This window comes from Acomys minous (assembly GCF_964271855.1).
Source record: "Acomys minous genome assembly, chromosome: 1".
NCBI lineage: Eukaryota > Metazoa > Chordata > Mammalia > Rodentia > Muridae > Acomys > Acomys minous.
The window spans coordinates 143,017,645-143,089,733 of record NC_140483.1 but is presented as its reverse complement, the minus strand read 5'-3'; the positions used below and the strand labels follow the sequence as shown (position 1 = coordinate 143,089,733).

Genomic DNA, 72,089 nt, shown 5'->3' with positions numbered 1-72,089 from the left:
ATAGCAGCTTTCATTTTGAAGGTTGGAAATGTTTATCCATTTGGAAAGAACAAATTCTTTTTATAAGTAAAAAAGTTTATAAATTTTAAGTTTAAAAAGAATATTAAAATTTACTAGTGAACATGAAAACCTGGGTAGAATGGATAATTTTCATATACATACATACATATATATAATCAAGAAGTGGGAAACTTAAATACACTAATTAGCACAGAATAATGTTTTAAATGTGCCAGTATTCTACTGTTTCAATATGAAACTAGTATTACTATTTAAAAAAATCACATTTAACCTAGCACTACATTAATTTCTTTTTTAAATTGACAAATAAAATTTTATATATATATGTAATGTAAAACATGGTGTATTGAAATATTGTACTCATTTGGGGATGCATTTTAAACACTGCTCCTACCAGACTGCCATTGTTACTATATAGTAGGGAAACACCGTGGTGGCCAGACAAAGAAGAGCTACAGTTGAGCAGGTCGCATCTATGGTGCAGTGGGCAGAACAGAGTCCAGCATCAGTTCTGGGGTTGCAGGCTAGCATGGATACAACCCATCCAGCCACATGCTGAAGTGCAGGTGACCCCTCCTAGGTCCAAGGCCAAGCCAGAATGACCTGAGGATGACCTCAGCTCCCATCCCAGGAAGTGGTTTGGACTTGACTTAGGAGATGTGAGGCATACCTGGGGTCAAGGACCAGGACTGTGCTCCCTGATTAGCAGTTGGCTACCCCCGTAGACACAATGAGAGAACGCCTCCATTGTCCCCCTGCTGTAATGCTCGCAGGGGATGGCTCTGACACTCTGGCGGCTGTCCTGTCACACGCCGAGCCAAGGAGGCAGAGAGGTGGGAAGGACATAGATTCTGAGTGGGAACTTTCTGGTGCTGAGTCAGCCAGCTACGGCGCTTGCTTTACCTCCCAGTCCTGACTACACTGAGAGTGATTCTCTTGCACTGTTTCAGCTGGTTTCCCAGGTATCTGCCATCTTCCAAGCATGATGGCAAGCCACCCCTGCAGAGCAGCAGGAGCAAGTAAGAAAGTAGATCAGGAAGCATGTTTCAAACCAGCCAAACAGTGCCAGAAAACTAAGGCCACAGTGATCATAATTGCTATCATTGCTGGTATTATTATACGTCTTGATAACCTGCATTAGCAAAACTGGGTGTAGCCAACAAAACTCTATGCCATGGATTGATTCATATTTCTAGATTCAGGCTCATTATTCAGTCACTGCGGAGCATAGGGACAATTTGGACCCCTCTGCCTGTGCAACAGCAAATATATTCCCTATAGGAAACAAAGGTGGCCTAGTTTGTGTCCTGAGAAAAGCATAGCAGGAAAGAGGAACAGATACTCCGGTCTCTCCTGTAAATGAAAGCCCCGAAACCCTGAGCTGTCTACATGTTCAAATCCACTGGCCATGCCCAAGGTCCCAGACTCCAGAGGTCTCTGTTGCTTCTGGGCCTCCCACTGGACACATGTCTGGGGAGAAACTGAGGCACTGAGGGCTCCCAAATGGTGGCTCCTCTATTTCCACAGAAGAGGTGTGGAAGAGATAAGCCTGCATGTTGCTGTCCTTCCTGAATCTCTGAGCAGGCAGCCATGGGCAGACTGCAGCTTCTCCACTCACGCTCAGCCACACACTCCCTCAACACAAGACAGACGGTGTCAGAGGCTTTGAGAGACACAGGCACAGTGGCACCAGTGGGGACATGCCATGGTTGGGGCAGCTCTGTGGAGAGGGAAGGGTACAGAAAGGGAGACCTTGCTGAGAAAAGAGCTGGTATGAGGAGGCCGTAGATGGCAGCCTGAGCCAACCTACCGAGCTAAGGGCCAGAATCCACCTTTGGTACTTTTTCTCCAGCCCATAGTAAAAGTGAGGAAATGATAGGTAAAAAGTCCAAGTTTGGGAAATACATCATTAATATAATCAGAAGTTGTCCCTTATCATTTGGAACATGAAGGTGAGACCTTTTCCTAAAGTCATTGTCCTTGTTGCATCACTGAGAGTTGCAGGCACGCTGGGACTTATATCTGTCTTATATCTCCTTCTATGGGAGGATTTATTGCCCTGGCTCCTTTTAAGTTGGGTCTTCCCAGAGACTTATTGACACCAATAAAACAGAAGTAAGACAAAGAGGTCACTTCTGGGCAAAGGGCCTGAGAGACAACAGGACCATGGGCATGAATTTCATTGTCTGACTCAGAGGTCAAGATGGACCTTCCGTCAGATGCAGCCCAGTGCCAACATTGATGGGCGGATAGTGGGAGTGAAAAGTGAACCCTGATTGTATGGAGCTAGGAGATTTGGAGGGCTATTTTTGTTTTTGCAGCTGAGTCTGACTAATACCATCACTGGATTATCTTATCTTTTTAAAAATTCTTTCTCTTGTCTGTTTTTATTTAGCCACATGAAATGTCAACAGTCTCCTTACTATTGTTGTTTTTATTTGTTTGTTTTCTTTTTTTCTGACAGTTATTTACCCCTGGGAATACAATGTCTTAGACACTAACACTGATGACTGGAACATGAGGTGTCCTGTTTAACAAGGGGACACAGCTCTCAGAACAAAGAACCTCCTCAACTTTGATTCCATCAGAGCCACAATCTGCTCTGTGTAATAGATAAATAAATGTGCATATCAGGTTCCTACACAGGCCTTAACCACGGCACAGATGAAGAAAAATAAAGATTTTTTCTTCTATCTGAAGAAAAAAAACAGTTAAAAGTTTTGTGGCACTGGGCCTAGTGACACAGGAAATTCAAGGCCTTTGTGGTCAACTTTAGTGAGACCCTTCCCCCTCAAAAAAAAAAATTAAATGCAAAAAGGCTGCAGTTATAGGTCCCTTGAAGAATGCCTCACTAGCATATTAAAGGCCAGGGATCAAGTCTAAAACACTGGGAAAAACTGTAGCAAAAACTGTGCCAGGCTCTAGGTATATAGTGAAGACCAAAACGGTTCCATTTTCAGTCTTATGGGGCCTTGGGAGGCTATGAGAGACAAAGACAAGAGACAGATTATAATATATATATTACAGTGGCCAGGCACAATGGGAGGCAGCCTGAAAGCTGAGGCAGAGAGAGGCTTGAGGGGCTTCCTTAGCGTGGCCCACACAAGCTGCTTCCCCAATGCCCTAATATTTAAATTGCAATTGGAAGGACTGAGGCAGAAAGCTGAGTCTGCTCATGAGGCTGGAGGCCTGCAGGCAGGAGGGCCGGGAAGGGTTGAGAAAGGGATCCAGGAAGCAGGAAGGGCTACAGGAGCCCAAGCAAGCCACTAGGCAAGCGAAGGAAGGCTGTGCCAGATGAAGGCCCTGCTTCCATGTCTGCATCTAAGTCTCACTTGAGAGCTACATATGGAGGCCTCCACCTGCAACCCTAGCACTCGGGAGGATAATGAGTTCTAGGCTAACCTGAGCAACTTAATGAGACACTATAGAGCAAGAGAAGAGAGGGAGGGGAAGGGCACAGGGTGGAGGGAGAGAGAAACTTGAGCTTGGTGCCTTCAGAGCAGAAACCCTGACATCTATCGCCCCCTCCTTGCAACATACATCTCCTTGTACTTTCCCCATCTCAAAAGTGGCAACTTCAAGTTGCTCGGGCATGAAATCTCAGCATGTCTTTCTCCCCAAGCCTACCCTAAGGCCCCCTACAGCCTTCAGACTGTGGCTTCAGTGGCTGGCTCTTCCCTTGGGACCGCACCCTGGTGCAGGAGACCAGCCTTCTCTCGCCTGGGCTATTGCAGCAGCCTCCCACATGGCTACTCTGCTTCTACCCTTAGACCTCCCCAAGCCTCCCCTGCACCCCCTTTCTTTCCATAGCCAAAAGCATCTCTAAACCCAGGCTCAGCCTGCTTCCCACATACTTAACAGACCCTTCCCACTTTATTCAGCTGAAAACCAAGGCTCAAGCCACAAGCTTCTGGTCCTCCACAGCTGCACACTTACCAGCTTTTGGGCCTCATGTGCTTCTTCTCTCCTCATTCCAACCAGCCTCCTGTGCCTTCTTGAGGACTCTGAGCCTGAGGAGCAGCTCAGCTGCAGGGCCTGCTGCGCACTTGCTGCCTCCTGTCAGAGGCTTGTCCCTCCCTTCGGTTCTTTGTTTCCCCGGTGCTTGCTCCCTCCCTCCCTTTGATAGCTCTGTTTTCTGAGGCCATGTCTTTCCGTGTTCCTTTCATCCTTTCTGTCTTCACACCCGAATCCTCACCTTGTCTCTCTAGGCAACAGGTTGGCAAACCTTCTACAAAGGGTCCAGTGGGAAATATTGTAGTTTTGCAGGCCATTCGGCCTCTACCACAACTACTCAACTCTGTTTCTGCGGTGGACAAACAGCCCCAAGTAGTGTATAAATAAATGAACATGGATGTGTCTCAATAAAACTTTATTTACTATGACACAAGGTAGAGCTGACCTGTGGGCACAGCCAACTGCTGTTGTCTGCCTCCTAAGATGCAAGCTCCAGGAGAAGGGTTTTATTTTGGGTTCATATTCTGTGATACCTACCCACAATGCTTGGTACCTGTCAGGCATGAATAGTTACTGAACTGATTGGTTGATTGGTTGATGGATGAGTTCTTGGGAGACTTTGAATCTAGGAACCTGGTTAAGAGTTTGTACTTTCTTCTCAAGAAAAGTTTGCAAAGAGTCTTTGGCAGTTTTAGCAAAATTCAGGACTATTGACTGACAGCTCTTATCTGCAGCCTGCAATCCTCAGAATGGAGACATTTTGAGACAAATGACAGCCGCTTGCTTGGCTCACTGTTTACTCCTCTCATAAGAGCACTCACTGTGTGATGCACATCACACATTGAGCTGGATGTGTGATGATGCACCCGGTTGCTGCCAACAAAAACACGTTGAAATAAAATCATCAGCTCCGCAAACGCCCAAGGATGACACTCCAAATACCCCCGTGAAAATAAAAGAGTGTGCTGTGGCTTTTCACAGGAAAGGCTTGAAGACCCACCATTGGCACTGGATGTGAGTGTGCATGGAGGCTAAGGTGTGGCTAAACGAGCAGTCAGGACTGAAATAGCTGAGAAAGGACCAACTCGTATCACACACACACAAAAAGCATATCTCTCTATCCTAATTGATTTTATGTTACCGTAATAGAATTTTCCCCCACAAATATTTCACATGGCAAGCATCTCCGCTGTCCTGGGGTCTCCACTGTAACTTGGGTGTCTTACCTTCATGCAATGGCCCCTAGAGGGGACTGTGACCCTGCCACACGCTGCCAGGACTCACTAGCATTTTTCTGGTGCACTAGTGTCAACTTCTGTGACTGCCATAATTCTTCTGTTATGAGTGCCTGTAAAAACAGCATAACATAAAAATATGTTCCAAGCTCTTCCACCAGGTCAAGGTGCATATAGAATGCCCAATGCGGAGTTGAGTATATATTTGGCTCATAAATATGATAACTGGAGGGTCAAAAGAGTATGGTGCCAGTGTCCTGCAAGGATATTCTCACACACGTGAGCACACACACACCACCACCACACCACACCACATCACATTACAATATGATGAAAAATGGAGAGGGAAGTATCCATGTGCAGGTGAGATGACATCACCCTATACAACCCATTTTCTCAGGAATCAATGTGCTTTGAGAACTCATGGTCTTTTCTAAGGCCAATGCCCTTCATGGCATGACTACCTATCTCTAGACTCCACCTCTTAGTCTTCACCTCCTCCGTACTGCCACACTGAGGAAGAAACTTCTGGAACACCAAAAGCTAATCCATACATACCACTCTCACTGGGCTGGACATAAGAAACATGTGCTCTTATGTCTGACTGAATTGGTTGGAGAACAATTCTTTAATGAAAAATGGGCAAGATATATGGGTCTGGATACACACACACACACACACACACACACACACACACACACACACACACATATCTCCATATACCATGGACATCCTTGAAATCCAGTCTGGAAAACTGGTACCCTTCCAGCAGCAGAAGAATGCTGAAGGTTTCTAAGGAATCTGTTGTTATGGTGATGGAAGTTATCTGTCGTCAGGTGGATACAGGGAATGAATGAGCTAGTGGATGTGAATGGGCCAGGAAGAGGCAAATGCTAGATACAAGAAGCAGTGCTGACCTCTGAGGGCATTGTGCAGCCCCAAGAGGGTTTTGGGTGGAAAGCACCTGATTGCATCTCTTTCCAGATGAGACAAATGGAGGAGCTGGTAAGCACAGGAGAGTCTTAAGGATGAGGGGCTACTGAGACTGCTGCCTCTAAGAATGTCCCTCGTTAGTACATGGACTCACATCACCGCGATATGGTTACTACCTGTATGGCCTTCACATAGAGGACAAGCAAGCTGAGGTGTGTTCTAAGTCTCTCTTGCATCAACCCTACTCAAGTCCAGCCTTCTCCACAAAGCCCCTTTCCTGGTGCTTTCACCTAGAAAAAGCATCATTTCAACTCAGAGTCCTCATTGCTCTTCAGGTACAATGGCTCTTACCTTACTACCTGGCTGCCTGAATCAGGGCCATGATGCTACTGTTGGCTAGGTCAGGTAAGTCTGAGGCTTTCGATACCCTGGACTGTGCTTTGCAAACTGTAGCACCTTCCACAGTAAGCAGTATGATGCCGTCATATAGTGTGTGGTCAGTAAATATTCCTGGAAGGAATGAACGGGCACATCTACAGCCATTCCCCATCATCTTCCAGTTCCTCATGCTCAGATTCAATGGGCTAAGGACCAGAAACATCACACTGCTACGTGTCTGTGCTATCTAATTACCTACGTTGGTTGCATCTGAACATGGGCAGATATCTTTCTCCCATTATCCTCTAAGCAACACAGAGAAATAGTCATTTGCATAGGATTTTCACTATGTCATGTACCACAAATAATCTAGAAAATATTTAAAGTATGTGGAAAGATTTTTTAAAATTAATATTTTTATTTTATACAAAAGACTTAAGTATCCACAGATGTTAGTATCTGTGAAATTTTCCAGAACCAGTTCCCCCAGTAAATACCCAAATGAAGATGCTGTCCTTGGATTAGAAATTAACTATGGCAAACTAAAGGTACCATATCTTAATCTTGTATTTATTATTATTGCATGTGAACATGATTGTGTAGGAGTATGCATGCCATGGTGCACATGTAGAGATCAGAGAACAACTCTGTGCTGTTGGGTCTCTCTTACCCTTGTGTGGGTTCTAGGGGTCAAACTCAGGTCACCAGGCTTGTATGGCAAATGCCTCTACCCACTCAGCCATCGTATGGAGCCCCAAATATTATATACAAGGACATTTTGATTTTTACATAAAAAGACAAAGTGTGTGGATAATGACAAGATCCTAAGAATTTGAGTAGAAAGGAATATAAACCAACCTCTGCAGGATACGTGTTCAAAACCTGCTCCTTTATCTTTATTTTCCAACCTGAAAAATAAGTTCAATCAAATCACTCTGAAGATCCTGTGTAATCCCAAAGTTCTATTATTGAGATCAGTAGATCCTAGAGACGATTTCTTTGTTTTCTGTTTTATGGGTGTGAGTGTTTTGTATGCATCTATGTCTGTGCACTGTGTGCATGGCTGGTACTCAGAATCCACAACAGGATGTGAGATCCACTGAGACTAGGCTTATAGGCGGTTGTGAGCCCCCCAAGGGTGCTGGAAACAGAACCCCATTCCTCTGAATGAGCAGCCAGTGCTCATAACCACCAAACCATCTCTCTAGCACCGAGAGTTGTTTTTTAGTGACTACAAGATGAGGAATTTCCTTGAAAAATGAGTGGAAGAATTTTTTTTATTATTAAAAAGCTCCTTTGGAGGACACTCAGTACTAGGTCATTGAAATGATCTTATCAAACACAGGGAGGCTGAGCGAGAGGTGGGTCCACTGCTTCCTCGTTTACTCTGAACTCACAAGTCCGAAGTCCATTAATCAGCCACACCTCCCACAAAAACCCAGGACACTGGAAAACCTGAATCGAAAGTGCATGGAAAGCAGGACAGTGAAAAGCCAAGGAAGACGCCCCTACGCTCAGTGAGGAGCCGGAGCGCTACCAAATGCACGAGGTTTGACACTCGGCGCTGTGTCATGATGAAAGATCCAACTAAGTGGTGAAGCTTGTGTCCCTCAGAGATGCCTGGAGGCTGTGGCAAAATGGGACATCTAGACCAGATGGGTCTGTCTTCTGAGCTTCTCTAAGAACTCTCTCCAGCTCTTGGCACCATCTGCCTCGTGTGGCCATCATTGGTGTTCCAGTATGCTGCACTCTCCCATGGGCTTTTTTTTGTCTCCGGACCCCAGCTCCCAAGACAGGCTCAACAAATATTCATTGAGTGGATGGATGAAGGAAGGAGTGCTGACGATTCAAATCTGCCTTTCATATGTGAGAGAAAAGGAACCATAAGTCCTGTGATATGCCACTGAAAATGCACTTCTGGCTTCAAACCAGTTATACGTGTTGATTATTTATTAAGAAAAAGGTGGATCTGCCAAAACACACTCTTCCTTCTTCTCTCTTGACATCTCAGTCAGCTTGGGCCAGGAGTCGGGAGACCTGTGCACAATGAGCCCGAAACTTTTCCACCAACTCTGTCTGCGGGTCTGATCCTCTAGGTGGTAGGGTATTGGACTCAGGATGGATGGACTCTGGGGGGTGGGGGGGCGGTAACGCACTGTGGGGCAGCCGTGGCTGACTTCCGCTGGGGTTCTGCGTCTGCACCCAAACGCGGTAGCATGTCATCTTCCCCCAAAGAGCCCTGTAATGGGTTCTGAATGGGGAGGGGGAAGCTGGAGTCCTCTTCAACAGATGCCACCATAATTAGACTACTCATTATATCAAGGAATCAGGGAAGGAGATTGACATGGATACAAATGTGAACATATTGATAGCTTTTCTGCATGTGAGTTTGTGAAATCTTGGAAACTGATTTCCTGGACAAGCCTCAACGGATGAGTCAGCGGTTGGAACCTAGGGAGATTTTCCACAATGAAATTCAAGTCCTAGGAAAGTATCCGGAGAGCTTTCCACCACCCCCTTCCCCAGGACCATTCCCAGGGCAGCCAACCCTGGAAGCCAGGCTGGCCATGTACCTACCAACTGCCCTGTCCTGCCATGCCCTGGCATAAATCTTACAGCAAGCCTGGGTGAAGAAGGCAGGAAGAGGTGGTAACGTGCCCAGGGAGACAGACTGTGGGCAAAGGCTGAAGCTGATCCAGAGAAGCCCACCACCCAGACTGCCCTGCTCTGTGGTGAGAATTCTGGGAACTGAGAAATGGCAGGAGGCCCTCCTGAGTTAAAGACTTCCCTAGGGAGGGCCCCCCTGAGTCCCCAGCAAGGATGAAGTGGCCAACACAAGCATTTCCCACGGGACCCTGTTCGTTCAGCCCTTTGGCATCTGAGCTAAGAATTTCCCTGGGAAGGGCCTCCCTGGTTCCCCAGTAAAGACAAAATGCCCAATGAAAGTATTCCCACGGGACCTTGTTTGTTCTGTGGGAGCACCCTGGACTGTGGGGGCTCTTTGGTGGCGGACCATGAGCATTTGGTTTCATGACCCTTTGTGCAATGTGAATATCCTGAAAATAGGAGTGTCTAAAACATGGAGCAACAGAAGGGAATGGTAAACTGGCACAGCATACACATGGTGACCCTTTGCTGATCCCTTCACATCCATGCTCCCTGCCCACATCCTGAGATGGACTTTGCAGTCATGTCCTAAATCATCATTCTGCCTTCAGAAGACCCCTTTTCTGGGGTCCAGATGCTAATCCATGCTTAGTGTTGTTCCCTTAGGGAAAACTTAGGGAGACAGAGGGTACGAACAAGGAAGGGTACTCTTTTAAAAAATATTATTTACTCATGTTACAGCCTGCTCCCAGCCCCCTCTCTCCTCTCCTTCCAGTCCCACCCTCATGCCCCCTCCCCTCATTTCCTCCCTCTCCTTCTTCTCAGAGAATTGGAGGCTCTCAAGAGGTACCAAGGGTACAAAACCACTCTGGCATCTCAAGTCACAGCAGGACTAAACATATCCCTTCCCACTGAGGCCAGAAAAGGCAGCCCAGCTAAGGAGAAGAGATCCAAAGGCAAGCAGCAGAGTCAGAGACAGCCCCTACTCACATTGTTAGGGGACCCACATGTTGACCAAATTACACATCTGCTACATATGTGTAGGGGACCTATGTCTAGCCCATGCATGCTCTTTGGTTGTTGGTTTAGTCTCTGTGAGCCCTCACAGACCAAAATTATTTTACTCTATAGGTCTTCTTGTGGTGACCTTGGCCCTTTCGGCTTCCTCTATCCTTCCTCCCACTCTTCCACAAAACTCTCAAAGCTCAGCCTATTGTTTGGCTGCGGGTCTCTGCATCTGTCTCCATCAGCTTCCAGATGAAGCCTCTCAGAAGACAGTTATGCTCGGCCCCTGTCTGAAAGCATAGCAGAGAATCATTATTAGTGTCAGGGGTTGCCTCTCTCTCCCATGAGGCAGGTCTCAAATTAGGCCAGTCACTGGTTGGCCATTCCCTCAATATCTGCTCCATCTTTATCCCTACTCTTCCTATAGGCAGGACAAACTTCAGTTTGAAGGTTTTATGGGTGGGTTGGTGTCCTCCTCCCTCCATAGGAAGTACCACATGGCTACTCTTACAAGAGTTCTTAATACCAATGTAGCATTGGGAAGTTCTGTGGACATATAACAAGTGAGAAGCAGTTGGATCACTGTGAAAGTATCCTCAAAAGGAATCACGAGTCACAGTCTCCTGTTGTTCCTTTCTGGATTGCGATGTAGTACATGGTTGTGTGTTCCAACCATGGTCATTTACCACCTTCAGCCATGGACAAACCAAAAGGTGCCCAGTCTTAGATTTGAACCACACAACTGAACTACACAACCCCCTTTTTTTTTTCTCTATCAGCTAACTATGCCAGATCTTTTGTCCTAGTGATGGAAGGCTGACCAATGCAGCTTCTTTGCATTTACAAACACAGGCCTTTCATCCGGGCCTGCCATGGCTTCTCTTCATCGCCAGCCCTAGCATTAACACTGTCCCCACCCCCAGCAATGACGTCTGCTTGACAGAAGAGAAAACAGAACCAACTGAGAGGGGACACTCATATCTTGTGGTCATGGAAACGCTGCCTATATCCACACTAGGACTTTGTGGCCGCCATCCATGTCACCTGAGAGCCATAGCCTATCATCTTCAGCTGCCCTTCCTGACCCTCTCTTCCATCCCACCTGGCCCAGCCCATCAGACTTTCCCCTGTGATTACAAACCCCGCAGCCATGTAACATTGCCCTCTTTCTCCTAGCCTCTATCTCACACACCCTTCTCCTGAACCTATTAAAAGACCCTCCAACTTCCTGAACTTGGCATTCATGGCTCTTTCCAAGAGTCTTGAGAAAAATCCCTTTCTGGAAGCGAAAATCCCTAAGCACTATATTTTTCTTTTTCCTGTTCCTCTTACTTCCAAATCTGATACTCAAGCAAGGACCCTCAAATCCCACCTTTCAGGGAGCCTTCTGGGCTCTGCCTCGGCCAGCTTAGCAGCAGCCTGGCACCGTCCTGGCAGCACACTCTGCTTCAAATGAAGAGTGTTCCTGAGCTTGCCTCGACCTCCCCCCATCCCAGGAAGTTTCCCAGGAAGCAGCAGTGGGAGTCACAGAGCTTGTGCCCTGGACCTTAAACAATGTTGTTGACTCATAACTTACTGCAGAAGAAGATTGTTTTCTAGGTGCAAGAAGCTAGTTCACATCGGGGTTCTTCCCAAAGTTAACCTTTCTAAAGCCTTGTTCTGTGACGCACCCTCCTTTTCAGGTAACAGTACCGAGGCTTATGGAGCCATATGCAGTGCTAGAGATTGTTTAGTTAGGAAGAGGCCAGTGAGGAAGTTGAGTGCCTTTAGTTTGCAAGTTCCTCTGGTGTGGTGGAGGGCCAGGTGCTCACTAGCTTAGGTGCAATGCCACTGTTATAACAGCATCTCTGAAGTAAATAGGTAGCTTGGGTACCTTTGAAACAAAACACCCATGCACATAAGATAAAAATAAATAAATTTTTAAAAGATGGTAATGATATCAACATTAGTTTCCCTTGTTGGCCCCTTCAGGGAACTTGGCTTAGGAAGAAGAGAAGAAGGAAAACACAGCCACTAAGGTGGAAACAACTGTGGGAGAGTGACAGGTTTGTCCTACACACGAAAGACCCCAGTAAAAATGTATAGAGATTGTCACTGACTTCAGCTGTCCCACTGGTATTTCATCTATGTGATCTATGGATGAGGGAGCCAGGCTGGGTATCACCCAGCATCCCCAGGCTTCATGCCACCTGTCCTGACAGGTGAGGCCGGCAGGTGTTGCCATGGTGAGTGGACCAGTGCACTTCACACATGTTTGTCAGCCTGCACTGCTGCACTGAAAGACCACAGACCTGAGGGATGACACAAACAAAATGTACCTTCACGTGGTCCCGGAAGCTATAAAGACTCTCTTTCTGGCTAGTGGATGGGCAGCTTCTCTGTATACCTGAGACAGACAAACAGAGACGGGGAGGGAGTGAGGGGGGAATCTCATGGCTCTCCTTAAAGGACATCACCTCTATTGCTCCTGATCCCCATCCTAGCCCCTCTTTTAATAGTACCTTGACCATCTCTAAAGCACTAACAGCAAACATTAGACCATCAACATATGAATGGAGAGTCCACAATTCAGTCTACATTAAAACCTAAGTTTCCTGCCCTGACCCAGGCCAGCATCCTTTCCTTGGGTCTCTTATTTCTGCCCATTATCCTTGGTCTGCACTGCATTATGTGCCTCCAGTCTGTCCATGCAGAGCCTATGGAAGGATCAGAGACTCATCTGTACTCTCTGCTCTGGAGTGTCCCTTCTCTCTTGACTCTTGTCGATGCCCCACTGGTTGGTTCTCAGAACCCTGGGACTCCTGATTCTGGATGGGTATTAGCCATTTGAGATAGAAATGTGTCAAAGATGGGCTGTAGCTACAGGAACAAGGTTACTATTTTACAGTGTGCCATTCAGGCTTATTGAAACTGTATCTCAGTGTCATGCTCAGTTCAAGCCCTGGCGTTCACAGCCACTTAGGTTGAACAGGTACTGTGGCATCACTAAGGCCTGCAGGAGCTGTGACGATGTCAGAAGTGGATGTTCATCTCTAAGGGGGCTTCTTATGGTAGAGGAAATGATGGGACCTCCATGGCTTGGGACAGGGAGGCAGGACAGGTGAGAGTCTAGTGAAGAAGTGTTCTCTTAGTAGGAGACCATTCGTGAAGTTTTGGACTTTCGAGAGACAGGATGCATTGTGGTCCTCTCCCAGTGCCTGGATGTATCTAAGCAGACAGAAGGGCTCAGTAGATGTGAGCAAAGAGTTGTCACATTGGCACACAGCCAGCTATTACACATGAGGCCACCTGTGGGTTTTTCGTTGCAAAAATGCAATCTGCCTTCTTACTTTGCATCTTCAGTCTATTACTCAGAGAAACAGAGCAGCCAGGAGCTTTTTGGAACATTCAAGAATAGGCAGCCAGCTGTAAATGACCCAGAAACCAAAGGAGCCCATGGTGAGCAAATTCGCTGTAGTACACATCTTTCCTATTTTGAGCATTCTTGTGACTCTAAGCACACAATCTCTCTGGCTCCAGCTTCAGAACCAATCACATCCCCTTGGGGTTTGTAACTCACACTACAGAGAGCATCAGTTGTGCAGTACCACCTCAGAGATTCACCATCTTAGAAAATCAAGGCAAACCAGCACAGATTCCCAGAGCACCATAGCAGGGCAGGAAAAAACTACGATGCTGAGATCTTGTCTCTGCCACCAGGAGAGCCCAGAGAGAGTACAGGCTTGTGAAAAGCCTAACTACAGTGGCCTTCTTCTAGCACTTCCCAAAGTCTTGCCGTTATTTCTTCAAAGTCATCAGCTGCTCCCATTCAGCTGTGCCTTCTCCAAGGACAGCACGGCTCACTGACCGAAACAGCATTTACACATATGACAACTGAGTCTACCTCCCTACAATCACATGTCCTCTGTAACTTTGGATGAGGCATTTTGATGCCCTGAATTTTAACTTCCACATCTGCAAATAGAATTTCTACAAGTATTGGTTTTTATGTGATTAAACTATATAACATATAAATATATGGTTCACAGGGCCTAAGACATGTGCTCAGTTAACATTTTCGAACATTAGTGAAAAAAATTACTATTGCCAATAATAATAGAGCAATGTCATTGCTCAGTAAAAGATTATTTCTACAGTAAGCTCATAAAGAAAACTCCACACAAAATCAGTAACATAGCATCCTACTTCACAGGCCCTTGAGAACGAGGTCCTTCTCCCCAACTCTCTCATACGGGAGTGGCTCACTAAGCTAATGCGTGTTTATTACTTGCAGTAATTGGCCAAAGTCTCTGCCTACATTAGGCCATTTAGCCTAATTTCATATCAACTCCATAAGCTAAGTTCTAGGACCTTCTCAGTTTTTACATGTTAGGAAACTGCAACACCAAATGACTAAGCAAGTAGCCCAGGGATTGGAATCTATGAAGCCAACCACACGCTCTAAACACAGACTATCAACCATGGGCACAGCTGTCATGTTTAAAGGAAATGGGATGGGACTGTGCCCTCCTCCCTATCTCAGCATGCCCTGCGATACGTCCAGAGTCTGGAGTACAGTGGGGATTGGGTAGCTGTGGAGCAAATGAGTTGCACCTGACACTAGTTGTAGGAATTTGTACCTTTATATAAGCCCCAAATCTCCACAGACTTATAGGTAGTGTAGGGGAAGGTGAGGCTGTCAGGGCGTGTCCTCATTTTAGGAGCTCCTTTGTTCATGCCTGGTCAACTTCTGGTCCATAGCTTCATCCTTGATGCTCAACGTGCCATCCCATTCTCAGTTTCCACAATGCCCTCACAAAAAGCCTCCAACCCATAAATGCAGCTGCCATCTTGTTTGATCTTGAAGACAGAATGCCATCACAATATCATCTTCTAGGCACTAGGACAGGCTGTGATGTGATGCACAGCTATTTCCTCTCAGTCGAAGCAGTCCGCCCAAGAGGAAGATTCCTTCAACTCAGAGAACAAATGAAACTCACGGGATTCAAGAAGTAAACAACTCACAAGAGGCTCCAAAGTGTACAGGATTCACACTTTCCCCCAAAGTTATGTAAGCAGCAACAGGCAAGGTGTTTGCAAGAAAGTGCCCACTGACTGAGCTGCTTGCAAGGACTGCAAAAAGCAAGATGATGGAGCTCCCGTGAGTCCTTACTTATGCTGGAATGAGATTTCAGTGATGTTGCTGCTTTTGTATTGTCTGGGCTCCTATAAGGAACCCCTCACCCATATTCCTGTACATGATACTAATAAGCTCACTTGATGGTCTTGGGTGAATTGCTCCTTTGGTCTGTTATCAGTGCACTATCTGGGATGCATAAATATTTTTTCATATCTCTCGAAGAAGAGTCACATAATCTGAGCAAGAATAGGGTCAATACAACCCTTCAGCATACTTTATATAAAGATGTGAATTCTCTAACTAGGGCAGAGAAGGTAATGAAGAAATAGTCCAAAGGGTCTCTAAGTTCTCTCTGAGAATTTTGAAATGATGGATTTTTAGGTTTAGCATTCCTGGTTAAATCTTGGAGTGGCATTTATTTACGGGTATAAACATAAATACTTGTAAGGCAGCTTAGCACCATGACAATCTAGCTAAGCAACGATACTAACATTACCCCTAGGGCCTTAGACCTCGTCTGTCATGGGTTTTTTTAACTTGCGGAAATGGCCTCGTAGCCAATAGAAGAGTTGGTTATCCCCGTAGCAGACATACCATCACTGCAGTAGTGAGCACATCTTGTCTGGAAGGTGGGTATAGTAGGTCATAGAGTTTATTCACAGGCAGGATAGACCACTGATGCCTTTTCTCCCACAGCAGCGTCTGTATCAACACCAGGATCTATAAGAGCTAGCCAGCAGGAAGTAAGTAAGCTTCTAGCTCAACTTACTACCTGGTCTCTCTTCAGCTTACGATCAAAGTCGTCAGTGTTTTTAGCAGTAAGGTCTTATCAACTAGTTCCAGTAGGCAACCAAGAAACGTGTCAAGGGCCTGTGCTACTTTGTGGTCCTCTGGTGCCTCTCTGACCAACAACACGTAAGGAGATATTTCACACCCGACACTATGGATTCTGTTTAGTAATCCCTGGCTTTCATGAGCAGCCTTATCTAGACATGCAGAATATCTTCCTTCTAACTCTTTTTTTTTTTTTACTTACATTTTTAATTAACTTACAAAGTAGCAAGTTTCCATATGGCTTTTTTCATACATCCTTAGTTTTAGTTAACTTTCCCTCCCCCGTCTCCCCCACCTCCCCTATATGCATCCCTGCTTAAACTCTCCACCCTCAGAACTCCCCCTCTGTTTTCATATGTGCTGTGTGATGCTATCTTCCCTTCCTCCAGGCTTCCTGCACTCCAGTGGCCCTCTCTTTGCAACAAATGGTGATAAATGCAGAGACACATGGCTGCTCAAGGTGCAAAGAAGGAGTGACAGTTGAGCATCATCTCTAAGGCTCAAGAAGCATCCTTCAAAATGAGGTAGAAAAAAATGTAAGAGCCACAGCATAGGGCTGTAAGATGCTGTCTTCCTGGCACGATACAGCCAATGTAATTCTAAACCCATGATCATACAGATGGTCCTGGTCAAACTCAGTGAGTCTCAAAACAAACAAACAAACAAACAAACAAACAAACAAACCCTGAATGTGCAAAGTGGGAAATGGTAATATAGGTAGGAGGGAGATTTGAGGGGGATTAAAACAATCACAATGCATGCAATATGTGTATAAAATTGTCAAAGAACAAACTCAATGAACAGTTTTTTATGTAAAATAAATATAATATCCCTATATTTTAGAGGCTAATGGCAGGAGCTCTGGTGTGAACAATCCTGGACAGAGACCCTGACACTGCCACTGGACAGTGTGTGTGCTTATAACTAGGATCCCGGACAAGGTTATTAGCACAATGAGCCCAGCAAGCTTTCCTGCTGACCTCTCTACCACCCCATCCTGGCAACTCACAAACCTACTCAAGTATGTTTCTGCAGTCAGCGCTTTGCCCTGGTTCAAGACTAACTGAGAGAAGCCATCCTTGGACTGAGCAGAGACCTCTGGGTTGATGTTCCCATCACCATCACCTCAGTTTATAGATACCTTCTGGCTGACCGTGCATTCTCCAGTACATGCGGTCTTGGACCAGCCCCATATGACAGGACTTACCAACATACTTATTGATAAAGAGCTGATCTTCACAGATTTCATGTTTGCAAATGCACCTGCTCACATAGATTTATTGTAACCCCCAATTCAACACCCAGCATGCATTTATAGTCACCTGCAGTCAGGGACAGAGCAATGAAATCTTATGTCACCCAGTTCACACAAAGCCAGGCAAGGTCAATGAAGGCCAGAGCACCTTCTTACAATAACTCAATTATCCTCTGTGGTCTGTTTATAGTATTTCTGTTTGTTTGTTTGTTTAATTTTTGTTTTTACATTTTGTGTGGGTTTTTTGTTGGTGAGCTCACTGTTTAGATGGCTGTCAAGCACAGTGGTGAAGGTTTCAAGGGGCTGTGATGGGTCTTACATACGCATATGTAAATGGAGTTTTGTTCAGGTGTGAGTTATAATGCTGTTGGCTGTGAGTTCAGTGGCAATGAGCTGGCAGAATATTAAACGAGATGCTTTGCAATAGAAACACACACCTAAGGGTATACGTCTACCATGTATAGAAATGTGCCCACTGGCTGAGGAGTAACCCAGTTTTCTCTCAGGAGCCAGGGTTTAGTATTGCCAGTGTAGTATTCCTCAAGACTTCATAGGCAATCAGGCACTATGACAGCAGAGAGCAGACTGCATACACCCGATCTATATGAAAGAAAGGAAACTGGGCTCAAAGATGTGCCTGTGCGGCCTGAGTCAGCCCTGGTACTCACCTTTGTCTGAGTGCCTACTACTCCTCCTCTCGCTTCTCTGGTTGATGGCAGCTCGGTGGTCCAGACAATGGCAATGTGTGGAGTTGGAGAAGGAATAAACTTCTCTAGGCATTTTACCACACCTTTTGTTTTTCTTTCTTTCTTTTCTTTTAAAAACATGGGCTTGTGTAGTCTAGGCTGGCCTTGAACTTAGCATTGTAGCCGTAGCCAAGGTTGATCCTAAACTTGTGACCCTTCCATCTCTACCCCCTAAGTTCTGGTATTACAGGTGTAGGCCACCATACCTAGTTTATCTGGTGCTGAGATTGGTCCTGGAGCCTCATGCGCTCCAGGCAAGCACTCTTCCAGCTGAGTGATATCCCCAGCCCCAGGCTCTCCCTTTGCTACCACTGTCCTTTATCTCTTCCTGCATCCCTTGATTCCTTCCCAGCCATTCAGACTTGCTTTAGGTTGTCTGTGGTCACTTTCCTATTACAATGAAAGTCCTTTGAAACCAGTGAGCCTCCAGGCACCTCCCATGGCCAACCATCCATGGTGGGACAAGGCAAGCAACCTGGGAGTCAACACGCTAGGCCTCTTAACTCAAGTTCCTATGTGAGTCAGTGAAAAGTTGCTGGCATTATTCTTATGGATGCTTTAAACTCCAGCAGAGGGTAAGTAGTGGGGGGGGGGGCTGGAGAAGCATCTGTATGCCTCTTGTCCCACCCCAGGCAGCAGCCGCAACTCCTTCTGAGTCTTATCTCTCCTCATCTAGGAGGTATGGCCCAGTCTTCATGAGTTCATACCATCAGCACCATTTCATAGGGAGCCAGGCCCAATCCTCTCAGAGTGATGCACAGCTGTGAAGAGTTTTTAAAAGCCTAGCACAGAAGCTGGGGGAGCACACATGCCTTCCACGTGACATTTTTAGTTAGTATTTGCTTCCTTTCAAGGGGCGGCACACAAGTCAGAATTCTTGATACAAATAATAGAATCTACCTTAGCCTGTTTTTAGCAGAAAGACAATTGGGGAAAGAACATTAAGTGGTTCTCAGAAACTTCAGGGCCACCAAAAAGTCACTCAGTGGTGGCCAGCCACCCTCTTATGGTGATTTCTCTGTCTCCCCCTCCCTGCTTCTGACACTATAGATATATACCACCACACCTGGCTGCAGGGTACCTTTTACAAGAAAAAATAAGAAATACATATGACTTTAGGAAAAAGACATGTTTGGCATTGTTTTGTTCTATTATAGCATTGCTCAGAAAAGTAAAAAACAACTTTTCATTCAGTATTTTTTATATTGACAGTGAACAGTCAAGCATGACATTAGGTGTTCTGTGCTTGCAGAAATTTTTTCTGTGAATTATGATAGCTGAAAGGGCTTACCTAAACGTCATTTGGAAGAGAAAGTTAAAAGCTTACTTATATCATTTAAAATCTCTATTAGTCCATAACTTTACCTTTTCTAGAATGTTCTATAATGGAAATTCATTGAGGAAATTAACTGGATTACTCACCCAAGTGAAACTGAGATGGAGCTCTCTAAGTACAACTTCTAAAAATAAGAAAAACTATTATCAACTTTTTTTCCATTAAAGTATATTTTGAAAGAATGATTTTTTGTATACTAAAATAAAAATTTATAGTGTTTCGGAAAAAAATAAAAATTTTAAATAAATTTTAAAGTAGTCAGCTAAGAACAAAGGCCTTGTAAGATCCTCCCCACCCCCACAGTCAATATATTCAGGCACAGAACAGCAACACTGAGCCAAACACCCAGCTGCGGACCTACACTGACCTTGGGAATGCAGAGAGATTTAGGGCATGCTCAACCACTTCTGCGTTAAACTCATCCATAGATACATATAATTAGTGAGAAGCTCGTGTCATGTGATTGAGGGGCCAGGAACAAGAGAAACTTGTCTTATCCCACCTCTGGAGGCTGCAGAAGACGGTCCATCCCTTGCAGCTTACAGCTGGTCACCTAGCCGACTGAGTTCAGTGTCTGCCCTCCATAGGCCTTCCTTGACTACCCTCCCAAGCTGTGTGCAGTGATCCCCACAGTGGCCTCCAGCTGTCAGGCTCCAGGAGAGCTAACACAGCATCGTCCCTGGCTTGCCTATTGATGGAGTCTTCCTGACTCTCCTCAAATTCAGCAGCATCTGGTCCCAGACCTGTTGTGCTCCTGAAGACAGGCCAGATCAATTCACAACTTGCTGTGTGACCTTAAGAAGAGTCCCCGAACCTCTCTTGTTCTGGTTTCTCCACCTTTCCTGTGGAAGCTTTGGCTCTGTGTGCTACGAGGTGACTTTCTGCACAAAAATGCTGTAATTTGGTAATTCCAACCATCTGAGCATGTTTACCTTGGCCTTCAGCCATCCCAGGATGTTTGATAAAATCTGATCACTTGGACAAGTCCCAGGAAGGGAACAGATCAGAGCTTGCATTCGGTAATGGGAGCCCACCTGATGAGAGAGAATGTGTGTGTGTGTGTTGGGGGGGGCCTGGCTGGTGAGACTGTGAGGGCTTAAAACTTGGGAGAAGAAGACTCTGGCCAGGGAAGCAGACCAGTTCCTTCCTTCCTCCACTATCATCAGAGGATCTTCCTCCAGGAGAGACCCACAGCCAGCCATTAGGCAAAGAATGAGAGATCTTGGACCGGTCAGCCCTGAATGGGTTGTCTCCATCAAATCTCTCCCCTCAGGGCTCAGGGAATCTTGTGGATGAGGAGGCAGAAAAGGATAGAGGACACCAAGGAAGCAAGACCCTCTAAATCAACATGGACAAAGCTCACATGGACTCACAGAGACTGAAGCAGCAAGTACAGGGCCTGCACAGGGCTGCACAGGGTCCTTTGCGTGTATAACATGGCTTCCAGTTTGGAGTTTTTATGGGGTTCCTGGATATGCATATGAGTGGGTGTCTGTCTCTTGGGCTATCTCTTGACCTCTTTTCTTTTTGTTTGTTTTGTCCAATTCTAATGTGCTGATTTATACTATAGTATATACTATACTATACTATACTATATTTGTTATTAAAAATACTAGGAGAAGTAATTCAATACCTTTCAAGCATAAGTATTATAAGATTCTACGTATGGCACATACTTATAATCCCAGCACTCAGGGAGGCAGAGGCAGGTGGATCTCTGTGAGTTCAAGGCCAGCCTGGTCTACAAAGAGAGAGTCCAAGATTACACAGAGAAACACTGTCTCAAAAAAACAAAAAAAGGGAGAGAGAGAGAGAGAGAGAGAGAGAGAGAGAGAGAGAGAGAGAGAGAGAGAGAGATATGACTCTTGGAGAGGGAATTCACCCAAGCTTATACAGCTAGTTAAAGGCAGCACTCTAAGTAGAGTTGGTTATGCTGGCTTCTATCCCTTGATTCTTTCCTGTGTATCATAACAAATAGATTTGCCTTCCTGTGCTCTGTCCTGTGAGTAGCAGCTGCCTTGGACACTGTCTTCTAGAAGGTTCTTAGGCCCTCCAGCCAAGTGAGGTGAGTGCTGAAATTGGTTAGGAACACTTGACATGGCCACGGAGGGAAGAACAGTAATCCACGTTTTGCCAGCCTTGATCTACCATGTTCATGATAGAGACAAATTGCTGGTGAAGAGTTTGAGCCCCCTTCTCTATAGAGAACAAACTGGTAAACGTGGAAAACTACACAAGTGAGTCTGCAGAAATCTCTTGATGGTGCCTTACTTCCCCTTCCCCCCATAGGCAGTACACAGCATGCCTCAGGAGGCAGCCACACCTACAGTCAGTTTCCTTGGAAAGGCTGGGAACCAACAGGATCCGGAACTGTGACAAGGGTGCCTGGCAGCCAGCATGCGAGAGGTAGGGAGTAAGTGCCTGGAAAAGCTGAAGAAGACAGCTAACATGGAGGCACCGTGAACAATGAACACCCAGGAGGTTTTGTTGTGTTTTGTGTCTTGGTCCAGTCATAACATCGCTGCTTAGGCTGACAGCGAAGTTGGTTTGTTTTCATAAGCTCAGCTGCAAAGCTGTGTGTAAAAGCTCATACAGTGGCCGGTCCTCCCATGCCTATGCGGAGGCCTGGTGAGCTGGTGAGAGATAAAGATTATCACCCCTGCTTCACAGGTGAGGAAACTGAGGTTCAGATGAGATGGGGAAATTGCTAATCACACTATCAGCAGATGACAGAAGTGAGATTTAAGTAAAAGCCACACTTGCCACGCTTCTACTTAAAACGCTAGAGGCCTATTTAAGAACTCATTGGAATCAGTCCTGGTGCCCATGCTTTTGACCCCAGCACTTTGGAGGCTCAGGGAAGTAGATGTGCATGAGTTTGAGGCTATCCTGGGCTATACAGTGAGTTCCAGGTTAGCCCAGGCTACAACAGAATTTACTATAAATAAGGCCTTTCTAAAACAGAACCTGAAATTCCAGCCCCCTTAGTAGGAAAGCCAAACCAAGGCCTTCTTGCTCTTCTCACTTACTGGACTCCTTCTTTGCCCCTGTGGGAAAGCTAAGTGACCCAGCATGTCAGAGGAATGGGGTTTCTGCACAGCTGTACCCCATCTTCTCCCCAAGGCCAACATGAACCATCCAGGTTAAAGGATATTGGCACTGCCACACACTCTCCTTTTTCCCAAATTAATCAAGAAGCAGGAATTTCTGACAAACGCCATCTGCTGATTTTTCAGAGACAAGTTTTGGTGGTGTGACCAGCAGGTGCCTCAGCTTTTTCTAGCATGCAGTACCAAAATAGTCACCATGGCAACCCTTGGAGGGCAGCCTTCCAAGGGGATGCATTGTGAGCACAGAAACTCTAGAGCACTTTCAAGCAAGAGGGAAGGAGGCTGGTGTTGGGTTTCCAGTATGGATGAGCGTGGCTTCTCCCCAGCCTCACACTGCAGGCCCTGGGTGCTGGGTACAGTCAGGCCCCTCACTGCTCTGAGGCTTGTTGTGAATTTCAGACCATGGCAGCAAGCAACGTGGATGGTTTTTTGCAGAGGTTCAAGTAGTACAGCAAAGTTAAACAACATGACTCTGAGTTGGTTCCTGCTCAGACCTTGGACAACTGACTTAGCTCAAGTGGCAGCTTCTCGTCTATGGGGCTGACTGATGAGTGGCACCATCCCATCCTAGGGGACATTATGGATATAAGATACATGTGAGAGATATTGAGGAGACATTCCGTGGATAGCAGAAGCAGGGACAGACGAGACAGAACTTAAGAAAGCGGAGGTATCAGAAAGTCTGCTTTCTTAACCAGGCTCTACTTCATTCAGACCTCGTGACCTTAGACAATTCACAGAGCTTGCCCAGCCCGCACCCCCACCTTTCCAGAATGTTCTGGGTCTGCCAGCACTGTGGTTGAGAAGGTTCCAACAGTACAGCACACATGGCCAGGGGTACACCAGGCCTCCCCTTCTTTGTTCCTTTGTGCTCAGGAGACTTCGTGTGGGGATCCTCCTGGGCCCTGGAGCTTACACTGCCTTGCACATTAAAACAGACAGAAACACAGTGCTAAAGATTCCAAGATGTCCCCCTGAGACAACTGCATCCCAATGTGAAAAGAGATCTGAGAGGGGCCGTGAGAGGACAAGAGACACATGGCAACACAAAAACGCGTCCTGGGGCAGGAGGGAAGGAAAGATGGGTGGATCTTGGAGGCTCTTGGGGGTAGAAAAGTTCAGTGAGGCTGTCAGGGTTGCTGGACTAACATGGCCTGTTAGACACAGTCTCTATCTCTTGGAGATAAGTTTGCCTTTGTATTCCTGCCATGCTCAGTCACTGGCTGGCTGAAAGCAGACAACAGAAATGTGGCCTTAACACAGCTGTGGAAACAAGTTCCCGGGGCTCTCAGCCAACTGGGGCCCCCATGTCCAAAGCACCGTCTCATGGCCAAGTTATTTCATCCTCACATCTTCTCCATGGACAGCTACATTAGGGGTGTGACCATAAGCCCATGCCACCGCTTCAGAGGCCTGTAGCCCCCCAAAACCAGAAACATTATGAGATTCAGACTCAAAAGCTCCAACTCAGCAAAACAAGACTTCCCTCAGTTCAATGAGATTACGGAAGAAAGGCACACGTGTGAGATTGACCTGAATTTTGGATATGTGGGCAAGTATGTTTATCTGCCTGGGAGACATGCATGACATATCTGTATAGGAGGATAACGTTTCTACTCGTGTATGCGTGTGTGGTGATGGTATGGAATGACACCATTACCACTGTGGCAAGCGTTTTACACAGAGCATTCTGGCTGCCACAGCAGTCAATGAAGTAGATGAAGAGGAAGGCTGGGCAGTGACTATGGAGGTATCATCCTCTTTGCAGCTCAGGGTTTTTTTTCCCAACATGCCATGCAGATGACACAGGGAGAGCCAGGGTTTGAACTAGGAGTATTTTCCTTCAAAACCTGAGCCCTCCCTTATTCATATAACCATTCATCGCACAGAACTGCATGCATATATGTACACGCAAGACCTAAAGGGGGAGAGGAGCATACCTGGAAAAGTGTAAGCACTTCCCTCAGAAGCATCCCCGTTCTCAAACGGAAGCCTCATGGTATACATCATCTGGAAAAACATAACGGGTGCTTGCGGTAAGCATTTCTACATGGTATGCTGTGGCTCACTGTGGGACACTCTGATTCTTACAGTAACAGCTAATATGGCCTTTCCCTGAAACCGTGCTCCTGTGACACATTTTTACTTGGCTTCATAGAGATTACTGTGTCCTGGTTAGGAGGTACATTTGTTGTTGCTGCTTTGGTTCTTCGTTCTTAGTTTGGTTGTTTTGTTTTTGTTTTTGTTTTTGTTTTGGGGTGTGTGGGTGTCCTTGAGATTTGACTTTTGTAAATCATTTTCCTCTGCTTGTTTCCTGGCAGCCTGAAAAACTAGTCTGGAGGAATAGTCTAGAATCTGCTTCAGTTCACATTTGTCAGGCACAAGTACGCTACCTAAAATGCCCAGAGGTGACCACGTTTGATTTCGGCTCTAGCAAATTGATCGTAAGTCTCTAAACGATGAGAGACTCTCCATGAATAGGGAGCACAGCAGTGTTGCAAGCTGAGCTCCAGGCACCTAAACCTCACTCTTCTACTACGCTGTTTCTCTAGACAGAAGATACCATCTGCCCCAAAGCCTGCTTTTTGGAGCCTTCCATTCACTGAGGTGAATGTTGCGAGCCAGGAGAACAGCCAAGCTCAGGCCAGGGCCACTCGGGGCCAGGGCAGGTAGACTTACCTGGATGAGCACCAGCATGGCTATCTGCATATCTGCTTTCTTCCCGTTTCCTTTTGCAGTCTCCTTCCTCACTTCACAATGCAGAGGCCAGCTTCTGCCAGTGCTGACTGCCTTTCAGGCTCTTTTTTTTTCTTTTTGAGAATTTGGGGGATGAAAACCATCGTGTGCTCACAGGGGACCTGGAAATCAGGAGTGTCTGGAGATCTTGAGCTGTTAAGGTAGAGAGATGGCAAGTGTTTTCTAGGACATCCTCAGGGGCCTGCACAGCAGGTGGAGTGCAGGGAGCTGCCATCTGGCCGGTCTCCAAAACCCTACTGTTAATAGAGTGGCTGAGAGGGTGGGTGGGACATGGTGAAGGAACCAGCCTTCAGTGCCAGGCCAGAGTTAAATCACTCTACTTACCAGGCTGGCTTTAGGGAGCAACACAAGGGAAGCCCCAGTCATGCCTAGGGAAAAGCCACCTACAATAGGCAGGTTTTACCCCAGATCCCAGGAGTAAGGCCAAGGCTAAAGACAAGCCACAGGAAAGAGGAAGGCAGATGAAGGGACTCCATACGAGCAAGGTCAGGGTGTGGCAAACCCAGAGGTGAGGGCAGCAGCGGGTTTGGAAATGATGTGTATTCTATATGTATTGGATTATGCATATACATGCGTGATGTATCTGTGAACATATGCCACAGAGGGAGAAGAGGTGGCAGTGGATAAAGGGCGAAAGACCCTGATCACAATGGGGTCCACAGAGGTCAGATAGGAGACATACAACCAAGAGCAGCTCCTTGCTCCCATTCAGGCAATCAACCCATGACTGAATGTGTCACGATATGAGAGAGCAAGGAGCCTCACTTAAAAGTCTCTCTCTCTTTCTCTCTCTCTCTCTCTCTCTGTCTGTCTCTCTGTCTCTCTCTCTCTCTGTCTCTCTCTCTGTCTCTCTGTCTCTGTCTCTGTCTCTCTCTCTCTCTCTGTCTCTCTCTGTCTCTCTGTCTCTCTGTCTCTCTGTCTCTCTCTCTCTCTGTCTCTGTCTGTCTGTCTGTCTGTCTGTCTGTCTCTCTCTCTCTCTCTCTCTCTCTCTCTCTCTGTGTGTGTGTGTGTGTGTGTGTGTGTGTGTGTGTGTGTGTGTGTGTGTGTGTGTTATGTATAGCAGTGCTCATGCCATGGTGCATCAATGGAGGTTAGAGAACTCTGTGGTATCGGTTCTCCCCTTCCGCATTTACATGGGTTCTGGGGAACCAGCTCAAGTTGCTAGCATGGCTAGCCCCCTTACCCACCAAACTCTAGATGGCACAGTTTTGTTTTGCTTGAGACAGGCTTTCTCATGTAGCCCAGGCTGGTCTCAAACTAACTCCAAAGCTAAGGCAGAGCTTGAAACTCCAGAGCCTCCTGCCTCTGCCATCGACATGCTGAGACTGCAGGCATGTACCACCACACCCAGATAACACTTCAGACTTTATAACAAACAAGACTAGGATCAAATTCACAAGGGGGAATGGGAGAGGACAAGAACTTTCCATAGACTTTAGGCATTCAGCACTCAAGGCAGAAGAACCTGACTTCTCTACAGGCAGGTGTTTAAAGGCTGGTGTTGGGGGCGGAGGAAACAGTGCAGCCTTCCATGTCCAAGGGAAGTAGCCTTCTCTCTAGTGGACACAGCCTGGGGACTCAGGCATGAGCCTAAGTAGACTCTCCAAGATAATCCTGACCAGTCTTTAAGCCCAGCCACCCTTTGCTGCCTGCCTGCCTTCTCCACTTGGACTGGTTTCCTGCCATGCAGACAACTCTGAGTGAGCATTTTAGAAGTCCCTGCACCAGAGCCATAGTGCTGGCTGGCTAACCCAGGCCTGCCACAGGTACTGTACCCCGCTGCCAGCCCTGCTGCCCCCTCAGCCCTGCCCTCCTCAACCCCCCCCCCCGCCCTGCCCTGCCCTCCCCTTGCTGCTGACGCACACATCCTATAATAAGCCTCTGTTACTTGGAGCTGGGGCGGCTCCGTAGTAAGCCGAAACCGCTACTATATTTACACCCTTTCCACATTTAGACAAAGGCTATTTTTAACAGAAGGTCTATTTGTAGGGGTTGCCCACGTCAGACTCTGTTCACATGCGTCTCACCAGCCCCAGTCTGTTATTCCGATTTCACACTTGTACCGGGTCTCTCTCCTTCTCTTTTTTCTTCCCTCCTTCTCCCCATTGCTTTTCTTTCCTTTCTTCTTTCTTCCGTTCTCCAATTTCCTTCCTTTCTTTTCCCCAAAGGAAATTGCACTGAAGTTTTTGGCAGGCTGTATTGCCGTAGTCCTTCAGGGAACACCCAGGTTGTGGTCCTCACGGAACACAGTGGGCAGTGTGGCCAAGATCTCCGTCAGTCTGTAATAGGCTGTCAGTGCCTGCTGCAGGCTAGGCACAGGCTCCAGCCTCTGAGAGCTCCATAGTGGCCTGCTATCTCCATGTTGAGCCTCGGTCTGTCCACTGAGCTGTAACTACCTAGATTTTTGCACTATGTTGTTCCAACTCTCTACCACACCATCTCTCTCTCTCTCTCTCTCTCTCTCTCTCTCTCTCTCTCTCTCTCTCTCTCTCTCTCTCTGTGTGTGTGTGTGTGTGTTCAGAGAAGACACAGCTAGCAAGGTCAGAAGAAAATAAGCCAGTTCTATCATTATTCACAAAGCCATCCGCCTTTTAAAAAGCTCTTTTGATAAAATCTCTGTAAGATGACAGAGTTCTTCTGTTTGTTTTGATGAAGAAGCAAGTCAGCTTTCCAGCTGTATGAGCCACTTACAGGAAGGGGAATCAACCCAGATCACTTTCAGTGGTCATCAATAAAGGACACTGTGAACACCTGAACCCCTTCAATGGCACTTTGTGGTGGTCCTGCCTGCACCCAAGCTTCATTTGGGCACACTGAGCCCACCCAGAGGCCCAAGGACGTTTAGCTGGCTATGCTGAGACTGAAATCTCTCAGTAAGAACTGTATGCTGGTCCCTGGTGAGCACTGCATTTGTCTGCTCCCATCCCCGCCCCTACCCTCAACAAGAAGCCACTTCCCTGACCTTGGTACCCTGGCAGCACGAGATAGTGAGCAGTGATGGATGTGAGATGAAATCGCAGCAGAACCCAAAAGCACATGTAGGAAGCCAGGCAGACACTAGGGTCCCAGGGAAAACCCTTGTGGTTGAGTCTTCATCCCCCCACAATCCATCTGCTCTGTGGTTCAGGGTAAAATATGCAGATTGCATTTCTGAGAGCGAAGGGCACAGAGATGAGTATCTGTACCAGGTTGTTCTGGTCAGTGTCAGGGTTTCCTGCTCCCCTTAGCTAGGTCCCATAGGTGCCACAAAACATATGGAAACCAAATGCCCCAAGAGCACCCAAAATCAAGACTTTAAAAGTGCTGGTGCAGGCTCAAACATTTCCCGGAGACGCTGATAACAGATCCCATCTACGGTGTCCTAGCATTCAGGACCCAGCAGCTGTAACATTAGAACAAGCTATCCTGTTTCTATTTCATTTTGTTCCTTCTCTCCTCAAAAGGAGATATGAGGAGATAAAGGAAGAGTTGGAGGAGAGGGAGAAGGAGTGGATTTGATCAAAAGACGTTATGTTCATCTATGAAATTCTCAAACAGGAAAACAATGAAGATCCTAGTACTACTTACCTGCCTGCCTCTTTAAGGATTTGTATCAATATGGAAATGGAAACACCACGTGTGAGTGTGTGTAAGGTGTTTGGGTGCGCTCACCCACATGTGTACATGTGAGGGCCAGAAGTCAACATCCCGTACCCTCCTCTGCAGCTCTCCCCTTAGTTTTTGAGACAGCTGCCTTTACTAAACCTGAAGATCATCCTTCCTGCCAGACTGACTGGCCAGGATCCCCTCAGGGTGGTCCTTGTCTTTGTGACACACACCCCCCCAACCTGATGCCTGCCACAAAGCCCTGCTTTTTATGTGGATGCTGGGGACGGGAACTTAGATCTGAGCATTTGCACAGCAAGCACTTTTCTTACTGTAGCATCTCCCCCAAGTGTGCTGGTTTTATATGCTGGCAAAGGCAACAAGGCACTGAGCCATCCGTGCTGATGTTTCTGCCCTTAGTATGGATAACAGATGAGGGCTCAAAAAGCCGAGGGACCTGTCCAGAGTTTTACAGCAAGGAAGTGGTTAAAATAGAGGCACTAGTTGCCCTGACATCCTTAGCAGCAATGAGCTGTATTCAGCCCAGAAATGGGGACACTGATTTGGGATAAGTCCCATCGCTCTCCCCAGCTGCTCCCCCCACCCCCACCGCCCGTACCTTTGTCCCAGTGGCTTCTCAGGCTTCTCAGCAGTGTGGGTGTCCTGCCTCAGCCAGAGCAGAAAACCCAGAGCCTGAAAGGAGAGCTGGTGTCCTGAGGCTTCTGGTTTCAGGATATGCTGGGAAGGTGAGAAGGAAGCTTGTCTTCCCATGGATCCTGGCCAGGAACCAGTGGCAGGCCTCCCCCATCCCCCACCCACCGCTGCCAGGAGCTGGGATGCTCCCCCAGGTGCCCAGGCATCTCCAGGTCAGTGGAGCTGCCAGCAGTTTTCCAAAGCATTGGCTTCTGTCAGAAAGTAAATCATCAGCGCTTTGCAGGGACCAAGTGCTTTGTAACTGCAGACAAAACCCACCCTGGAGCTGAGTCTACAGCAAGTCAGGACCTGGGCTCACCCCCCCCCCCCACGAGGGGGCCAATTTCATGGAGAGGAATTAAAGTTCCAGGGAACTGCTTCTTAGAGGACTTGAAAAGGTCTCCACGCCTTGAACTTGGTGTTTTGACCACACACTTTCCACTCCCCCATCCCTTCCTCCCTCCCTCCCTCTCTGTCCATCTCTTTTTGAGGTCAAGTTCAGATTCTAGTTCCTGGGTTTAATCAATTCTAGTTCTCCCTCCAAATTGGGAGCAATCTGGCCCACTGTTGGCTCTAAACACTCCTTGTAAACATCCCATGCTGGCTTGTGCTGCAGATACCGTGACCCAGCTTCCAACAGAGTGATTCAGAGCTGACCACTAGGTTAGTGGTTAAGAAGTGACTTAGCTTCCATTTCTTCTGCCAGTGGAGTGGGGTCTCTGAGAGGAAAAGGCATAAAGAGTGTTGTAGATGGAGGAGGGGGTCTCCAACAGGAACCCATGTACCCATCCCCTTCTTTGCCCTCTAATGATTCATAGCTACCTACTTCCTTCAGAGAATGGCTCTCAGGAGGCTGGTACTGTCTCTTCCCACCCGACACCCCAGCTACCACCAGGAGCAAAGTGTCACAGCCTCCTCTCCTTAGAACGGGTCACCTCTTCACATAGCTTAAGCCTCTGTAGTCTCAATATCACCTCCAGGCTCCCCCAAACCCAAGCCAAGCCTAACTTGCTTCAGGTACAATTCAAGGTCAATTTAAAATTTCATTCTACCACTAAAGTCCCACATCCCTTGATTACCTTCAGTTTTAGGGAGGAAAAAAGGTCACTTAATCAACCTGGTATGGGTCCCAGAATTTAACTGTTAAAATTATAAAATTCCCAGTAAAATTTGCAGCAAAAGTATGCAGTTTTGGTAGATGTTTGTCCTAGGCAATACTTGGACCATAATTATAATTTTAAATTATCGTTGACTCTCAATGCAAAGTCATCTGGACATCCTGCATCTTATTCAGTAGCCCATATCTGACAGCATCTGTTTGTCTCTCCCAACCTTCCCATCTCTGCCCTACCTTCCTCTCTCCTTGCAGATCTATCTTGAAGCATTCTTCGTCAATGAACCTCCAAGTATGGAAATCCCTGCCTTGGCCTACGCTTCTAGAGAACCTGCTGAGAGGACCTAGTGTTCCTTTCTGCAGACCGGGGTGGCCAGAGAAATCTCTCCATGCCAACTGGCCTTCTCAGGGCATCTCTCTTTGACCCAATCCCTTAGACTAAATGGATGGACAGGTCTGGGGAACATCTCTGGATGTGTCTGAGGGTTAGCTACTAACTTTGCCTGTGTCCACAAAGAATGAAAACTGCAGGAAAGTAGAGGTGCCCAAGTATCCTTGTGAGCGTGCCTCCTTCAAGGAGATTCTATCTCTAGCTACCCATAACATAGCTAGGTTGGGAGGTTAGTATCTGAGCCTTGCTTTAACATTCTATGACATGAGACCTGGATGCAACAACCTCTGGAGGCCTCCCAACCACAGCTCAGTGAGATTTGGCCTTTTAATAAGTCTAGTGGTCTTGTTTAGTTTCTTAACTACTGAAGCTGGTACTTAGCACAGTAGTAGGCAGTACTCACTAAGTGTCTAGTGTTATTAGTATGTGTTGTAAACAATGACAACAGATGACATCCCACGTTCCCAGATGGGCCGTGTGGAATAAGATTATGACCTACAGGGCTCTCACTGCCACTGACTGCAGCACAGGGCCACCCAAAGATGGAGTGGGCTGCCTGGCGAGGTGGTGCTCTTTCTGTCATTCACATGGAAGAGAGAAGGAGGGATGACATTTATCTTCTTGCCACTGACAGATAATTTCCATTCATCATCTTCTTTAATCAAACACTGAGATGTTCTGGCAGAGGCTACGTGACAGTTTGGAAGGGCATGGCAGCCTCTGAGAGTCCTTCCCAGACAGATCCGAGATCCAAGAGTCTTTGAACACGCCGACACCCCATTCACAAGCCCAGAGGCTACTGTGGTGTCCAGGAACTTGGCAAATGGCTCCACAATACTGCCCCAAATTTCATTCCTATACTTTTCACAGCTGTGCACTCTCCCAAGTCTTAGACAACCCAGTCATGGCCACTCGAAGTCTTCCAGAGTCTGGAGTCCTCCAACCTGGAAGACAGAGCCAAGCCTCTCTACCCTCACTGACGCCCTTTCCTCCTCCTGGAAGGCAGTGTCCCAGATCCAGGCGAAAGCCTGATCCGATCTCCCTCTGTTTGACTGAAGGAACTGGCTTTTTCTGATCCTTCTCCCACAACTGCCCCTGGTCAGCAGGGCTTCTCACTACACAGACGCACAGGGCTGGAAGATCCTGGGGAGCAGTATATGCAGTAAGTCTCCCCAAGCCTCGCTGTACCCTTCCCCCAGAGAGTGCCCATCCCCCACCTTTCTCCTGATAGAATGCCTTTGCTGCTAGAAGGTCCTTCTGCCACACCTAGATGTCCTCTGATGTGTTATTGTGGCTTCCTTTGGTTGATCCTAGTTTCCCAGTGATGGTCCACTCTTTCCTGGGGGGGATGCTGAATGTCACATGGGATGTATAGAGAGGCTCAGTCAGTGGTGGTGACAAATATTGGAGAGAATTGCCAGGGCCATGCAATTGAAAGTGCATGTGCATGTGACTGAAAGTAACACGTTATCTGAATGCTTGGAGTTTTCCATCACACCTTTCAAAAATCTCACCGTTCAAGAGGTCACTCCTCAGCTTTCCAGAGAAAGTATCCATCCCAAATTCTGATTGGTGCAGAATCTCAGGGCTCTGTATGACCTACTGTGCCCACAAGGGTGGACTGGGGAGAACAAGGACAGCAAAACTGAGTCACCAGGAAGAAGAATGAAAGGACCGTCCCCTTCATCACCAGAATGGGATTTGAGGGTAAAGCCACTGCCTCAGCAAATGTTTCCTGGAGCAGGAGGGTTGGACCCACTCCAAATGGGACAAAGCGGTAAATAACCAGAGATACCAAAAGCTGAGTGCTAAAGAGAGTGGTGGAATGTGTGGGAAGACAGAGTGGTCCCCATCAGGGAAGTGTGCAGGCTGTGTGGGAAGGAGGGTAAGTGGAGCCTTCTAAACACAGGTGGACCTAGGGGCTCTTTATTCTGGACAGACTATGAGGGTTTTCAAATACACACATAATACACACACACACACACACACACACACACACACACACACATCCACACACATCCACACAAAGCCACGTGATGAATACCACTGTAGGGTGTGTAGGGTGTGTGATGCAGCCCTAGGTTAGCTTTGGTGGCCCCACGGTTTTCCACTGCTGACTTGATTATGAACAAGAACTAAATGCCTTTCCTGTCTCCTTGGGAGGAGCAGAGCAGATTGCCTGGATGTGCCTCGTTCTGCCCTGGCTCTGGTCTCAGAACCAAACGCTTCCTTCTGCGCAGTCTGTTCCCATTGTGACAATGCAGAGAAAGTACCCCAGCCAAGAGTGCTCAGAGCAGCAGGCGGGGCTTCCATTGACTGGATAGATCACATTTGCATGGGAGAAAGAGGCGATGGGGCCCTCTGCTCCCCACATAAGCGGAATGTTTGGCTGCTGAGGGCCTCCCTGCAAACAGGTATCAGAGGAGAAGTACTATGAAATGCCCACACTTCCAGGGTTTTCTCAGAGGCCGAGTCTGAGAGAAGTGTCCTCAGGAGGGGCCCCTCATACCTCTGCACCCTGGAGATTAAAATAATAAGGCAGTTCTCTGCCTAAGAGACGAAATCACATTCTGCTGCCTGAGGCTGGAGAACCATAGCCTCTTATTAAGATCAGACAATGGTTGGAACTGGAGCCCCGTGCACAAGCAAACATTTTGACTAGTACGGTATGCATCCTGTGGCCAGCCACTTGGGCTTTAAGCCCTATCAGCTCCCACTACCAGGGACCACTGAGTTTCTACTCTGTCTGGGCCATGTGGGAACAAAGGTGGAAGAGGGCTGGGACTTGGCCTCAGGAGGTGTATAGTCCAGTTGGAAAGCAAGAAAGACCATTGAAAGCAAAAAATTTTTTAAAAATTAAAATAAGATCCATGCATGCAGGCCTTTCTGGGTATGTTGTTAGCACAATGGCTATCGGGAAGGGCTTTCGGGGGAGGTGGGCTTGGAAGGAGTTTTAAGGATGATGAGAGTTCTTATGAAACCACAAAGGGCGAGGGTGGGAAGGGTGAGTGTGTGCACAAAGGTCCGGAGAAGAAGTAGCAAAACTTGACTTCTTAAGGAACCATGGGTTCTGCGGCATGCCCAAAGCTGCCCAGCAGCAAGGCAGAGGCAAGGCTGCGCCTACAAGAATAGTTTGAAACCAGGAGCTATTTTCATCCCCTGAGGATATTTTATTGTCACAAAGGGAGGCAATGGCAGCACCTTTGATAGCAAGCAGCCAACAGCCAGGGAATCCACCAAACATCTCACAATGTTCTGGGCTGGGCACCCCAACAACAACAACAACAACAAAAATGTTCCAGGCCACAGTGCAGCTCAAGGCTGGAAAAGTCCCAAGACTGCAGAATGTTTCCCGGTACCCTCAGCCTCTAGCTCTAGAGAGAAGCAAGGGGGACACTAAAGAATATTTGGGATGTCAGGTCCCACAGTCCAAGGCTCCCCTTCCTAAGATCTCAATTAGCCCTTCCTGGTTTCCTATCAGCTCACTTATAAAAAGTCTGAACTCATTGAGTGTACCCAACCTGCTGGTAAAAATATCAAATACGAAGCTTTGAGGGACAAAGTTCACAGCCTTGTGTAGCTGGTGGCCATTTTCATCTCTCATTGCACTTTATTCACTCTACAAAGGACAACGCGTCTCCGAGTTGTTCAGGGTCTAAGAATGACTTAGTCGTAGCAGTTGGCCAGGCTCTGAGTACTCCGAAGAACCGTCTGCCTCTCCACAGGGCATGTTGGGTGTATTGTCTATCCTAGAGGTTGAAGAAAAAGCCCATTCCACATTCCAGATTCATATCTGGGCGGCGAGGGTCTGAGAGCCGTGTCCCTGACTGTCCTCTGGTTTCACAGAGGACAGTCACGTAACCTGCTCACCGCAAGGGACCTCCAGCTCCCGGAGACAGAGCTGGTCAGAGAGCCTCTCTCTCCGCCAGTGTGCAGCCTGGCAGACACAGCTGCTCGGCTCGTGTTCTCTGACCAGGAGGTGTTCCCAACCCTGTGATCTGGCCTTCCTTCCAAAGTGGCAGATGGGCACAGGTGCCTGTCATGAAGCTGCAATCCCCCCCCTACACACACACTGGGTATGTCTGACCACTTGCCACTCAACAGAGGACAACACAGTCAGCTGAGCAGTAGGCTCCTTCCAAGTGGAAGCCCCAAATACTGCTGACTGCCATGCCGCTGCCCTCAGTACAAACAAACCCTGCCAGGTCATGCCCTACAGAAAAAGCCTCATAATCGTAGCCATTCCAATGGTTTGTTCAAGTGTATTTGTCTATGGTGAAAAATTTATAACATGGCAGTCTTTGACCTCCATGGCTCATTGTGATCTAATTTCCTGTGTTCCCAAAGTAATTCAGGAAAAACACCCCTCCTCTCCTCTCCCCTCCCCTCCCCCACATCATTTCCCAAAGCCCATGAATCTTTGGCAAGGAGTATAATCCCACTTGGCGTTAGATCTACCTGCACCATGTCAGCACACCCCCAGAAACTTGTGTCAGCCATAAAACATTCCAGTGCATCACAGGGTCGGGGCTCAGTGTGGTTCCCAATACACTGCCTCTCTGTAGCTCCAGTTCCCACCAGCCTGGCCCAGAGCTCTCTCCTCCTGCTGCAGTTACTTCCCAATCTAGTACTATTGCTCCTTTCCCTTCAGGGTCCAGCCACATCGCAAAGGTTACGGCCGCAGACAGCATCCCCATCTCTGCCTATAGTGAAACGAAAACGGGGAGCAGGAGTAGATGGAGGCCAAGCATGATGGTGTGCACCTTCAATCCCAGCATGTAGGATGGAGAAGCAGGCAGAGTTCTCTGAGCTCAAGGCCAGCCTGGTCCCCATAGTGAGTTCCAGGCCATCAAGGACTAGAGAGAGAGAGAGAGAAGGGGGAGGGGGGAGCATGTCTTTTTTTTCTTAAGTAGACAAAAAAACATAACTAAAAATGGTCAGCAGGAAATGATGGTGGCTGTGGTGGATAAAAGAAGAAGTAACCTCCCCCCCCCCCCGATATATGTTCTGAAGACAGAGGTCCCGGGCACCAAGTGGTAGAAGGACTATATTATTCCTCTTGCCACTGTGACCATCTCCTGACAAGAAGCAACAAAAGGAAGATTTTTTGTTTTGTTTTGTTTTGTTGTTGTTCTTTTTTTTAAGACAAGGTTTCTCTGTGTAGCCTTGGCTGTCCTGGACTCACTTTGTAGACTAGGCTGGCCTCGAACTCACAGAGATTCGCCTGCCTCTGCCTCCCCAATACTGGGATTAAAGGCGTGTGCCACCACACCTGGCTCAAGGAGGAAGAATTTATTTGGGCTTATGGCTTCAGAGGAGACCCTGGGACCTTACAACAGTAAAAGAGGGCTACGTATAGTTGTATCAGTACCATGACTCTGGTCCCACGACATTTAACATCTCCCTCTTGGGGTGCAGTGCAAAAATACCCATTTCTCCTTAAACTGAAAAATGTTTTCTGAAAACATCACAGACCTCTTATTTTGGGTCAGTCGTCACCTCGAGCTGCTTAGTATGCTTCGCATGTGCTTCCTCAGGAGGCTAGCAGGAGGTCGAGGCTCCTTGAGCCAGGGTAGAGGCGTGGAGACACCTATGAGACGTTAGAACAGTGAGGTGACCACAGTGTCAAGTGGCTACTCCGTGTGATGGGGTTTCTAAAAATAGCTCCCAGCCCTGCTTCCCATGGGGCACCAGCCCTGCCCTCCCGTGTGCCAGGCAGACAGCAGGGCCATGCACAACCTGCGCTCTCCTTGCCCTCCCCATCGCCCCTACCGTCCAGATCATTGTCTATTCTCAGCACGACGGTTGCATTAGCCACCTGCCTTCTCTTTTCTTTCTCCATGTGGACGATCAGGTGGTTATTGGGAAACCCAGTGACCTGTTAAGAGGTGACCGCATTACACAATAAGCAAAGCTCATTCTTCTATGCATTTGATTACTCATTCGTTCAGTCATTCCACATGCATTAAAACGCCGCTGTCAAGTGCTTTTACCAGGCCAGGGCTATGGTAAATGCTGCACATTCAGTGACAGAGAAGTTTATACTCTCTGACTCTATTTATCCAATACTCAAGAGTAGCCCAGGGCAGTCTGCACTGATAGAAGTCAGTCATAAAGGCTGGGTGACATCTTGAGAGATGGGGTGAGAAAGGACATGAGAAGTCTTCGGGCCTGGAAATGCTCTGTACCTTGACATGAGTGACCCTCACAGGGGTGATTAACATCTGAAATACAATATTAAAAGTTGTGTTCTTTGACCCATGCCTGTTGTTTCATTGCAATCCTTATTTTTAGTTTTATGTGCGATATATTTTGCTTTTATTCTTTAGAGCTATATACACACCCATGACTCAAGAACAGGGGAGAAACATTATCCTAACATTTTAGCAGGGCTTATCTCTGATGGGTGGGATAGCGGTGAAGATGGAATTTACTGCTTTATCCTTTTCTGGGTTTCCCAAGTATTCTACACCGAATATACCCTGCTTATGTAATGAGATTTAATATGCTAAATGTTATTTTTAAACATTTTTAAAAGTGCGAGCCCTTGAGAAGAAACACTGGACAAGCACGAGGCAGGTGGCTGTCTTCCCGGGGCAAAGCCTGCTCACAAGCTTTTGTCCTCTTCCGCGGCAAGCAAGGACACCAGCTCAGGAGTACTCTCCAGGTCTGTGGGATTTCGGGGCAGCTAAAAAAAGCTCTTGGCTCTGTGGGGGCTGAGGTAAGTGGAGCTGCTGGGGGAGCCCTCAGGGCTTTCCTGTCCTTGCTGAGGGGCATGCCAAGCCCCTCCTCACAGAGCATACCTGACTCAAGCTCCAGCCACGCTAACAACCTGAGTCTGTTCAGGAGCTCCAGCTTTGGTCAACCTGGACCTCTGGTAAAAAGATGTGGGCCATTTCAGGGTCCTCTCCCACAGCCCATCAGCAAGGAGGACTAGCTGGTGTATTAAGAGAGGTCAAGTGAGCCTGTGGCTGGGAGTTTAAAACTAAAAAAGACAATAAAACCTTGAAAGCTCTAAGAAAGGGAGAAAATGAAACAAGGAGGATGGCTCGGGTCCTTGTATTTCTCGCTGGGAAATGGGGCTATTTGTGGGATTAGCAAACGAAGATGCCTATGGGAGGTGCTGAGGCAACATCTTACAGTGATGTTGGGAGTGGGAGAGGGTGGTCCCTTGCCCCTTATTCAGCTACTGGTGGACTTTTCTCAGCCACCAAACCCTAATCATATCAGCGTCAGAAGCCTAATTCCTGCACTGGCGAAGCCAACATGACCCTGTGAGCAGCAACTTGTGACTCACAGTGTGTCTTATATTTCCAGCCTAGATCCTAAAACTGTGTTCCTCTTCCTGCCTGCCTCCCTCCCCAGACCCCCAGCATAAGGCTCCCACACAGAACTCAAGTCGTGTGACAGCTTTTCACATCGGGCCAAGGCAGGAGCCAGTGGCCAGCGCTGCCCTGTGATACACACACACACACACACAGCCTCCAGCAGTCACATGGGTTCCAGCTGCCACCACTAGCCCTCTGTCCCTGACCTGGTACTCTCTCCCTGGCAGGCCTCCTGAGCTGACTTGTCCCTCCGAGCTATGGCTTGGCAGACCATTGGACTGAGAGACTGAGCGCCAACAGGCTTGACCAGCTCTGTCCCAGCTGACCTCGAGGTGGGAACCCTTCCAGGAGTCTCCTGGACACCATGTAGAGTGTCCCAGAGGGAATTAGGTCCCTTAATGGCCTGAAGTAGAAGCAGACAGAGCTGTTGGCAGTGGGTTCACCGCAGCCAACCATAGCCAGCGCCCCCAGGAGCAGAGAGCTTCAGCCCTGGGTGCTGAGTGAGGCTATATAAGCAGCCAAGGGCATCATCCAGTATAGCTCATGGGGCGGCTGGAAGTCAGCCATTGCCAGGACTTGGAGAGCAGGACAAAGGCGAGTACAGAAGGTGCCATCTGTAGGAACATTCCTCAAACAAAATTCAGAAAAAATAAATCCAACTCTAGCACAATGGTTCTCAACTGGGAACCATTTTCCATGAGGGGGCACTTGGCAATGAATGTCTAAGGTCATGTTGTATGGTCAGAACTGTGGAAATGCCACTGTCACTAGTGGAAAGAGGGCAAGAATGCAGCATGGAGTGTGCTACAATTGTCTGGTCCTTATATGGACGATACTGTGGCATTCAAGCTCTGGTCTGAGAAAGAGCGTTCCTGAGAAATATTTGAACAGGGGCTTGTAAATCAGCCCAGAGGAATAACCCATGGCTATCCAGACTTGGAACCCTTCAGACCCTGCCCAGTGTCCTCAAACTCAAGGCCAAAGCCTCAAAGCACACACTACGCTTTCTGCCCACCCTTTAGGCCTGTCTTCTCTTCGGCCTCATCGCTCCTTGAGTTTTGTCCACACCAAACCATTCACATGTTCTGTGTGCACTATGACCTTGCTAGTAAGAAAGAAGCTCTGTTTCCTGTCTAGAATTTTCTCCTCTTGCTTCTGTCTGGCAAATTCCCTTCCTGTCAGGTCCAGCTGTACAGCTTCCTTTCCCTCATGGCTGCCCCACATCCTCCTCAACGCTACTCTGCCATAGCATCATACATGGTAGGTGCCGGGATGGTTGTGTGTCAGTCCCTGGCACCAAACTGGTCTCATCCAGCAAACAGGTCTCTCCCCAGGGCAGAAGGAGGCCTCAAACAATGGGAGCTGCCCGCTGATCACTGATCTTTCCAGACCACGTGGTGAGTGGGCATCCCTGGCCCTCAGTGACAAAAGACACCTAGGGAACTGAAGAAAAATGCAAAGGGAGATTGTGATGCCAACTGGGTCACCAAAAGAAGGCAAGAGGGCTAGGGAGACTGCAAAGTGGATTAAGTACTTGTTCTGCAGGTCTGAGGACCAGGGGGAAGATCCCCAGAACCCTCACTAAAAATGGGGGGTGGCAGGCCAAAGCAGAGACACGGTATCCCCAGGGTAATCTGAGTAACTATACTAGCCAGAATCAGCAATCTTCAGGTTCAATAAGAAGTCCTGCTTCAGGTCATAATAGTGGCTGAGAACCTTGACATCATTTAGGATCAAGATCACAAAGAACAGAACAGGTAATAGTACTAAAACAGGCACTTTGTGCCATTTTCCTGAGACTCATCCATTAAAGATTGTTACATTATAATTTATGACTTCAGTTCTGGTTGTTTAGGAGGCATTATTATTTTCCTTGCAAAGAAACATCTCTTATGACAGTAATGGAAAATAAAGAGTTAAAGCTCTAAATAAATAATAGTGAAAGCAACGTTCACACGTGCATTCATGCACATGCAAGGACTCATACAGATGTGTACTCGCACTCATACATACATGCTTACACAACACACACACACATACACAAAGAAGGAGGGAAATGGAAACAGGAAAGAGTACAGAAGGACCGAAGAAGACTCAGAGAGTCGTTCAGTGTGAGAAATCAAAAGCGAGGTGGACCCCCAATTCAAGAGAAGGCTCTATAGGCTTCTAATACACAAAATGTTAATATGCCTTTTCTATTTTTACATTATGAAGGTGCCTGTGTTCAAGGAGATGCAGGGATTGTCTCCAGATTCCCAAGTACTGCCCCTTACTTCCTTCCCCTTTGGGCTGCACTGCCCTGTGTTAGTCAGAACAGTATCTCGTGGCTTGTTTTACACCATTGGTTTTCTTTCAATAAAGATTGCTAGGAGACAGCAAATGAAGAGCAATTCTCCAATGCATCCTGTATCCTTGTTTTGAGGGAGCTTTGTTGGGATGTAGTTAACCCATAATGAAGCACACGTATTGCAAGAGGACAGTAGGTTAGAGTTGGCTTATGTGTGTTCACTGTAACACTCCCAAATTAAAATCACGTCTTCTCTTTTATCATCCATTCTCCCCACCTCTCTTCATGGTCTTCACAGGCAGCCACTCACCTGCTTTCCACTGACATAGGCTAATTTTCAATTTCTTGGCATTTACATAAATGTATTCATGCAGTGTTCACTGTCTGGTATGTCATCTTTCATGTGATATAATTACTCTGAGGTTCAAGCATCTCACTGTATCTCAAGAGTCCACTCCTTTTTATCACCTAGTAGCACTCCAGTGAACCTTCACATGACAACTTGTTTACCCACTCACTGGCTGCTGGATATTTTCAACTTAGGATAAGTACAAATAAATCTCCCATGGCCATTTGCAGAACATTCTCTGTGTGGACATTTGTCCTTATTTTTTGTGGAGGAAATGTCTGTCATGTGATCAGTGTATACTTAACCTTTTAAGAGATTGTCACATTGTTCTCCAACGTAACAGTGCCATTGTATAGTTCCACCAGAAGAATATGAGAGTTCTGGTTTCCCCACATCTTCTCCAACACTTGATATGATCAGTCTTTCTTCAAGTGAGTTGTTTTAGTGGGGAATGGCACCACACTCTGATTTAATCTCCACTGGGGAAATTAACATCTTTTCATGTGCTTACTTGCCATCCTTGCATCCTTACTGGTGAAATGCCTACTCAGTGACAGACACCAAGAAGGTTTCTGTTTTCCTAGATGTCAGGCACAGTAAAGACTTTACTGTGAACCTGGTCTTTGGAACCCACCAGATCTGCTTTTATTTCCTGGCTTGAGCACTTGTATAATTTAGGAGATGTCTTACCTTCCTAAACCTTCATTCTCTTCTTGTATAAAATGAAGAGACTACAGCTAATAAACTTTTGAGTGAAGATTAAATAATGTCTATAAAGTACTTGACTTAAGGCCCCACATATAAATATTAATAAATATTATTCAAATTATTATAACATCTTCCACTGACCCAATCTGAACTATCACCCTCCCCCCAAAAAAGGCCTTTAGTATGTCTCAGAAACCAATCCCCACATGGTACATAATAAGTGGAACTTAGTACAAATCCATTATATACCAGAGACAAAGGAGTTCTTAGTATTTAATGTAACCCCATGCTTGACCCAGGACCTCTAGAAATCAAAGCCTAAGGCAATAACTACAGTTCAGGACTTTACTGGAACGGTAAAACCTCAGTGATCTGGGCAGGGGGAAAAATGGAGACACGAGACAGTTAGCACATAAAGTACCACCACCCACAAAGGGTTCCAAAGAGACGTGGCTGGCCCTAGGGCTTGCTCAGTACCTAGGACGTTCTTGAGACATTTGCCAAGAGAAACGCGCTGCTCGCAAGCCCAGGAAAGAGACAACAGCAGGTGTTTCCCTGACAGCCTCCCTGTTCAGACCAGGGCTCACTTCACAGAGCCACTCCTGCTCACTTCTGGGCTGTGCCTTCAGTGACACAGTGGCCACTCTGGGTGCACATCCCACACCTGCATTTGTTGCGTTTTACCTGAGCCCAGAGGGCAACAAGCAGCCTAGCACAGGGAGCAAGGCAAGAGAAACAAGCTGGGAGCGCGAGGCTGAAGCCTTGCCATGGGCAGCTGTCTAGGCTTCTTTTCCTGCTCCTAAAAGAAAGCACTCTGACAAAAGTGACTTAAGGAAGCAAGAGTCTGTTTCAGCTGACAGTGCAGGGTCCCATCTTGTCATGGGGGGTGGGGGGAGGGGAGGGGATTGTGAAGGCAGCAGGAGCTTGAAGCAGCTGGTCAAAGGGCAGCCAGAAGAGAGCATGGGTGAATCCATGCCAATACTTAGCTTCTCTCTTTTTCATTTGGTCCAGGCCCAGCTCAGGAAATGGTGCTGCCGATATTCAGGGTAGGTCTTTCTGACTGAGCTAACCCAGCTGAGACAATCCCTCACAAGCAGGCTTGGAGGCCGAGCGCCCTCGTAATTCCCAATTTTTGTCAAGTTAACAATAACATTAAAAGTGCTGGCAATGGCCATAGCATACTCCTGAGCCAAGGTCTGAGGGTGTGGGGTTTGAGGGGAAGACATCCCAGACAGCACCAGAATATGGAGGATGGATGGAGATAAAGAAGGAAAAGGCCGGAAGCTGACCCACAGTGTGGAGAGGGTCAGGTGTCCCTGGTGCACATCAAGGGCTCAGTCCTACTGAAGACCTCCAAGAGACAGTAGGAAATACATTTTAGGGTTTTCCCACTATTCCCCTGGAAAGGAAGAGAGACCCATTTGCTAACAGGAAAGAACCTTTGGTTTGTTTTGAAATGGCCAGAGCCACATCTGCCACATGATAAGGGTGGGCATGTCAGTCAGCAAGCTTTTCCTTAAAGAGACAGAGGGTAGCTACTTCAGATCTGCAGCCTAGTTGGTTTCTGTTGCAACTGGTCACCCTTGAAGTTGTAATCCAGTCATAGGCAGTGCAGAGACAAATGGGTATGGTTGTGCCCCTACCACAATATTATTTTCAAAAGCAGGCAGCCTAACTGCAGGGCATAGTCTTTGGATCCAGGCTCTACAATACATCCCACTTAGCAGATAGAGAAGCTGAGGCCAAGTAGGGAAGGGGAGCTGGGTGTGTAAGCAGCCTGAGACACAACTGACTTTCCAACCACTATTTCCACTCTACTTAGTAACATCCATCTTGCAAGTTCTGTGTGTGCTGAGGGAACTGGCAGCCAGAAGCCTTTTGGGAATTATCCACGTAACCTCTAATTCTTCAACGCATCAGTTCGTTTCCTCTTGGTGGCTACAGAGGCCCCAGGGGCTGAAGCCTTCCAGTCTCCAAGAATGCCACAGAGTAACTTCCTGTCCCACGTCACTGATGGAAGCCACTTTGGAAGCCTCCCCTGGGCCAGGCCCTTTGCCATCAGCCTCAGCAGCCTTTGGCAAAGCATCCCCCAGGCCCGGCCACAAAGCACAGAGTGAAAAAGCAGTAAGAGGGTTGGATCCTGTAAAGTCTCTAAAAATATCCAGGAATGTGTGCACATATGTGGCCCTTCTGTGATCAAAACATCTGGAGAGAAGATCAAATCCTGCTTTAATTGGCCTAAATTTATGCAAATATCTTTGGGTAGGAGTGGAAGTTCAAAGTCATTGACTTTACTTGAGACAAGAGAAAGGACAGCACAAAGTTTGCTGTTGTTGTTTCTAAGATAAAAATAATAATAATAAGAGAATCCTATCCTAGGGTGAGTCCAGGACCTCTGCTCCCTTGACATCCCTGGGATTAAGTCTCCTAAAGGAGAACAAAGCTAGGAAGTTCCTGGGCTACAAGCTTGAATTCCCAATTTGATTTTTTTTCTTTTTTCTTGTTTTTTTGTTTTTAAGAAAAGAACAATTAAAATGCTAAGTCCTTTAGTGGAAACATTAGGCATAGACATCAAGTGACCAAGAGATACCTTCCAATGAGAGACCTGAGGAAGGGCTGTAGTAACCAGGCATTTATTTGCCAGATAGAGAAACTGGGACTCTGGGAGAGCGCTTGCCTGGCGGTACAGGAAGTAGGAAGGGACAAGACCCTCAGTCCACTGATGCACTGGGAAGATGAGTTGGAGTGAAATTTACCACCCTGGTTCTTCTTGGCTCAGCCAGAGGACCTCCTCTGCTCAAGATGACTGGTTTTGCCTGGAGAAGCCAGGTTCGGAACCTAAGCAGCTGCTTGCTGTGAAACAGGAACCGAGGCCAGTAGGTACCTACTGTCTCCATAACTAATTATGGCCCCAGATTAAAATTGAGTGTCCTGATTATTTGAGCGAACAGATGGGTGAACCCATTGGGACGCAGGCTTCACTCCTTGACTAGTAGCAGGTAACTAACTCCTTTCCTGAAGCAAGGCCCTAACTGTGGGGCAAGGAAACAGGCCACTACCTAAGGCTTAGGCTGCATAGCCAAGCCATGTATCTATTCTATTCTGATCTGCACCCCTGAAGGGTGAGTAGAAATTTGGCAGCTCTCTGCTCCAGCGGACAGGAAGGTCCAGAAAAGGATCCCAAAAGAGAAGACACGGAAGGAGAAGGATCTTAGTTTAGCCCGCTACTTGGATACCAGAATTTCCCAGCCTGCCCTTTATGGTGGTCCATAATCCAAGCATGGTCTTGACTTATCTCCACAGCAGGTGTCACCAAGTTATTCCAAAGATTAATAGCCACAGACATGAGGACATGACTACCACCCATAAGAGAGAAAGTCATGCATTCTCAGAACAGCTCGAGCCGCGTCTTGGCAATTCCCACCCTTTTGTCCCTTTCCACCACTGCCATTTGGTCCCACATGTGCCCACTGAGATGGAAGGTCCACACATGCACGGTCTTTATGAGTACTCTTTAATGCAGCCACCCACTCTCTGCTTTTAGCTAAAAAGTCATGTTCTTTCCAACCAGTCCTGCGGCTAAGAAGCCCAAGACTACAGACAGGACGTTCAAGAACAGTAAGTCATGACTGCAATCAAGCACCCCGGACACCACTGTCTCAAGTTGTCATCCTGTAGCCCTTCCCACTTTAATCAGTCCACAGAAATATTAAATAAACATGCTTTCTTTGCCACAGAGGAAATTTTCAAATTATGTAGAGGCCGGCTTCGCCTTTTATTTCTTCCTGTTCTGATTGATTTCAGCCCTAAGCACTAGAGGCCCGTGCTGAGGAAATGAGTCCCTGGTTCTGGAGTTGCAGACAGGCTGGAGCACCGTCTCCTACTGCACCATCACACCTCCCCAGGAGGACACGCCCCATACTCCAATGCCAGCTTGCTCAGCATGGGTCCTGTCCTTCCAAAATTAAGAGGCAATGAGACAAACAACCATATCTGGACTCATCTGCTGTATCTGGAAAGCAAGTTAAGCTCAAAGTCATATGCCAGGCACACCTACCAGCTTCCAGGAAATTAAGACCTGGGATTAAGTAACATTAAAAGACTCCTTCTGAGAAGCCAGCTCTGCAGACTGGGGGAGTCCAAACGGCAGGACTCAGCTTCATCTTATCTTCACTTCTAGGGGTGGCCTATCTTATGTACTGGTTGACTGGTCACATGTCGTAACTATCTATCAAAAGGATCTCAGAGTTTTATTTGGAAAACGGGGAAATGGGAACAGAGAACTGCCTGATCTGTGTCTAGATGGATAGGATCCAGGAAGAGAGATGTAAAGACACCCTGATGCCCAGGTAGAATGGATTTTATGCTCTACACATGAGCAACTGCCATGAGGGCGTTCTTAGAGACACTGTTACCTAAGATGACCTGAGAGCCAGGTTGCTCAGCAAAGTCCGAGGACAGTTATCTTAACTTCCTGTCTGACTTAAGATGTGTGTTATTTTAGGGGTGCTTTGGGGGTGCTTGGTTCATTTTGCCATGCCCACTGCATAAATTGTCTGACAAGATTGTTTCTACAAAGCAGCTGAATGTATTTCCAGGTTGAAGGTACATCAGGACTGACAGGGACATGAACCATGAGGAAAATGGGTTGAGGGGCCCTTTATTTTATGTATTTGTTTGTTTTTTTATTTTTGGCTCTGTATCTAGACACAAGGATTAGAAGCCCCTTGGAGAAGCAAGCAAGACTTTCCTGCTTAATGATCACAGCTGCACCACTTGAGTTGGAGAAGACCAAACTTTGGGGCCCTGTTGGCTGCAGACCATCTTCAGGGGAAACAGCCGCCCTCCTCATGCCTTCTAGTGCACTCTATTCTCAGACAGCACCCTTCTGACCCAGGTGACGGGGACTTCCCTACTGCAGTGTTAAGATAACGATGGCAAAAGGATTGCACAACCTCACCTGCCTGTCCTAATGACCTAATACAGATGCTCCGCTCCCCCAGGCACCCACCCTGTGGAGAAGGATTCTAGGTTCGGCAAGAACAAGGGAAAGCACTGACCTGGAATGCTGGCCCCAGTTCAAGAGTGGAGCACATCTCCACATGTTCTGGCCGCTTCCCACGTCTGTGTCACAGGAAGAGCTTTCCACGGGTGAAACGAAAAACATTACAATCTTGCTTCCACACAACAGGCTCTCTCAGATCCCTTTGCAGCTCTGGACTTATTCTATTTATAGTGGTCTAAGAAGGGCCTGGGGCTACTCTAGCTCACATATACACTGTTAATTTGAGGGGAAGGGGCTTTACGTTACCGCCAGTTTAGAAAACATTTGTTTGCACCATGAGCTACTTCCCCTGAGAATGTCCTTCCTTCATTTTGTTCACAGGAACACCAGTACCTTCGGTGACCTGGAGTGGCTTCTACTATAGGCCTCGTTTTATCCAGGGGCACAGAGTTAGGCCTTTCTGTTAGGATGTAGTCTCGGTTACCTCAGAGAGCAGGCAATAAAGCTATGTTACGTTTCTCTTTGCTGTGACCAGATTCCTGATCTGAAGCAACTTTAAGGACAGAAGGGCCTCTGTTAGCTCAGAGCTTGAGGCAATGCAATCTATCGTGTCCGGGAACACATGCTTCAAGAGCCTGATTCTTCTGGTTGCATTGTTTCTGTGGACAAGAAGCAGGGACAGATGAGCACTGGCCCTTAACTTGCTTTCTTTGTAGTCAGTTTAGGACCAGGGCCACCCACTTCTTTCTTCAGTTAAACTTTCCCGGAATCATCCCCATAGACGCTCCCAAAGATGTGTCAATCAAGATCAGTCACTACATATACATACCTGTTCATGGAGCTAGCTGGACCGGTGTCAGACAGAGTGAGAATCTGATTAAAGACGGGTGGATTTATGATCTCAGCAAACTGCTTTGTCACTGGGGCTGGAGAGATGGCCAGCGGTTAAGAGCACAGGCTGTTCACCCGGAGGATCGAGATTAGATTCCTAGAACCCACATGGCAGTCCCAGGGGATCTGAAGCCCTCTCTTCAGACACATACATGATACTGATATATATGCAGTCAAAACGCCCATATACATAAAGTTTAAAAGTACCTTGCCATCACTACCATCAATGTTCTATATAATTTCATAGAGTATAGAATGCAAAGCAACTTATATGAGTTGTTTCGGACTCAGGTCACTGTTACACAGGTGGGTAGTTATTGCAACAGCAGGAACTGGTGTCAGGAAAGACCAAATCTTTCCTCATTTGATTTTAGGACAGAGCAGCATGTTGTGCGGTTAACAGAAAGTAATTCTTTTGAGAAAATAGCTGGACAACACCAGTATCGCCACCCTCCACCCCCCGCCGCACCTCAGTATCTTCCAGAGCATCCTATCTCTCTCATCCCCGATGTTCAAATGAATATGCTGCATGTAGTGGAAATTTTGGTGTCAGCACTTTGCTTCCTTCATTTTCTACCTTGAAGGGTTTCCCCTGTCTTCTAGAAGCCCAGGGTGGCCCATGTTCTGTCTTCACTGGGCTAGATGGAGTGAAGTGCACAGACTACAGATATGGGGGTTCAGCCACTGGGAAACCTTGGGGTCCTTCAGTAGATGGTCTTCAGGATAGCTGGGAGCCTGTGTCTGTCCATGACAATGGTCCCTGTGCAAAGGGACAGAGAGGCTGAAACAAGTCTTGGGAGGCACTGGTTTCCAGTCTGAGGAGTGGCGGCGAAGACAGCACTTATGTTGTGGGATCTAAGGCTCAACATCGCTTCCTACTAGTGAAGGAAAGGGATTCTGTATTTGGAGTGTGAACTCCTGAGTCATGCGGATATGGATGCGAGGAGCACGTTCTACAGGATTACTTGAATAGGTAAAGAAAGCCGTGGCGCTGCCTAGATCATAACTGGGCAAATAAATGTCAAACCAAGAGAATTAAATGGCCTCTTGTTTCCCAAAGGGATAGAGGAACTCAGAATCAGAAGGCCCATGACTGAGGCTTCCGGGAGTTGATGAAGAAAGCTCAAATGGTAATGTGAGTCCTGACATGCACCTGATGGTTCACGGGCATTATGAGGTAGGAGAGTATAAGGGCCACTGTGAAGGTCTACTGCACCAGAAGTCATCAGCGTGAGAAGCAACATGAAAATGAAATTTGACTAAGGGAACCAAATAAATCCTAAATTCTGCATTGTCCAAAGAGACAGACATGACCAAAAGCATAGAAGAAATAATGGAAGGAAGGAAAGAGGGAAGAGAGGGAGGAAGGAAGGGAGGAATGGAGGAAGGAAGAAAGGAAAAAAAGAAAAGAAAAGACATTATTAGCTAGCTCTTGTACCAAACGCTATCCTAAAATTTCAATAAACTAAGCTAGACCATGCAGAAGGTGCCTTCTCTCCATCAGAAGTCAGATGTGTACTAATCTACTTTCAACAAAAGTAGATTACAACAAAAGTCCTGATGTCCAAAGAGCAGTGTACCAGGCCCAGCTCAACACTGCTACATTGGAGAACAAGCCTCAGCATGAGTTTGAGTGGGATAAAGCATATTCCAGCTATTAAAATATGAGTAATTACTGTCCCACTGTACCCCAGGGACCTACTCCCATGCCCAGGGCAAATACATCTGGGGCTGCTAGCATCTGTATATAACTTCCAGATTGTTCCTCTTTTGACCTCATCCAGAGTCCAGCTCTCATTTGTTGTCCAGAGGCTGAGAACGTCTTGAGGAAAACTGAAAACCACAGAGAGAAATAAAAGAAGGGTTTAGCACAGCCCAGAGAAGAATTTCTTCTTGAAAAAATATTGTTATCATTTATCAGTGTGTGTGTGTGTGTGTGTGTGTGTGTGTGTGTGTGTGTGTGTAAATGTGTGCTCTCTCCTATTCCCCCTTTCTTTCTGTGTGTGTGAGTGCATGTGCACACACAGATGTGTGAGCATGCAAACCACAAGTTAATATCTTCCTCTGTCACTTATTTTTTGAGATGACTGTCTCACTGAGGCTGAAGCTAACTGATTTGGTTAGACTGGCTGGTCAGAGAGCTTCAGGCATCTGAGTGTGTCTGCTTCCCCAGCACTGGGATTACAGCCATGAGACACCACAACCAGCTTTTTATGTAGATGCTGGGGATCTGAACTCAGGTCTCCACGCTTGCTCGGCAAGCACCTGAGCAACTGAACAATCTTCTTACCCCTCCCCCCCCCATCAGCCCGATGAACCGCTTAGTTCCAGCAGAGGCCGCCCTGGAGGAAGGGCTGCCTGCCAACACGATGGACTCTGTCTTTGGTGGCTGGTTTTTACTGGGAATGATATAGGAGAGTTTAGAACCTTGGTGTGACTTAAATCTGAATTCTCCCCTCCCCCGCAATCTCAAATTTTGAATGTGTGCTCCCCAGATGGTCTGAGGAAACTATGGAGCCTTCTCGAGGTGAAGCCTCACTGGTGGAAGTAGGTCACTCCTGCCCTGATTCCTGGACAGACTCTGCCACATGCTCCCATCACCATGGCCTCCCCTCTGTGATGGACTGAAATCCTCTGAACCCATCAGGCCAAAGTCAACCTTCCCTTCCTTAAGATGGTCCTGTGAGCTGTGGCCAGAGCCACATAAAAGGAACCAGTGGAAAAGACAGAGCAGCTGGGGCCTTTCCCATCTTAACAAGTTATCAGTCTGAGTCACTTCACCCACTCCAGCTACCTCCTTCTCCGTGATGACAAACCTTTAGTAACGAAGCCACACACCCTGGTATGTTGCAGGAGACAGCCGAGTGAGTAGATATCAGCACGCACTGAATGTGACTGCTGATGGCTTTACTCTAATTAAAACAACTGATTGGCTAGTGACAGGAAATTGCAGGCAAAAGTGGCATGGGGGCTCTTGCACTGCCAGGACTGGAAAAGTGTGAGGTCACAGGGATTTTTAAGAACGAATACATGTGTATCAGCCGTTCTTCCTAATGTCCTAATGGCCTTCTCCCTTCAGAAACTCTGTGCCGGCACATGGTATATGATCCACTTCCCAACCGCTTTAGGAGGTGCCAAATATTTAATGACACCCCACCTCGAAACAATAAATACATTTGAGTCAGTCTCAGACTCCTGGGGAAAGGGATGCTGAAAATTTGATGAAAGGGATTAATAAATTATAACCAAGCTATTAAGATGTGAATCACTAAAGACTCCTGACACTCTTTTCCTTTCTCTAATTAGAATTAGGAAACAAATAAACAGACTCACCTCCTTGTGGTCAGAGTCCTGCCCCACCTCTCCAAGGCCACTCTGTCGGTCCAGCTCACAGACTTTCATTTAGACAGTTAAGACGGCTTCCAACGATTGGCAGCAAGGGTCTGACAGTCAGTTTAGAGACAGTGTTCTGATTCTCTAAGCCAGATGTTAGGACCTTATTGATGAGATGCCAATCACACAGCTGGGGAAGAGGAAGGTCCAATTTGTGGGCCGTGGGGTATCTTTCCAATCAAAGTCCACCTGCTGATGGATTCCAGGGCCTGCTTCGAGCTGCATGATAAGACTCGAGCTTCCCAGAAGGAAACTCAGATTGTTTGCCCACCTTTGCTTTCAGTGCAGACAGAAGCTGAGGCCAAAGGAGATGGGGCGTGTTTGCCCCAAATCAAGCAAATGGTGGTACTAAAACTCACAGCATGAGGCTGGAGGTATGGCTCAGCCATACAAGGTTTGCCATAAAAACGTGAGAACCTAAGCGTGGATGCCAATGACCTATGTAAAAAGCCAGGTGTGACTGCATGCTCATATATGTAACCCCAGCAGCAACAGGGGTGGGGAGGAAACAGACAGAGACCTGAAGTTCAGTTGCCAGCAACCTAGCCAAATCAGTGAGTTTTAGGTGCAGTGAGAGACTGGGTCTCAAAACAAAAGGTGAGGAGAAATCAAGGAAAAATACCTCTGACACACACATGTGCATACACAGTATATACACTACATACAACACACACACACACACACACACACACACAGTATGTGCACTACATACAACCACACACAAATAAAATCCATACAAGAAACTGGTTCCCCTAAACCCTAGATTACCTTTTTCCCACATCTATTTCTGTGTCTATTATGGAGACCCAATCCGATGGCTCTGCACCTCCTGATCCAGTCGCTGGAGTAACGCTTTGTATTACAAGCATCAGAGGATGTCTCCTGGGTCAGGAAGGGAACCCTGACATTTTGCATAGGTAAAGTCTGATTGGCTCCTCACAGAGGTGTGTCACACTCATTCAATCTGGTCCCAGAAACTGACCCTTACCCTTGTCCATATCCCAGTGTGGAGGGTAAAATGAGGAAATCACGAAAACCTAGCTAATCCCAAGACCTTCATTTTGCTGCTAAGTGCAGAGTGACTCAAAGCCAACAATGGACATGTGGCTCAAAGCCAGCAATGCAAATGTGCATTTTCCTCCAAATAGTTCCTGGGTTCTGCTTTCAAGACACATTTTAGCAAACATTCATTCAGGTTTACTGTCTACTTGGTGATAAGTAAAGAGAAACAAGATGCAACCCCTATCCTCTGGAGGTTCCCTGTCTAGGAGGAGAGACAGATGTCCCAGTGGTTGCAACGTGAGCCGATGGTACTCCGTGACAGGTGTATGCAAGGGTAGGGATGACAGCTGAGCTAAGTGTTGAAGGATCAGTCAATCAGGGAGATGGCAAGGAAAGCAGGCCCAGGCAGAGGAGACGCTCAGTGACAACATGAGGTGGCCTAAGAAAGTGGGGCTGGAGGATACCACAGGCACATTTTAATACGCCAGACAAATTAAATGTGGATGGGTTTGTTTCTCCCTTTGTTTCTTTTTCCAGAAGAGGCCATCACTGAATAGCAGAGAAAGCATCAGTTTGGGGGCAGATTAAGGGAATAAAAACCCAGCGTTGCCATTTACAGTCGCTGACTTGGAATTCCTGTGCCAGGCTTCTGAGCCACCCAGCCACCACACCACGACTAAATCATGTCATCACCACAGAGTGCCGCTGAGGAAATGTGCCCAGGAGGACACTAGTTGGGAGTGATGTGGCCATCGCTCCTCAGCTTTCCAGTCCTACTTATTGAGACTTAGGGATGCAACGTCATTAGACCCAGCATCATAAATTTGAGTTCAAAGCCACATTTTGCAGTCACTTGATGGGAATTTGCTTTTGCTCTAATGTTGAACAACTCCAACCTCTTTCCAGAACTGTCTCCATGGTGGTTCTTGTCAGAATACCCAGGACCCTCTAAAGCACAGGGGAGCGCCTTCTCATCCTCTCTCCTGCTCAGGCACCCCAGATACCTGCCCACAATCTTTCCTCATGGGCCTGGATGTGTGGGTGTGTCCTGCCAGTCTGTTCGTTTTCTCTAGAATTTACACCATCCCATGCCTTCCCATCTCCTTTCTGTGCTTCCATCCCTACACTCAAGATGAATAGTTATGTGTCAGCCTTCGAGACCAGCAACACCACCCCACTCCTCACGCACACACAGCCCCTCTCTCTTCTGTGTCTTCCGTACCCATCAGGAGCTTCCCTGTGATTTGCTAAAGCTGAGTTCACTTATATCCCACAAAATACTGAGTTCACAGAGCACAAAGTAGCTTTCCAGTTCAGCCTAGGGTGCCGAACACCAGTTGGGTCAACCTCCCAGGCGAAGTGATTCCAGGCCTGCCTCTGCCATCTACTGGTTGCCAGCCACAGCCTGCACTAAAAGCCGGTGACCGTGCAACCCCAGTCATGCCACGCCTCACACAAAGGTACCAGTAGCTAACCTCATTGTAAGGCACATTGGGCAGCTCCATCCCCCACCCCCCATCCCCCATCCCCCACTGCTAAACCATGCAGAAGTGAACAGGTGCTAGCGGCGTGAGGCTGAGTGTTCCTGGTCAGCCGCATCATTCTCTACAGTCCAGTCATCTCCATTTCAACTCCCAGAAAAGTCCCTGGCACGTCTAGTGAGTGAAGCACACCCTTCCCCATTTCTAGCACATTATTTTTTGCCCCTCTTATTATAGCTCTTTGGCTATTTTAATGAGAGTTTTTGCAAGGGAGTGGAATAAAATGCATATATTCATATTCTTGTCTTGGACCTCATCAAAGTATTGAAGGATATAGGTTGTTCTAAGACGCATTCCTGGCTGAAGGGTGTCCTGACTCCCTTGGTGCTAAGTGGTTCACCCTTAATCACAGAGCTTCAATTCTGGCTCCTCCCCCTTATGCTGATTTACATAACGTTTCTGAGTCAGTTACCTCGTCTGTAAAATGGCAGGGAAGGCACTTGTGGCTTGGCTATGAAATGTCCCACACAGGCCTGTTAGGTCCCAGCTGGTGGCACTATTTGTGACGGGTCTGGGAGGTCTTAGGTTTGGGAAGTGGGTCTCCTTAGAGGAAACAAGTCAACAGACAGGTCTAGGCCACTTCTGTAACAGGTCTTGGCCACTTCTATAACCTCTCTTCTCTGTTTCTGACCATCACAAAGTGAACTGCTTTGCTCTGCCGTGCCTTCCCCACCATGACCGAGTGATCCCTATGAGATAAGAATCAGTGGAAGCCTTTCCTTCCCATAAGTCTTTTATGTCAGGAATTTGGTCAAAAAGACATAAAAGTAATAGATTTCTATTCACACAGGGTGTTGTAGACTGGAATATTAATTACCAGTTGCTCATCATAGGTATTGCTCATCCTGTGTTTAGGTTTAATTGTTCTTTACATATATTGGGGTTATTTTCCTTCTATATCATCACCTAAATCTGGGGACTATAAATTTTGTCAAAACTTCATGTGACCCAGAAATGAACCAAGTTAACTATTACTGAGAAAGATCTTTTAGATGGGAAACTATGCATTGCACAGAAACCGGCCTTGGCCCAGTGACTTAGGGACAGGCTGTAACGGTTACGATGTGAACATGACACAATCCCCACTTTCCTGTTCCCCCTGGAAGGTCCATACCAAACCTCTAACTCAAACATCAGCTTGGAGTTTCTAAGCAGAAATCTCAGGCAGAACTCAAAACTCCAAAGCCCCAGCCACCGTGCCCAAAATGATAATCACTTGAGAATGTTAATTGAATGCTATAATTATAGTCTATGCATAATAGGCATTTTGCACTGATGTTGTACACTGCCAAGAAAATATTTACTTGGCTAACTCAAGTCCATGACCAAGTCTATTTTTTTTTTCACAACAGAAATAATGCTCTCATTTGGCATCACCAGACGCACCCGTGGGAAGCATCCTGGATGCTGCAAACATAATCAAGATGTCTCATGCCTGTGCCCCTTTATAAGTCATATGGCTCCTTCCTTTGCAAGAATATCCCTGAGTCTTGTGTGGGCTCTTTTCTGTTCCTTTCTCACTTTTCAAGAAATTAGCTGCTTGCTGGAGATTTGTTGAGGACAGACAGAAGAGCCTGGAAAGTGGGTTCAGGTTTCTTGCCTCAAAACCACATCCGTCAAATCAATTCTTTCCTTTTCTATGTTCATGTCCCTTTGGCTTTTGGTCCACACCATTCTGTAAAGCACTTGAAAAATTGTAGGCTGTGTGATGCCTAGTTTTTTTGGGGGGAGGGGGGTTGGTACTGTTACTGTTATTGTTGTTGTTTATTGACACAAGCTTGGGGCATCTGGGAAGAGGACCCTCAATGGCGAAACGCCTCCATTAAATTGGCCTGTATGTGAGTTTGTGGGGTGTTTTCTTGATGAGTGTTAATATAGAAGAGCCCAGCCTACTGTAAGCAGTGACACCCCGGGCAGGCAGTCCTGGGTTGTGTGAGAAAGCAAATGGAGCAAGCCATGAGGAGCAAGCCAGTAAGCATCATTCCTCCACGGCCTGCTTCAGTTCCTCCCTCGAGATTCCTGTCTTGAGTGCCTGCCCTGACTTCCCTTCATGGTGGACTGTAAGCTGTAGGATGAAATAAACCCTTTCCTCTCCAGCTTGCTTTTCGTCATGGTGTTTCATCATAGCTGTTGACGGCATATGAAAACAGGCTGCCTCATCCCAGGCAGGCGCCCTCAGCAGTTGGCCTCTGACTATGGATAGAATTTCTCCCTCAGTCAGTGCTGTCTTTGAAGCCAGGTATTCCTCTGTGTCCATCTGTCTTCTCTGGGGACTTGCTGTCTGTCTGCATGAGCACCTAGTCCTGAAATGGATGGTTCTAGTCACCTTTAGGGGAATCCTGAGGCAGTTTCTATTCTTTTGACTATTCTTCAGGTTTCACAGAATTGGGAGAAGGGTTTTAGGGCTCAAGAGTTTGGGGTTGTGGAGTTGACCCCATAGAAGACAGCATGCTTTCCCTCTTTCCCCCCTTGTCGATGTCAGTGTTTTTCTGAGAAAGGACAAGGAGTGTGAATGCCTTATTCCTGCCGTCTTTGAAAAGACATCCCAAAGGCCTTTGGAAATCCAAGTCCTCTGCTTTGTTTCTTGTCCCTCTGTGTTGCGAACACTTGAATAAATTTCAGCAAAACCAGCTATGGACTGAGATGAAAGTGTGCCTGCACACGTGACAATGCATTGTCTGCAGCCATGCTTCCATTCCAGCTATGGACTGAGATGACGGTGTGCCTGCACACGTGACAATGCACTGTCTGCAGCCATGCTTCCATTCCAGCTATGGACTGAGATGACGGTGTGCCTGCACACGTGACAATGCATTGTCAGCAGCCATGCTTCCATTCATCTCTATGGACGCGCCCTGTCCTCACTGCCACCCAATCTGGGAATTTCCCTGCTCTCTAGGTCACCCTAAAGCAGACTCTTCAGGCTTCCCTATCTCTCCTCCAACCGGAAGAGCAAGCTGCCCCCTGTGAGATGTGTGATTAGTGTTTTCATTTTGAGATCAAATCCTGGAGAAGTCTACAGAACTGCCTCAAACCTCGAGTGATCCAGCAGAGTGCTGTGGCTCCCTGTGAGCGCTCCCAGCTGGTGCTGTGGAGAGGGCTTCCTTCTAGCCTTGATGGAAAGGGCTCCAGGGAGAACTGCTCTCAGGTGGGTGCCCCACAGGGCACCCCTTCTGTGGAGGCCCACTGACATTAGAGGGATGAATGAGCCTAAGTTGGCTGAAGTGTCCCTCATCCCTCCCTTCCCACACACCCCCTTGGGGACCTCAAGCTTTAGAAGCGCGCGGCATAAGCAACATCCTGCTCTCCAGTGTTCCCACCTGCTTTCTGCACCTGTTTTCTTGGGTTCCCAATCCAAGGGGAGAGGAAAGATGATTCAACCTTGCCTGTGTGTTTATCCTGCTGGGAGACTGTCATTAAATATGGAAAATCATGCAAGTAGAATTCCAAAGAAATGGATCAGCAGGCTGACAGCTCCCCTGGACTCATCCATGTGGCTTAAGTAACCAGATTCCTTTAAAAAAAAAAAAAAAAAGAACTTTCAAGACTCAGAAGACAAGGAGGGAGGACAGAGCCACACCCTTTCCCTGTGAACAGTGCAGCCAGTGAAAAGCTCCAGCCTCAGGAGCGCCTCCTGCTGGCGAGCTCCTACCCACAGCAGCCGCGAAAGGGAGGGGTTTTCCTTATCCTAGTCTCCCCATGGCACTGCTGGTTATTACCAAGCTGGATGTGCAAAGATATTGAAAATTTTCGAAGAGGACGGGAGGGACTTGATGAGTCTTAACAGGTGCTTTCGCTGTTGGTAATGGCTGGTTTAAAATGTTTTCACGTTTGACTTTGAATGAATCTTCCAAGACGCTGCAAACGGTGAGGCTGACCTTAAACCTCCCAGCTTGAAGTAAGCTGGAGTTTTCTTAAACCTCTCTCCTGCAACAACGCTTTCAGGGCGGGCTTAAAATAAGCCTGCCAGGTTTTCTTCCCATGGTAAGCCCTTGGTGTGGGTAGGTCAGTTCCACCAGTTAAAATTCCCAAAGCATCCCAGTGCAGCTCCAGTTTTCTCGCTATGATTATAAAATGACTAGGTGCTATTTTAACTGTACCAATGGTCACGGGGATTTTTAAACTAAAAACCTCGAGGGGGCTCTAACCTGGGCATTTTGCAGAGATGGATGCCTATGCAGGCAAAGTAACTGACTCTGTTTCCCTTTTTGAACTGTATAAGGAAAAACTGTTAACAAAAGAAAATGTTTGCATAATGTCCTCTAACACCAAGGGGAAGAAAGAAGAATAGTATTAAAAGTCAGTTCTAAGATACTTGGCTGCCCTCTGCCTGGGAGCTTGTTCCGGGACCTGGGCCTGGGAAAGAAAGGCCCAGAGGGAAGAGCACTGGTGAGGAGGTGCCTGGGGAAACCACACGCAAAGACCAGACCAGACCAAGAGCTCCACAGCACAGAGGGAAAAGGAAGATGCTACACTTACTTTGGAAATTAAGTTAAAACTGTGTCACAGACCCATCTTTTAAAGATATAAGGCACGAAAATCTTCCTCCCAGTCACCTCTCCCCTCCCCCGAACCATACAAAAATGGTGATTACATTAAATTTAATTAATTATTAAGTTAAAATGGTGATACCATCATTGGTTCTCAGCTGGGGTGACCCTGACTGTCCCTGCTCTTGCTTTGACACTGGAATTAGCCCTCGGCCATTTAACCAGAACTCCTATCATGCGTCCATCCATCTAGCCAGGCCATCTAGTCAGCAGCCGCACCATCCCGGGTCCTAAAAGAGATACCATGACTTTTTCACCTCATCCGTTCATGAATCCTCTAATTCCCCAGAACCCTAGATGCAGTGCTGTAGCCGGCTCGGACATCTACAGAAGCTGCATCGTTTTCCAGGACTCCACTAGGAGTCAGGTTATCTACCTCTTCCACACCACTACCCTGTCCTTGATTTTAGAACATTCTAGCCTTTTATCCGCATAAAGATATCTATGAATCTATCAGAGATGGCCCAGAACTCAGAAATACAAACTCCCAACCCTTCTGAAAGATTTCTTTATCTAGTTCTATTTCATTTTGACGGTTTCTTGACTATCTAGCATATTTTTGTATGCTAGCCAATCAACAATAAAGCTTTGCAACAGACCTAAGCCTTGGAAGTACATCACCCAGCTGGGGTTGAAAGTCGGTTTGGAAATGGTGTCTCCGGGGTCTGGGATTAGGAAGGGCACATCGGGCTTTCACCACACAGCTGGCTTTCACCGCACAGCTGGCTTTCACCTCACATCCGGCTATCACTGCACATCCGGCTTTCACCTCACATCCGGCTTTACCTCACATCCAGCTTTCACCGCATATCCGGCTTTCACCTCACATCCGGCTTTACCTCACATCCAGCTTTCACCGCATATCCGGCTTTCACTGCACATCCGGCTTTCACCTCACATCCGGCTTTCACCGCATATCCGGCTTTCACCGCATATCCGGCTTTGCTTCTGCCAATTTTTGTGACCCACAGAATCAAAGAGCAGAGGAGATGTGTTCTCTAACAGCTTCCCAGCAGATAGATCACAGCTGACTTCTGTTCCCCATCCAGTGTCACAGAGAGGTGGAAGCTGGTGTCCCGGAAACTCTTTCTCAGCATGTGCCAACCTCAAGCAGCTCCATGTTGCACAGGACTTGCTTCTAGGATCTCAGAGCAGGTCTTCTCCCAAATACCTCAAGGTTTGGATGAGAGCTCTCATGTCTTCCTATGTCTCTCTTATGATAGCACAGACACTACAGTTTCTTCTGTTTTGGCTGGATTCCCTCCCTGTTTTCTGCTTCAGGTGTGTAAGAAGTGTGGACAGTGACATCACTGGGCATCCAGGTAGAAAAACAAAAACAAAAAACTAGTCACTCTACTCCAGAAGATGTGACTAGGCACCATAGTTTGGTGGTTCTTAAAAGCTAGTCTACCAGGGAAGGAGAGATTTACCTGTAATTACCGCCAGAGCAAAGGTTAAGCACTTTGAAATATCGAACACATTTTTAAAAGATTATTTTCAAAATTTTCAAGAGGGGAAGATGTGAGAACATCTGTTTTTAAGTCACTGTAAAATATCCATGTGTAAACTGCACACTGAGTCTCTTTGAAGTCACGTGGTGATGACAGCTCAGAATATCTCAGTTGGGAAGAGAAAGAAATTTCCCTACGAGGTCTTCCTAAGTCTTTCTATCTTACAATATTCTTTATAATACTGCACCTTTCCTGGGGGATTAGTGCCATGGTATTTAAACACAGGTTTTTTTTTTTTTAAATAAGAGTTTTAAAAAATAGTTCCTTTTGGCAAGTGGGAGAAACTTCTCCGAAGCTGTTCTGGTCTCTAGAACATTATGTAAAGAGACTGGCAGTCATGAACCCAGACTTCCACCACAGCAGCACTGCCCTGCCCTCTATAGAACACTCTCAAATTCAGGAGAATTTCTCAAACCCCAGGAGCAGGAGCCCTTGGAAGTCCTTTGGTTCTTGGGCATTTTGTATTCTTTCTGACACTTGTAGTGCCATCAACTTAAAGAGGCCTGGGTGAGTTATTGGTAAAGTCAGGGTAGGAATCTTTTAAATGCAGAAGAGCTTCCAACCTTCTTTTAATGCATTGCCCAGTGGTAGTGTTTAGAAGCGTGGGCTGGCATCTAAAGACAGGCAACCTGGTCATCTGACTCACTTGATCAAATGTATGGTGTCTTATAAGACTACAGAATTCAGGAGGGAAAACAGAAGCCAGGAAGGGTGTCACACACCTTCAATCCCAGAGGCAGGAGAATCTTAGTAAATCCGGGGTCACCCTGATCTACAGAGCAAGTTCCAAGCCAGTCAGGGCTACACAGTGAAACCCAAAATCAAAAAGGAAAGAAGGAGAGTAAGATTGACCAGTTAACTGAGTTTCAGATACAGAAGTAAGATTTAGTAAGATTGTCTCAAATACTGTATCCTATCTGCCCAAACCCAGCTAATCCCCATTACAGTGGACCTGTGAAAATTCTCCATTGTGTGTAGTAAATACTTGGAGAAATTGCTTCAATTTTTTTTAAGTCTCCATTAAAGACGTAACAAATCCCTTCTTGACAAAAGAAACACATGCCAACTGAGGCATATGGCCAGTCTCACCCAGTGTATGTGCCTTGCACAGAATTGGAATCTGGGCTTCCACTTACTTCCTAAGAGCTGATAATTAGGGGAAACTAAACTACAAATGAGCACAAAGCAAAAATAGAAGGAACTGTAAGGAAACCGTCCCAGCTCCCAGAGAACTCGAAGTAGTCAGGATCTCATGTCTTATTTGCTGCTGTTTTCCCCATATCCAACTCTTTCTCTGGGACACAATAAATATTCACATAAGATACAGGGAGTATCTAAGTGACTAGGCCGCTGCTGCGTTCAGCTCTAAAGGAGGAGTCAGTTAGGGTAGAAAATGTGAGGCAGCAAGTGAGTTTCAGTAAGAAACAAAATTTTCTGCCCTTTTAAAATAAAATTGAGACTGTTTCTTATATGAGGTAGGGCTGTAGTGAAATTTAAATAAGAGTCCATGTATGTCTGGTATAAGCATTTAAGATGTGAGTCTCCGAAATTCTGAATACCACCCATAGCCCCGCTCCATTACATAATTTTCTTTTAAGGACAGATATTCTGTGATGAATTGTGAATGTGCACATTGAAAGCCCAGGGGAGAAGAAATCTTAATGCAACAGCATGGACAAGGATGGTATGAGATGGACTGAAGTGCGTTGTAGGATATTTGATCATCCTGCCCATTTGCTGGGACTTAAAATCACCCTGGAAATACACTTCTGGGTGTGTATGAGGGGGTTTCTGGACAGCCTTAACTAAGTAGGAAGATTCACCCTCTTCCCGTAATGATGAGATTCCTGGACCGCAGCAAAAGGAGGAAGCAAGCTGCTCACCAGCTGTCATGTCCCACAGCTCCCTGGCTGCCATTCTCTGGCCGCCACGCCTTTCCTAGCACAATGGGCTGTGTCTCCTACAGTGTGAACCCAAATAAACTCTTCCTCCATGAGGAAGCTGATAAAGAGGGATGGGGCAAGAGACGAGTTGGATGGGATGGGTGAGAGGGTGAGCCTAATAGGATTGGAAGGATGGGAGAGATGGGATGGGTAAAAGAGAATGGGATTGAATAGGGAGGATGGTCCAGATAGGAAGGGATGGGATGGGATGGGATTTTAAAAAAAAAAATGGAGCTAGACCACCTAAGCTTAATAATGCTATCTGTCAATCTCCAGGGTTTTAGTTACACACATATGACATCCTACCATACCTAAAAGACTGTGAGTCTCTGAAAAAGAAAATTTCACAACATTACCACATGAGTTTTGAAGACCTACTAAAGTATTGAGCAGAAAATTTATTCTAAAAAAAAAAAAAAAAAAAAGACTAGATAATAGAGTGGGTGTTGTTTAGCTGGCTAGCCAGAGATCCACTGATGTTGTTTTTCTATGTCTGCAAAAGTAAAGATGCCTAAGGTTCCTGTCGCTGCAGCTGAGCACACCAGGCCTCTTCCTGCTTCTCTAGTTCTTTCCTTTCTGAATTGTGCTCACTTGGAGAATTTGCCGACTATCAGATCAATTTTATGAGATAACACACTGGCCAAGAAAACATGTAATATTTCTGTAACAAGGGGGTGACTGTTGTTTCCATAGGGAAAAAAACCCACAAATCCAGTTTTCCATTCTGTTGCAGGTTTTACTTGGTGTTTTGCTCATCCTTATTCACTTTGCAGCTTCATCAAGGAACTCAACACAGATATTTTATTTTCCAAAGTTTGTTGAAGTTTTTTATTTGATTATATGTTAAATTTTAAAGATGTGATTTTTTTTTTTTTTGCCTTGTACTAGAGAGAAAACAACTATTACATAAACTCATTTAAAGAAGCAAACACGCTTTTGTAATCTGGATAAGTTCCTTGGCATCACATATATAATCGCCTTAGGAGAGTGAGCCTCGGTCTGGCTTAATTTGAAATTGTATGAGAAAATGAAATATTTAAATCGTTGGCTTACATGACTCTGCTGTACAGGTCCACTCGAGCAATGCAAAGATCTGCATCATAGCAAAGTCCCTGGGAACCCAGGACCCACCCATACTGTCATGAGCATGCTATGCCAGAAACATAGAAAAACACACTATGTCATTCAACAGCACCAGGATGTATCGAATGGCAATACATTTACAATTTCCAGAGGTTTCAATGGCAACAATTTGCCAGATATCCTGATGATCTGGCCGAGGTGAACATATATTCTTTTATTCCAACCTTAATTACTAGTATTGGCTCTCATATCACACAGCACACACACCCATAGCAGATATGTCTGTGGGTCTGTGTGTGTGTGTGTGTGTGTGTGTTTGCGTGTGCGTGTGCGTGTGTGTGTGTGTGTGTGTGTGTGTGTGTGTGTGTGTGTTTTACAGAATGTGCAAGTTTAAAAGGCTATGGCAGAGCTCAAGTGGTTTCACAGGCCAGGGGATGGCAAACCAAGCCAGTGCTGCAAGGAAGCAGCCGCTGCAGCTGCTGCTGCACTCGGGGCTGGAGAACAATGCTGTGACTCCAGAAGTGAGATGGATGCTCTAACCAGGCTCTGAAAGCAGGAAAGGCAGGCTTGGGTCCAGCTCTCAGCAGGAGAACCTACGAGTGAATAGGCAGGCAATAGAGTTGACCGTATCAACTCTGGGGGACCAAGCTATGGTGGAAGCTCCATGGCCATCTTAGTATCAGATGATAGATAGCTTGGTGGGAAACACATTGTCACAGTGTTAGGTGACCATCACTCTACAGGGTCTCAGTGAGGGAGTTCTTCTCTGTTTGATGTGTCTTATAAGTTACTTAGTCTAGTTTCTCTGATTGGATCTTAATACATCAAAATGCCTCTGTGGTCTCAAGTCACCTGATAAATGTAAAGAATGACTCCTTTTCTACTCCCCAAAATAAGCTAGTTATCAGTCTATGCTGGCTAGGTAGTGCCTGTTGCTTAAATTTGAATTAGTGTGAGAACTAAAGTTTGACATTTTAGAGTGTTTCAATATCTTATGCCACTTCTTTGGAATTTGTTTTTGTTTTTTGTTTTTTCAGTCAAAAGTTCATTGCTTTGATGAAAATAAAAAGCGGTTAAGGCTAGAATACAAACAGAAAAAAAGGCAACCACTCAGTTTTACCCAAGTCAGAATCTTAAAACCGTAAAACAAGGGGCTAGAAAGATGGCCTGGTGGTCAAGAGCACTTACTTGTTGGTCTTGCAGAAGCAGCAAGGGTTCAGTTCCCAGCACCCGTATGGCCACCCACCACCTTCTGTGACTTCAGCTTCAGGAGCTCCAACAGCTTCTTCTGGCCTCCTCAGGCATTCAGATGGAATATCCACGTACATGTCTTAGTTAGGGCTACTATTGCTGTGACAAAACACCACCGTCACCATAGGACTTGGGAAGAAAAGATTTATTTGGCTGACACTTCCATATCACTGTTCATCCTCAAACGATTCCTCAAAGGAACTTGGGACAGGAACTCAGACAGGGCAGGAACCTGGAGGCAGGAGCTGATGCAGAGGCCATGGATGGCTGCTGTTTACTGGCTTGTTCCTCATAGCTTGCTCAGCCTGCTTTCTTACAGAACCCAGCAGCACATTGGTGGCCCCGCCCACAATGGGCGGGGCTCTCTCACATCAATCACTAGTAACGATGTGCTCTACAGGCTAGCCTGCAGCCCAATCTTATGGAGGCATTTTCTCAATTGGCGTTCCCTTCTCTCAGATGACCCTAGCCTGTGCCAAGTTAACATAAAATTAGTCAGCACTCACATAAAATAAAAATTAATACATCTTTACCAAACAAACTGTAAACCTGAGGCTTGGGATATAGTGGGGTGTAGAGGGCTTGTAAGCGTGCACGATGTCCTGCATATAATAGGTGCTGTGACAAATAAATGCCTGTGATTCAAACACTCTGGAGGTGGGAGGCAGGAAGACCAGAAGTTTAAGGATAGCCTAGGATATATGAAGAGAGGTGGGTGGGTGGGGAAGGGGAGGGGAACAAGAGGGGAGGTGGGGGGGGGGGATGGGGGAGAGAAACACTGTAAAAATCAAATTTTTCAAGCTGGCAAATGGCTCAATGGTAAAACACTTGCCATACATGTCTAATGGCCTGAATTTGATCCCAGCTAGAAAAAGAGAAGCAACTCTTAAAAGTTGTTCTCTGACTGACCCCCATAAACATGCCATGGAACGCGCATATCCATACTGTCACACATTGATGATAATAATAGTAATAATAAGAAGAAGTTTTTAAATTTGCTAAAAACTCAGATAAGGCAGAGAAAAGATGGTCAATTGACAAAGACACCCAAATTCCCTATCTTAATAATATGAAAAACATTTCAAAGATGTTTTAAAGAGTAATAACCAAATGGTCAGTATGCTTATGACAAAAGGTTTAGGAAACTTATCATCATGGAAATGGAAATTAAAGTTACAAAAAGGCAGCAACACCTGATTACATGTACAACGCTGGTCACAGCATGCGTTGGTGAGGAGACAGCACAATTCCCAGGCATTCCCAGTAGAGCATAAGCCAGGAGGTAAAGCCACGGGAATGATTAATACTGAGAATTATTAATATTTTGCTAATTTCTAAGCTCAAACCTTGAAAATCTACTTGTCAGTGCCTGCTAAAGCTCAGCACACATCTATCTTGTAACCTACACCAATTTGATTATTATGGATAGTCTCAGGAGAGATGTGGACAAGTGGGCGGGACAGCGTGCTCTACACACTAACAATGGCATTTGTGACAGACAAATTGTCGAGGTTTGAGAAGAAATGATCTGCTTTTCTGCATTTGCTGTGACATTGGGGGGTTTGCTGCATGCCACATTTATGGTGTATTGTGTTCCTTTGAGTCCTGGTCTCCTCTGGGCCTTCTGCCACGCACATAGAGGGATGTTGAGCTTTGTCAAACCCCTCTCTGTGTGGATTGACAGCATTATGGTGTTTCTGTCCTTACTTCACTCATGTGCTGAACCCCCTTGTTGCCTTGTGTTTGTTGAACCAACATTGCATCCCTGAAATGAAACCAACTTGGTCAAGGTGCATGATTTTCCCTAATGTGTTCTTAAACCCTTATTGAGAATTTTCATTCTTAATACGTTGCTCTATAGTTTTTTTCTTCCTCGTGTCCTCCCCTGGTTTGGGCCTCAGAGTAATGCTGCTTCAGAGAGTTGGTAGTGGCCCCTCTCTGTTTTATGGCACTAGCTCTTCTGTAAAGGCTTGGGAGAATTCAGCAGTGAATCCATCCATCCTGACTTCACTTTGTCGGGAGGGTTTTATTACCGCATCAGGCTTGTGGCTTGCCGTGGATCTGGTTCTGCTCAGAGCTTCTTGATTTAATTTGAGGAAGTTATATGAGTCTAAGATTTTTTTCGTTTCTTCTAGATTTTTCTGGCTTGTGGCAGTCCCTAATAAGCCTCCCTTTTTCTCTGAAATCTGTACTAATAGCCCTTTTATATCTCTAGTTTTATTATTCAAGGAGCCTCATTTGATCTTGGTTGGCATAGACACTTGTCAATCTTATTGTTTTCAAATATTCAAGTTTTTGTTTGATCAATTCTATTCTGTTGCTGTTGTTTTCTGTCTCACCGATTTCTGCCCTGCTCCTTATTATTTCTTGCCATCTACCTCTTTTGGATTTGGTTTGCCCTTGTCTTCCTGGGACCTTGGCACTTATCCTTAATTTGTTTGAGATCTTCGTTTGTCTGTTGTTTTCTAGTGTAGGTTCTCTTTGGAGGAACCTCTGGTTTTCCAAACTGAATTTGAGGCTTGGGAAGGCTGTGTGCTTCTCCCAGGAGTAGGAGTGCCTGGCTTCCCTCTGGCTCTCCTTTGAGGAAGTCTCCCCGCAGCAGGGAAGGGCCACGCTGAGGCTGCCTGCAGCTCTCTTCTTTGTGGTACATAGCTTCCTTTCTGCTCTTTTCCTGTATCCTTCACTTCCTTCTTGAGTTTTCAGTGATGTTCTTCTATTTATCTCTTTGGTATAAAGTCTGTTTTCTTGTAATCTGACTCCCTCCTTCACTGGCTCACACAGAGGCACTCTGCACTCTCTTGTCTTACCCAAAGTCTTGCTATAGCTTTGTTTAGTAGGATGTCTTCAAGATTACCCTGCGTGTTTTGAGGCCTTGTTGTCTTTTTGGAAGCAGCTTGTGCACACACATACAAATATGCTAGTCTCCTGATCAAGTTATTAGTGATTTATAATTTAATTTGAGAAAAAATGATAGTGTTGAGTCTGTAAGTTTGAAACAGGCCTCTATTTGTTTACTTCCTCTTTTACTGTAGGAAATTCATCAAAAGAAAGAATAATCCAGAGTGAGAGGCTCATCCCAATGTGGAGAGGGAGGCTCATCACAATACGTTTTCCTTCTTTAAAGGATCATGGCCCTGTGAGTCCCAAGTCTCATCTGACCACTCCTTTACCAGTACCCTCAAATTCAGACTTCCCCGTGTGTGTGTGTGTGTGTGTGTGTGTGTGTGTGTGTGTGTGTGTCTGTCTGTCTGTCTGTCTGTCTATCTGTCTGTGTGTATGTGTCTGTGTGTCTGTGTGTCATGAGCATGTGGAGGTCAAAACATGATTATTTTGGAAGTTGGTTCTCTCTTCCCACCACACGGGTTCCTTGAACTAAGGTCAACAGATTTGCCAGCAAACACCTTTACCCGTCAAGCTATTTCCCAGCTGCCATTCTCTGTTTTTTCTCAGAGAATCCTTTCTCTCTCTCTCTCTCTCTCTCTCTCTCTCTCTCTCTCTCTCTCTCTCTCTCTCTCTCTTAGAGAAGCTGGTCCATCAAAGTTGAAAGGAGTACAAGATGAAAGCAAGACTCTGAGGTCCTACCTAGCTTTTGTTATTCGCTGTATTTGTATCTTTAGCAAAGTTCCATTTCCCTTTATAGCATCATATTAAAGACACAAAGATGAGAAGTGATGGAGTATATTTGGGGACTAATACTCTTCTGAAAAGAAAGGATTTTTGTGAAGGAAGATGAGAAATGCAGAAAAACGTCCATATGGAACCAGCAGATCCTGTGTTCACCAAGCATGTAGCTTTGGGCTTTCTACTCAGTTCTTGGCTAGGAACCAAGAATTAAGGAGTACCTCATTCCAGCTCTCACAGCAACTCAGTTAAACAGTGGAGCCTGGATTCCAAGACAGATGGCCAGAGTTGGGGCACCTGTCCTAACTGGACACATCGGAGAATTCTCCATCCACCACGAGCTCCAGATTTCTTTCACATTGGCATGATATACCACTTAGAAATGGCCACATGGGACAAATGAATAAATCTCTCGTATACATTTTATATTATGTCCTTGACCAGTTTTGTTCGAACAATAATAATTTTTTAAGTCTCTTTTAGGCCAGGTGTAATGGCCCATACCTGTAATCCCAGAACTTGCAAGGCAGAGGCAGGCAGATCTCAGAGTTCAAGATCAGCTTGGTCTACAAAGCCCAGGATAGCCAGGGCTACACAGAGAAACCTTGTCTCAAAAAACAAAAAAACAAAAACCAATAACAACAAAACAACAACAACGGCAACAACAAACACTTTTGTATCCTTGAGATTTATCATCAGGCATCTAGAACTCCCACCGCCCCACTTGCTACAAATGTCACCCATTTTCTGAATTTATCTTTCTGTTCTGAGTTTCTAGGCTCATAATTCTCCCCTCAAAAAGATCTATATTTAAGAAAATAGATATGTGACTTATTATAGCTTCTCTATATATTTGTGCTTTCTTATGGCCTATTTCTACATGCTTGAAGTCACTAATAAGCTATCTAGTTTTCACATCTATTATTATTATTTTTTAATTGTGGAAAAATCTTTTTGATTGCATAATCTTGTCAATATTTCTATGCATGTCTCCTGCTGGCATGGGGGATTTTAGGTGCTATAGATATTTTTAATAAATTATTTTAATTTCTCTGCTTTGAGAATAGTGTGCATTCTAGCTTTGTAAATGTGAACACCATCTTTTTGTGATGAATTCCTAACCTATTATTAGCTTTCCATCTTCCCTTGTTGTCCTCTCCCATTTATTCTTTTCATTGGCCTCACCGCCGTCTGCCTTTTGGCAGAGACACTTCAGTTTTGCATATTCTAAGTAGGTGATATTATCTAGTGTTATTTCTTACTCATTTAAACGCTGCATACATTTACCACCTCTGAGCAACTGGGCCAATATTCTTAATTTTCAGATCGTATTGTCTTGGGCTGGATGTTGAAGCAGTCTGTTGATTCCCAGCGATGGTTTCACTAAGCGCTACTTAATTTGTTCTGGTCTCAGGGTATCTGCCCCGCCTGTGGATTTAACAGATTGGCTGCCCTTTGGATCCATTATTAAAGTAATTTTTTAAAATAAGTGGACAGTGAGAACTTTTATGTGTCCTAAAATAATGATAATGACAGTAGTTAGTGTTTATGTGTGCCCAACCCTGAACTAAGTGCTTAGCATCCATCATCTGTCAATCCTCCCGATGGATGTGTACTAACAATGCTAAACTAGCAGCTAATTGGCACAGGCTATTTAAGCCCAGGGTTTCCTGATTCCCAGACTTGTGTTCTGCCAAACTGGACACTGGCATGGTGTAGTGGAGGCATCAGGGAGTTTAACTTTATTTAACTGTGTTCTCACATCCACCCAAGTGAATCTAGTTCCTTGATCCTCCACCAACTTTTATAACGTGTTTTATAAGTCTAAACTTCCACACTAGACAAAGCAAAGTGGAAGGGGAAAGGACCGTGAGGCTTCGACCCTACACAAAGAACTACAGACAACTAAGGAATGTAGGCGTGGGAGAGTTCTTCCCCAGCTGGTTATCCACTACCAAATGATCAGCCATGGAAACATACACACAGGTAACATTACACAGACTGAGCAGGATATGTTTATGACCTTATATGTACACACACATACACACACACACACAAACATATGTATATGTATGTATGTATGTATATCCAGATACATATACATATGTATATAAAACAACACTTAATGAAAAAAGAGGCCACAAATTTGAAAGAGAACAAGGACGGGTGTGTGAAAAAGTTTGAAGGGAAGAAGAGAAAGGGAAATCACATCATTATATTACAACTCTAAATTTAAAAGAAATATCTTCTTTAAAAAAAAAAAGAAAGAAAGAAAATGGAAGGAAAAGAAAAAAAAACACTTAAATTTCCTCCTCCAAGCTAGAATTTCTATGCACTGACTCCCATAGCCCACAGCAGGTGTTTGGAATCCTGAAACTATCCCATCACTTTATCTTTATTTTTCACTTTTACATCCCCCTTTTTTTAATTGTTGAAACTTACTTTGTAATTGTACATGATTTCTTGTGCCATGTGCTTCTTCAAAGAGACTTTTAACTCCTGAACTCAGAATCACCAGCCTCCCCATCCTGGATTCCCCCTCTCCCTGCAGCCTCATTGCCTGTGGGTCTCCATCTGTACCTCCAGCTTTTTACTGAGGTGAAACTGAATTAACCATTTATTTTTTAAAGTGATGCTTCACTTGTATTAATGTACATTAATTAACAGATTTTAACTGTACATATTTATAGGACACACTGTGGAATTTCAGTGCATGTATACAACATATAATGATCATTTCAGAGTCACATGTTGACCATCCCAGCCATTAAGAAACTAACCATTTTGAAATGAACTGAAAATGTAGTGGCATTTAACTCTTTCAGTGCAGTGCAACCACAACCTCTTCCTAGAGCCAAGCATTTCTATCACCCCAAAAGGAATTTTATGCTCATGAACCATAAGCTTAATCTGTCTTCCTTCCCAGACTTGTGCAACTGACTCAACATTGAAAGTTGTATGTTAAATTTTGAATATGTTTATTAGTAAGCCACAAAAAAATCATGCCTTTTAGGGTATGAATCGCTTTATTTACATAAGCTACCCGGTGGGAGCACCAAGGTCTTCTACTGCAAGGAAGGAGATCTGATCCCATGGTGTTTCTTTCCATGTGTGTGCACGCGCGCGCACACACACACACACACACACACACACACACACACACACGAAGAGAAGGGTTTATTGGGGGAGGAGTGTATCATCATCATCATCATCATCACCATCATCTCTTTCCAACTAGTCTCCTTGGACCACTATCATCAGCACCACAGCTGGCCTCCCTGGCTTTTCCAGATGAAGGACAAAGCCCTTTTTTTTCCTCTTAATTCAAGTCAGACATTCACCTTTTCTCAACTACTTTAAATCAACAAGGACTTTCCTGCCTCAGGGACTTTGTACACACCGTCTCTCTGTCTGGATCACTTGTCCTTCACCTCCACTCCCAACACCGTTTTCCTGATGCAGCCTGACTCTTCACCCAGCCCTTTTCTCTGCTCATCCTTCAGCTCTTGTCTTTCATGTCACTTCATCACAGGGGCTTTTCCAACCAGATCTCCACCTCCTTAGTCCAATCTATGCTTCTACATCATTCCTGATTACATTAGTCTGTTCTTCATTCATATTTCTAATTGTAGTGTATTTAACAGACTTCACGCCTTCCCCTCCCACTTGGCCTCTCCAGCTCCTTCAGGGTCTTCTTTGGTCTTCTCTTATCTTCCCAGCACAGGGCATACAAAGCCTGCAACAAATACTTAATTGAATAGAATAACAAATGATCAATGTGGAATATTTCCCCTAAAATTAGAAGGACAATACATTTGAAAATGCTACACTTCGACAGGCCATTCCTGCCAGAAGACCAGGTAGGCTATCTCTGATTTCAAGCTGTATTACAGAGCTATAGTAATAAATACCACGTGGTATTGGCATAAAAACAGATGCATTAATCAATGAAATCAAATCAAAGACATAGACACACACCTACAGACTGGACAGCTGAATCTTCTATGAAGAAACCAGAAGTACACAATGGAAAAGCAAGTGTCTTCAACAAAATATTGATGGTTTAACTGGATGTTTGCATGTAGAAGAATGGAAATGTATCTATATTTGTCGCCTGGCACAAACTCAAATCCAAGTGGATCAAAGAACTCAGCATTAAACCAGTCATACTGAACACAACTCCACATCTGATAGAAGACTAATATCCAGAATTTATAAAGAATTCAAGAAACTAGATATGAACAAGCCAAACAATCCAATTAAAAATGGGGCACAGATCTAATCAGAGAATTCTCAATAGAGGAATCTCAAATGTCTGAGAAACACTTAAAGAAATGTTCAACATCCTTAGCCATCAGGGAAATGCAAATCAAAGCTACTCTGAGATTCCATCTTACACCTGTGAGAATGGCTAAGATCAATAACACAAGTGACAGCTCATGCTGGCAAGAGGAACACCCCTCCATTGCTTGTGAGAGCACAAAATTGTACAGCCACTATCAAAATCAATATGGTGGTTCCTCAGAAAGTTGGGACTCAATCTACCTCAAGAT

The 72,089-nt window shown here is 46.1% G+C and overlaps 1 long non-coding RNA gene across 1 annotated transcript; it reads right to left on the bottom strand.

Moving 5' to 3' along the window:
- Positions 1-34,544: 34,544 nt before the first annotated feature.
- LOC311594055 lies at positions 34,545-58,842 on the bottom strand. The gene is made up of 5 exons (XR_014777934.1): positions 58,727-58,842; positions 56,898-57,091; positions 36,846-36,951; positions 36,549-36,663; positions 34,545-34,822 (listed from the first exon to the last, which is right to left on the bottom strand). It is a non-coding gene; the product is annotated as an uncharacterized lncRNA (long non-coding RNA).
- Positions 58,843-72,089: the final 13,247 nt, after the last annotated feature.